Source organism: Suricata suricatta, chromosome 7, assembly GCF_006229205.1.
Source record: "Suricata suricatta isolate VVHF042 chromosome 7, meerkat_22Aug2017_6uvM2_HiC, whole genome shotgun sequence".
Taxonomy (NCBI): Eukaryota; Metazoa; Chordata; class Mammalia; order Carnivora; family Herpestidae; genus Suricata; species Suricata suricatta.
Genome location: NC_043706.1, coordinates 76701594 through 76770654, shown reverse-complemented (window position 1 = coordinate 76770654; position 69061 = coordinate 76701594). Strand labels below are relative to the sequence as shown.

The window sequence follows — 69061 nt, the reverse complement described above, 5'->3', positions numbered from 1 at the left end:
GGGCTGGCGCTGGGCTGCAGGCCCCTTCCAGATGGGGCCGCTGTGCCTTCCTTGCCCGCCAGGGAGGCCTCCTGACGACTGGAAGGAACGGGGACTGCTGCGGGGTGATCTTGTCTGGGCACCGGTCGCCAGGAAGTTTACCGGAGGGAGAGGAGAATTAGGGAGTTAGGGAGGAGAAAACCATGCCCCAACCCGTGGCCAAACGGATATTTTGGTATATTCATAATTCACTTAACTGGAAGGACTCAGCGGAAGCTCAACAACGATAAATGATGCAGATTCACTAGAGAGCTGGAAAGGGGAAAGGAAGCCCTTATGTCAAACAGCTTGTCTGTCAGTAGCTTGTCAGTATCATCCCATGTGACACTGACAAAAGCATTGCACATTCCTGACTCCCGTATTCAAATCACACGTTATACGCCATTAACTTGGTCTGTTTTTTGTCTGTTTTTCAGTTACTTCTTCAGTACCTAGAAGAGTTCCCTGAACATAGAGAGCATTTGATAAAGTATGGTGAATGAATGGAACCTCATTCAACCTTTTGAAGAAGATGACAGGTAACTGTTGTCAAACAAAGCTGGTGGGAGAGGTGGAACCTTAGAATGGAGTCTCCGTCTTACCTGAGGTTTGGGACAACTTATTTTGAACCTGATTTTTCTTATCTGCTTTGAAAGAGACCTGATTTCCAGAGGTAAAGAAACATGATCATCTCCACCTTTTTCATAAGATGTTTGTTTCTCTGTCTCTTTCAGGGAGCATTAGGTAAAAGAAATCCAAACAGCTCCTACTCACACCAGGGAAGTGCTTGATTTTCCTGTACAATTTCAGAACTTTCATACCCTATAGCCATACCTGCAATTTTTCTTGGCAGGGTGTGAAACCTCTTCTGAGTGTCATTTGACCCTCTTCAGATTTGTTCCCCATTCCGGTCACTCTTCATCTAGAGCTGTTAGGAGAACACATTTCCCTTCCCTGTCTATCAGTAGCTCTTGATTTCTCTCCAGGGAAGTCACCAGTGAATTATTGGTGAACCGCCAAAGTCAAGATATGTATGCATGACCTTTCAACCTGATCATTTCTTTCTTACACCTTTTCACATTAAAGAGTTTTCCTAGTAGCTATTCGGTTGAATGCACTTCCAGAGATACAATGTTGCATTCCTCTGGGAAGCTTTTATAATATCACCATAAAGTCAAGATGGGGTTTTAAGTTACATTAGTGGGCAGTCAAAGCGATCAGGCATTAATTCTGCTGAAAGGAACAGAAAGCCCGAGCTGGACTGTAAGACACATGAATGTTGCTAGAAGCCAACTGGTCTGTAATTGTTCCCAGACCATGATTAGTGGGAAATCCTTACAGAGGGGCCTCATGAGAGCCAAAGCAGACTGTGGGTGAGCTGCTTGGAGATCTTGTTTGCTCGTCTCCAAGTAAGCGCACAGCCTTTGGAAAACTAATGAAAAGAGACTTCAAACCTCCCTCTGTATGAGGAAGGCTCCCAGCCCACAGTTCCATTCTTGTGCCTCTATTCAGCTCAATCAAAGCCAGCCTCAAATATCCACCGCACTACTCTCTCCTTCTGCCTCGTGAGGAAGACGCCTGTTCTGCCGATAATCTTCCCTGCTTTCTGAGAATATAATCTGCTCTGATTTCTAGCGACATTTCTTTAATGAGTTGACTGCACTAGCTATTTTTCATGTAATTAGCTTCTATTGATCCTTCAGCCCACCATTCCACTTTCTATCCCTGCCACTCACTCCCTGAAACTGTCCTTGCTAAGGCTTCTACCCAAGAAGCCTTCTGTGTGCCTCGCCACGATAATATCCTCCTTCTCCTCCAGAGGAAATCACCATACTAAATTTTGTGTTACCTTCTATAGCTTTCCACTCAGAGCAGGTGAAGGTGCAACCCTCTTCAGTCATCCTGAATCCAGGTTCATCTACCACTAGCCACCTCTACCAGGCCACCTAAGTTCAACCCCAACAAGATCAAAGTCATATATATACCTGAGGTGCACCCATGGGAAGTCCATGCCACATCTGCCCTGGCCCCCAAAATTGGCCCCGTAGGCTGATCTGTCTCCAGAAAAAGTTGGTGATGACATCACAAGGCAACCAGTAATTAAAAAAAAAATTTTTTTTTAGCATTTATGTATTATTGAGAGAGAGACAGAGCATGAGCAGGGGAGAGGCAGAGAGAGGGAGACACGGAATCCAGAGCAGGCTCCAGGCTCCAAGGTGTTGGCACAGAGCCTGATGCAGGGCTCAAACCCATGAACTGTGAAATCATGACCTGAGCTGAAGTCGGCCACTTAACCGACTGAGCCACCCAGGCGTCCCAAGGCAACCAGTAATTGAAAGGATTCCAGTGAGACTGACCGTTTAGAACAGACAGGCCCAGATCAAAATAATGCTTTCTGCCTCTGCCCTGATAATCAGAGCCCTCAGGGAAGCACCAAGAGACAGAAAGAAGCAGAAAACATTAAGCACAGTGAAAATACCACTTTTGATGAGATTGTCAACATAGCCCTATAGAGGCAGCACTGATCTTTAGCCAGAGAACTCTCTGGAACCATTCAAGAGATCCTGGGGACTGCAATGTTGACGGCCACCATCCTCACAGCATCATAGATGACATAAACAGCAGTACAGTGGAATGCCCAGCTCCTTAAGAAATGCAAAGGAAAAGATTTCAATAAAGGATCATTTGACAACCAAAACAAAATGTGTGTGTGTGTTAATAATTCTCATCACAAATATATATATCCCTAATCACTACGTTACACAGTTTTGCCTAGTTTAGAACTTTTTGTGAATGGAATCATTCTGCGCTCTTCTTATGCAACTTGATTTTTTCATTCACCATTCTGTTTCTGAGATTCAACTATTCGATTTCTTTGCTGTATAGTGTTTCATGGTAAGAAGATACCACAATTTATTTATCCAGTCTACTTTTGGACATTGGGTTGGCTCCAGTTTTTGCTGTTGCAAACAGTGTTGCTATGAACACTCTTAATTATTTCTCCTGACACATGCATTTAAGAGTTTTCAGGATCTTTATGTAGGAGTGGAATTGTTGGGTCTTAAGGTATGTGTGTGTTCAGATTTGCTAAGTAATGCCAAACTGTTTTCTCTACTAATTGTACCAATTTTCATTCCCATCAGCAATGTATTAAAGTTCCCCTTCCTCTACGTCTTCACCTGTATTTGTTTTTGGTTTGTGTGTGTGTGTTTGTGAAATTATTTATTATGATGACTTGTATTTCCTCAATTACCACTATAATTGAGCATCTTTAATATTTATTAACTATTCTTTTTCTCTTCTGTTAATTGGTCATGTCTTTTGCTTTGATTCAGGTGTTTTGTGAAATCCTTCCTGACCCTGAGGTATACAAATATTCTCCCCTATTTTCTTCTAAAAGTTGTAAAGTTTTGCCTTTTGTGTTTAAGTCCACATTCCATCTGAAATTCATTTCTTCTCTCCTTTGCAATGCCAAAGCGATCTTATGAGTTTCCATGTATGGCTGAGTCTGTTTCAGGTTCTGTTTTGTTCCATTTGCCTATTCCTGGATTTAGTACCACGCTGCCTGAAAATCTGTGGGTTTTAATAAAATCTTGATTTCTGATGTGGAAGTCCTACCCTGATTACTTCTTTTTCATAAAGAATCTCAAGTATTCTTAGCTTTTCTCACTTCCATAGACATTCTGAAATTGCCTGTCTGGCTCCATGAAAATTTTGTTTCTTGCTTTTGAATTTTTAAAATTTATCTAAAATTTATTTATTTTATTTATTATTTATTTTGTTGTTTTCTTTCTTTCTTTCTTTCTTTCTTTCTTTCTTTCTTTCTTTCTTTCTTTCTTTCTTTCTTTCTTTTTTTTGAGGGGGGAGCAGAGACTGTGAGTGGGATAGAGGCAGAGAGACAGGGAGACAGAGAATCCTAGGCAGGCTCCAGGCTCTAAGCTGTCAGCACAGAGCCCAATGCCAGGCTCAAACCTACAAACCGCGAGATCATGACCTGAGCCAAAGTTGGGCACTTAACCAACTAAGCCACCCAGGTGCCCCTAACTTTTTAAACTTTTTAAAATAATCTCTACAGCACTCACGGGGCTCAGCCTCACAACCTAGAAATCAAAAGTCACATGCTCTACTGAGCCAGCCAGGTACCCCTCCAAGAAAACTTCATGATCTTGATTCGAAATCACAGGAACCTGTGTGGTGAGTGACATTTTTTTATTCAAAATTGTTTGTTCTGTTCCTACCTTTGCCATACTTTCCTATAGTGATGTAGACTCCTCTGCCCCACCGGTTTGGGGCTTGTATGACTTGCTTTGACCAACACCATGTTGGAGCAGAAGCTTTAAATATGTCAAGGGCTTTGGTGCTTCTCCTCCTCCGCTTCTCTCACCTTGAGCTTTTGCCCCATTTTAGGAGAATATCATGCCACAAAGAGTGGCTACCTCTTTAGCTGGGATCTCACTGTGAGAAAATGCATGGAATCACAGAGAGCCAGCCCAGTGTGACTATAGGTGGTCTGCAGCCCTCACATAATGAGAACAAGAAATAAATTATCTGCTGCTACTGCAATCTGGAGAGAATTGGCATCTTTACAGTGTTGAGTCTTCCTATCTATAAACATGTATGACATGTATGTCTATTTGCCTAGAATTTTAGTGACTTCGGGGGCGCCTGGGTGGTGCAGTCAGTTAAGCAGCCGATTTCAGCTCAGGTCATGATCTCATGGTCTATGAGTCCGATTTCTGCATCAGGCTCTCTGCTGACAGCTCAGAGCCTGGATCCTGCTTCAGATTCTGTGTCTCCCTCTCTCTCTGCCCCTTCCCCACTCATGCTCTGTCTCTCATGTTCTCAAAAATACATAAAACATTTAAAAAAAGAATTTTAGTGTCTTCAAAAGTTTCAGAACTTTCCATTTTATGAGATTTATTATCTTTTCTTTATACCATTGCAAGTATATCTCTTAAAAAGCACATCTTTGGGGCACCTGGGTGGTTCAGTCGGTTAAGCGTCCAGCTTCGGCTCAGGTCATGATCTCACAGTTTGTGGGTTCGAACCTCGCGTTGGGCTCTGTGCTGACAGCTAGCTCAGAGCCTGGAGCCTGCTTCGGATTCTGTGTTTTCCTCTCTCTCTGACTCTCCCCTGCTCGTGTTGTCTCTCTCTGTCTCTCAAAAATAAAATAAAAAAAAAAAAACATTTTTAAAAAAGAAAGAAACCAGGAAACTGACATTGGTACAATGTACATGCAATTTTATCTCGTGCGCAGCTTCTTTTAACCACCATCACAACCAAGATAAAGAACTATTCCATCACCACAATGAAATCAGACTCATGCTCCAGACCTTTCTTATGCCCCATACCAGTCTAGCCCCGGGGCAGCCACTAATCTGTTTTTCATCTTTACAATTTCATCTTTCAAGAATGCTATATGAATAGATTCATACAAAATACGACCTTTTGAGATATCTTTTTTTCACTCACTGTAAATGCCCTAGAGAGTCATCCAAGTTGTTGGCATGTTTCAAAAGCTCATTCCTTGTATTGCTGAGTAGTATTTCATGGTATGGATGTACCATAGTTGGTTTAACCAGTCATCTGTTGAAAGGCATCTAGGTTGTTTGGAGGTTTTGGATATTGTAAATAAAGCTGCCATGAACAATCATGTACAGGTTTTCATATAAACATAGTTTCATTTCTGTAAGTGTCCAAAAGGGCAATGGCTGGATTGTACAGTAGTTGCATGTTTACTTCTATAAGACACTACCAAGCTGTTTTCCACAGTAGCTTGTGAGTTTGAGCCCCGCGTCGGGCTCTATGCTGACTGTTCAGAGCCTGGAGCCTGCTTCTGATTCTGTGTCTCCCTTTCTCTGCCCCTCCCCTGCTCATATTCTCTCTCTCTCTCTCTCTCTCTCTCTCTCTCAGAAATAAATAAACATTAAAAATATATATATATCATACTCTGTTGACTGAGTCAACCAACTGCACCTTATTATTTCATTCTCTTGACAGGGAGTTTGCAAAGAAAAACTTTTAATTTTGATGAAATACAATTTATCAATTTTTTTCTTTTATGGATAGTACTTGCTTTTGGTGTCACAATCTTTTTTGTTTCTTTCTCCTATCTTATGCAGTCAAGAATGTACAGAACACTGTGGAGTAAGAGTGGTGGTCCTTCTCTGTTTCTGATTTTAAGCTACTGATTATTAGATCTCTCTCCTTCACTTTCAGTTCCAAAGATAAACGGACCACATATATCAGTTAGAATGTAGTTTGGCTAGGTTGGCTACAAGAGGGACCATGCTTGGCTAGAGTAGTTTAAATCACAAAACACATAGTAACTTACAGAATAAAAATATCTGGGTTTAGGCTCCTTCTAGAATTCTATTGTATCACCCTCAGTCCTGGCTTCTGCTTTTAGCTTGACATTTAAGCAGGAGAAAGGTCTAGGCCTTCTCACTGTATTTATTTTAATTTGGGAACACATTCTTCTCAGATGACCCTTAAATATATTTCCTCTTTTGTATCATTGATCACAATTGGGTCACAAGGTGGGAGGGGATGTGGTTGCCGTACTTAGGTGAATCATGAGTCATGATTCAACCTCTAGGTCTGAGATTCCTTCCCTAAGTGTGTTGATAACCAAGAATATTTAGGTATACCAAACTAAGGGAAGGGGGAAGGGGGTGTTGGTTATGCCACCAACAATATCCACCTAACATTTGTCTGACTTTGAATTCCTTGTGCCTGACAATGTGGGGCACATAGTGGACACATTTAGAAGCTTCTGTTCAGCTTATTTCCCTTTGTTAAGAGTTGTCTCCCTACTCGTAGGGTAGACTTCTGCAGCCACCAACTGCATGTTGGGTGCTTGGGTGGCTCAGTTGGTTAAGCATCTAACTTTGGCTCAGGTCATTATCTCACGGTTCATGAGCTCAAGCCCTGCATCGGGGCTCTCTGCTGTCAGCGCAGAGCCTGCTTCAGATTCTCTGTCCCCCTCTCTTTGCCCTTACTCTGCTTGTGTGCTTTCCTTGTCTCTCTCAGAATAAATAAACTTTAAAAAGGGAAAAAAAGAAAAAGAAAAAAAGAATGGACTTCAATTGTCTCATGAAATAGGAGTTTGGGCATAGGTCTTCCAGGTCTGAGTACACTAGTTCAGCAAGGTCATCAGTCCCTTTCTATTCTTTCTATTCTGCCAACCCCTTGACAGGGTTTTGGTCTTAGGCCTGGTACCTCATGGTTGCGAAATGACTTCCCTACCTCAAAGTACCATGTTCTTACACAACTGTGTTCAAACCAGGAAAGGGGGCTCTTCTGATTCATTGGCCTCTCTTATAAGAAAGCAAACTCTTTCCTAGAAGTTCCCCAACAAGAGTCCCCCTTACTTCTTAGTGACCAGATATGAAGGAGTCTCAGAGTTTGAGTATCTGACTTTTCCCATTTCTAATTTGGGAAGTAGGCACAGGAGAACAGGGAAGTGGATTTGGGAATGGCTGGTAAGTAGTTGACTGACCATATCTGCCACTTTTGTAGGTGACATTAAGTAAAATCTGTGACAGTTCCTGAATCTCATTCTAGTAGATATTTATTTATTTATTTATTTACATACTTACTTAGTAAACTCTACCCCCAATGTGGTGCTTGAACTCGTGATCCTGAGATCAAGAGTTGCATGGTCTAAGGACTGAGCCAACCAAATGACTCTCTAGTAGATTTTTAATGAGGTCATTTGTCTTGGAGAATCTGCTTTTTTGTATCATCGAATGTATAATTGGTGTAACCTTCCAGCCAAAGCAGGAGTTGCCAAGTCCAAACTGATCTACGGATACATGAAGCTCTTACTAGCTCCGTCCAGTTGACTCTATTGTCAAGAGCTTTCAGCCTTTGTGTTACAGCACCATATGTCAGAAGCTTGTTTTTCAAAGTCCACATGAATAAAAAGTTGATTTTTTAATAGAAGTCCACATGTAGCAATTCTATCTCACTACTCTGAGACTTTTCAATTACAAATGTCCTCTTCAGAGATGCCTAGGTGGCTCAGTCGGTTGGGCATCCTACTTCAGCTCAGGTCATGGTCTTGCAATTTCTAAGTGCAAGCCCCTCGTCAGGCTCTGGGCTGACAGTTAAGAGCCTGGAGCCTGCTTCAGGTTCTGTGTGTGTGTGTGTCTCTCTCTCTCTGCCCCTCTCCTGCTTGCTCTCTGTCTCTGTCTCTCTCTCTCAAAAATACATAAATATTAAAAACAAATGCTTATCTTTTTAAAAACAAAACAAAACCCACTAACATCATCTTCAGGGACCCCAGAGGTGCTCAGTAGGTTAAGTGTCCAACTCTTGGTTTTGGCTCAGGTTATAATTTCATGGTTTCTGCTATTGAGCCCTTCATGGAGCCTGCTTGGGATTCTCTCTCTCTCTCCCTCTCTTTCTCTGCACTTTCCCGACTCATACTCTCTCTCAAAATAAATAAACTTAAAAAAACAAAAAACAGAGGTTGCCTATGTGGCTTAGTTGGTTAAGTGTCCAACTTTTGGTTTTAGCTCAGGTCATAATCTCACAGTTTCGTGTGGTTGGGCCCTCCATTTCGGCTCTGTGCTGACAATGTGGCGCCTGCTTGGGATTCTCTGTCTCCCTCTTTCTCTCTCCGCCCCTTGTCTACTTGCACTTGTCTCTATCTCTCTCAAAATAAATAATTAAACTTAAAAAAAAAGTCATCTTCAGTACATTCATGGCTCTAAGTTGGAAATTTTAATTATTTATTCCAAAGACAACATGATAGACCTTTAAGAAATATATAAATTACAGGATTAAGAGAGATTGCCCTGTGACAATATACAATAACTAGACTGTTAGAAATCAAGGATGTTGATTCACATTCTGACCCCCCCAATCCTGTTCCTATATAGGTCTTACTTATTTTAAAAAATGACATTACTATATATCTAGTTACTCAAACCAAATGCCTGGGAGGAGTCCTCTCCCTGACCACCCATGAATAAGCTACCAACAAATCTTATCTCGTCTACCTCTGAAATATATATAAAATCTACACACTTCTCTCACTTTTTACTGTTATTTCTTCTTCCACCCTTAAATCTGCAATCCATCTTCCCCACATCAGCCAGGATGTAGACACCACTTATCTACTGCAGTGTGACAAAACATCCCAAACCCTACTGGTTTTAAAAAACAGCCATTTTAGTGGTGTCCGGCTGGCCGTCAGTAGAGCATGCAACTGTTGATCTAGGGGTTCCGATTTCAAGCCCCACACTGGGTGTAGAGTCTACTAAAATAAAACAAAACAAAACCCAGCCATTTTGTTTGCTCATGATTTTGCAGACTGGCAGAGCAAGGTTCAGCTGGAATAGCAAGCCTGTGTTCCATGTGGTGTGGACTGGACTTGCTCATGTGCCTGCAGTTTGGGCTGCAGAATCAAGATGGCTGGGATGGCTCATTTGGTAAAAGGCAAAAGATTTATGTGATCTGAAGAGAAACCAGAGTATGGGGATGGCTCATTGGGGATGGCTGGGATGCTGGAGGCTCTCTACTCTTGTGCTCTGGCATCCTTCAGGGCGTCTCTCTCTACACGGGGATTCTCCAGCACCTCTAGCCCAAACCTCTTTTCATGGTGCTTCCAGGCTCTAAGAAAATGAAAAAGGAAGTAGTAGCAAGGTCTTTTATGGTCCAATCTCAGAAGTTGTACAGTGTCACTGTCACACCTACCACATACTATTGGTTAAAGCAAGTCACAGGGTCTATGCACATCCAAGAAGAGGGTAAATAGGTGGAGGGAGTGGCAAAGTCATATTTGCGAAAGTGCATGTGAGATGGTGTGGAGGGTTGTAGCCATCTTTGGAAATAATTTACCAGCAAGGGCTTTTAGAGAAGGAAACTACATATCTCCCCTCCCTTCTTAAAACTCTTCATTGCTCCTAGAGGCACTTAGAATAAAATCCAAACTCCTTGCCCTGGAAAGATGGCCTGTCTCTCATGCCTACCACTGTCCCCCTCCCTCATCACACTGACATTTTGTTCCTCCAATTTGTTTCTCCTTGGCTTTTCCAACTACTGAGAAACCTTCCAGGGGAACACTTTCCATTCCAGCTTTAACTTTGCTATCTCCTCATGCTCAACTCAAATGTCATCTTTTTATCTATTTATTTATTTATTTATTAAAATGTTTTTAAAGATTTTATTTTTTTAAGTAATTTCTACCTCTAACCTGGGGCTCCAACCTACAACCCCTAGATCAAGAGTCACGTGTTCTACTGACTGAGCCAGCCAGGTGCCCCTAAAATTTTTTTTAAAGTAAGCCTTGTGCCCAAAGTCAGGTTTGAACTCACAATCCCGAAATCAAGAGTCACATTCTCTATCAACTAAGCCAGCCAGGTACCCCAAATGTCATCTTTTTTAGAGGGGTCTTCTCTGGCGATCCCATCAAATTCAGCCTCCTTCTCTCATCCTCACATACTCATTCACCTCCCTCTGTTTATCTCCTCCAAAGCACAGCCCTAAAAATCTAATTGTCTTCATGGTCATTAAAAACAAAACAAAACATATTTGGGGTGCCTGAGTGGCTCAGTCGGTTGAGCATCCGACTCGATTTTGGCTTACCTCATGACACCAGGGTTGTGGAATCAAGCCCTACATTGGGCTCCATGCTGAGTGTGGAGACTGCTTAAGATTCTCTCTCTCTTGGTTTCGGCTCAGGTCATGATCTCACAGTTCATGAATTTGAACCCCTCTCTAGCTCCACGTGGGTGTTCCACACTGACAGGGCAGAAATGAAGATACAGAATCCAAAGCAGGCTCCAGACTCTAAGCTGTCAGTACAGAACCCAACAAGAAGATGGATGCTTAACCAACTGAGCCTCCCAGGTGCCCCTAAAACATTATTTTTTAAGTAATCTCTTTTCCCAACATGGGACTCAAACTCATGACTCTGAGATCAAGAGTTGCATGCTCTACTGAGCCAACCAGGTGCCCCTCAAAAGATTATATCAATAAAATCTCTGTAATGATGGATTGCTTCAATGGAAATGATTTAATGGTTTTTAAAATGATTTCATCAATTCATTGACTGTCTTAGGAGAACTGGAGACCTTTGGAAAAATTTGATTGGCTTCCTTGGATTAGCAGGAGTCCAGTGAGGTTCTATAAAACGCTCTTTCCTTTATTTGGTTCAAGAGAGAATTAATGGCTTTAAATACATATTTTAAAAGAAAGCCTAAAAGGCTTTCAACATATGAATCCCAGGAACCAGGCATAATGCCATCAGATGCCTTAAAATATCCTAAGATGCAGGATGCAGGCTGTATTTAATTGCTTGCCCTCTTCAGGACTGCAATTATTCTGCCTAAATTGTACAGGTCTCTTTTACATAGCTCTCATGTTCCTTGTCACAAGACATCTAATTGCAAACAGCAAAATAATTTGCTAAAATAAGGGCACAAACTTCTGGCCTTTAAAATTCAAATTTTAGGGCACCTGAGTTGCTCAGTTGGTTAAGCGCCTGACTTCAGCTCAGGTCATGACCTCGTGGTCCGTGAGTTTGAGCCCCGTGTCAGGCTCTGTGCTGACAGCTCAGAGTCTGGAGCCTGCTTCAGGTTCTGTGTCTCCCTCTCTCTCTGCCCCTCCCCCAGTCACGCTCTCTCAAAAATAAAAAAAATTAAATTCAAAATTTAAATAAAAACCCACTTAGATACTGAACTTTAGCGTAGTGTATGGTACAATATACCATATAAACCAGTTGTATTCCTAATGGAAGGAGCCACAATAATCAGCATTTTTTTTTTAGTTAATTATTTTGGGGGGAGGCAGAGAGAATGTGAGCAGGGGAGAAGCAGAGAGAGAGGAAGGGCTTGAACTCACAAACTGTAAGATCACGATCTGAGTTGAAATCAAGGGTTGGAAGCTCAACTGACTGAGCCATCCAGGTGCCCCAATCAGCAATTTTATTGTGACAAATAGTTTTCTAACTTTTGTGGTTTAGGAAACTTTTCATTGTGTTTTCTTCCTTTCAGTGAATCCTGTAAATTAAATGGCCTGAGACAGCAGACCCATTTTCTGAGTGTGTATGTGTTTTGATTCTTTACCTAGGAGATTGGGAGCCAACTTCACTTCCCTTCCTCCCTTTTCAGTTTAAGGCTACAATGTAATTGACTGTAGCTTTTATTTTTATTTTTTTTAAGTTTCTGTTTTTAACATTTATTCATTTTTGAGAGACACAAAGAGACAGACCATGAGCTGAGGAGGGGCAGAGAGAGACACAAAATACAAAGCAGGCTCCAGGCTCTGAGCTGTCAGCACAGAGCCAGATGAGGGGCTCAAACTCAAAAACTGATGATCATGAGCCAAAGTCAGACGCTTAACCTACTGAAATATCCAGGTGCCCCTTTATTTTTTTTAAGTGTCTTTATTTTGAGAGAGACAGATACAACACAAATGGGAGAGTGGCAGAGAGAGCGGGAGAGAGAGAATCCCAAGCAGGCTCCACATTGCAAGCCCAGAGCCTGATGTGGGACTCAAAACCACAAAGCCGGGATGTCATGACCTGAGCCAAAACCAAAAGTTGGATGCTTAACTGAGTGAGTCACCCAGGCCTTTAAATAGGAATAAGATCTAATGTCTGGGTTCCAAAGTGGTTCCAGCGTCCACTCTAGGTCCACTCTATGTGGTATTTTGGACAAATTGTTTAACCTCAGTGTTTCTACCTATAAAGTAAGAACAATCATATTACTTACTTAATGGGGACTAATTTGAAGGTCATATTATTTTGGAAGAGTGCCTCATTTATGGAAAATCTCAGTAAATATTAGTTGGTTAAATTTAGTTAAATTTTAGTGGGTGACAGACAAAACTTTCAGGATGCTACAAAATACCTCTGAGTTAAGAGTTTGTGTCAACTATAGGGGTACCTGGGTGGCTCAGTTGCTTGAGGTCAGACTCTTGATTTTGGCTCAGGTCACAATCTCATGGTTTATGAGTTTGAGCCCCTCATAGGGCTCTGCTCTGACAGTGTGGAGCCTGCTTTAGATTCTCTCTCTCTCTCCCTCTTTCACTGCCCCTCACTTTTTCTCTCAAAATAAATTTAAAAAAAAGTTTTTGTCAACTGTACTCAAATAAAAATAAATAGGAGCTCCTAAGTGACTCAGTCAGTTAAGTGTCCGACTTCAGCTCAGGTCATGATCTCGTGGTCTGTGAGTTCAAACTCACCAGTCTCTGCGGTGACAGCTCAGAGCCTGGAGGCTGCTTTGGATTCTGTGTCTCCCTCTCTTTATACCCCTGCCCTGCTTGTGCTCTCTCTCAAAAATTAACATTAAAAATAATTAAATAAATATAAAAAACAATTTTAAAGGGGAAAAAAAATTAAGAGTTTCTTAGAAGGAAGAGTCTTCAGATCCCTGTCTTCAGATTCTGTGTCCCCCTTTCTCTGATCCTCCCCTGCTCATGCTGTCTCTCTCTCTCAAAAATAAATAAAACATTAAAAAATATTCTTAAAATCAATAAATAAAGTAAACTCTATGCTCAACACGGGCTTGAACTCACTCATGACCCTGAAATCAAGAGTTGCATGCTCCACCAACTGAGCTCGAGCAGGCACCCTAAAGTCTTTCCATTTTTATTTAAATTCTGAAAGAATCCACACAGGGGACTTTTTAAATTAAAAAAGTCTCTTTCTAAGATATTTTTTCAATATATCCCTTATTTGAAAGCTGACAATATTGAAATAACAGCAAATGAAAAGCAATAAGTTTTTTTCTTATTGTGTTTACTTTATCAATACTGTACCTTTGTGAATGACAGTGAATTAGAAGCTCTTAAACCTGTGTATGACTCTTCTTTCTCCCTGAGGGTGGAGCATAATTGAGGATTTGGCTTTTATTGATTTTTTTATGGATTTGTTCCTTTTTCCTCATGAATAGCCCAATTCTCAAATGTTTTAGGCTCCAATCTGCTGCAGGTGTTGCCTCTAAAATCTCTTTAGGGGTGGTGCACGTGCACAGCTCAGTCAGTTGAGCATCAGACTCTTGACTTCAGCTCAGGTCATGATCTCACAGTTCATGGGTGTGAATCCTAGTTGGGCTCTCGGCTGACTGTGAAGCTACTTGGGATTCTCTCTCTCTCTCCCTCTCTGCCCCTCCTCTCGCATGTGTGTGCTCTCTCTCAAAATAAATAAAAGTAAATAAAATCTCTTTGAGGGAAGGCAGAGGATCATCAAATATCTCCATCCTTTCTGGGGTCTCAGGCACAGTGGGGCTTTTGGCTTAGGAACTGTCCTATCTTGAACCCCTGGGTCCCTGGGACAGACATGCTTAGCAACCAGCCTAGGAATGCTCTGACTGGGCTGACCTTGCACTGGCTCCTAGGGCACGGTAAGTAGCCCTCTGCAGTTTGAATCAGGCCAAATCAACATCCTTCCCAGGCTGGTGTGTTTGTTCTGAGATAGCTGAAAGTCTTTAAACCCACTCTTGGAGAGGACTTCTTCCTTCCCCCTGGGGACTTCCTTTTATAAAATGGATGAAAATGGGCTAAGAAAATTATCTCAGAGTAACTTCCTTTGATAAAAGCAAGTAGAGGCTTCTTGTGCTGGCTATGCTAGTTGCCCCCTACCGCAGCCACAGCCTAGGACCCATGATCTGCCCTCCCTGCCCAATCTCTGGGTCCTGGACTAGGTTCCAGATTCTCTTGCCCTCTGGTTTTCAGCTGTGTTTGGCCACTGGGAGGCACTTCCAGGAGAATGAAGGGTAATTGGAGAGAGAGGTCAAAGTATTTCTTCCTACTGCTTGACAGTGAGTTGGTTCTGGCAGTGGTTGCTTCATCAGCGATAGTTCCTGCTTGATGGCCCCTGTCCAGTACTCTAGCTCCTTCCTTTACTCCTACTAGTTACGGACTGATAATCTCTTCCCACTGTTGCTAATCCTTGTATTGACTCTCTGAACTCTGCCCAGGCCCCTGTACCTAAGATCCTTAACTTAAAGCTTTCTAGAAGTTAAACATCTTTGCAGGTGCCATCTGTTTTCCTCCTGAAAAGGACCCTGACTGATACAGTCATATCAGGTTATGTTGCCTTCACTTGGAAACTCTGAAGAACTTTCCAGTTAGAAGCAGCTGTCTCCTAGGTGTCTCCATTTACCTTCAAAATGTACAACTACTACAAAATCCAGAACATGAGTCATGGTTTGCTAGACTGGGAGTTCTCCTAGGGAAGGGACACTGTTCTGAGCATAGGTGGATCCAGCCCTCCCCCACCCCAGCTCCCTTGTCCTAGTCCCTGGCATATAGTAGGTGCTCAATAAATGGTTCTGACAGAGGCAGCACCCTTGGGCCCCAAGAGCCTCCAGTCTCAGCTCCCTCCCTTCTCCTCTACATCACCTGCAGCAGCACCTGTAGGATCTGTATCACCATGCTGGCCAGCTGGTTTATTTCTTATTGTGTTTGACAGAAGGAAGTTCATCCACGTGATTTTTGCAGTATCCAGAAAGGGTGGGTACAGTAGGTCCTGTGGTAAAAAGCTTGTGGAGAAATGCAGGTTTTAGTTTCACCCCCACACTGTTGCTATTCTTATGTGAGAGTGCCCCCCTCATCCCCCCAAGCCTTGAAACATTTTATTTTGAGATGTGCGATTACACTCTATAAAACAATGAGCCAGGAGGTGGTCAGGAATAGCCTGAGTATGTTGTACACCTGCGACCTATTCCCAAAAACTGCAGAGGAATTGTTATTTAGTGTAGGCAGCCATGAGGTATGTTACGTTTTTAAGAAACAGTTACATCTGGGTAGGCCTGATTTTTTAATATTCTTGGTGGGAAGTACTTTGAACCATAAACGCACATTGAAAGGCAATTGCTATGGAGACTGAACCTCTGCAGTGCATTCTCGGAGTTTTCTTCTCTGGGAGCTTCAGCATGTGTCCTAGGCACGCTGCTCAGGGTGGGGGCCTGGGCCCTGCAATGTCGGGGTTGGGGGGGGGAGGGGGAGGCAGCCCACTTGGGACTGGAGCCCTCTCCAGGGCTGAAAGCTGGAGAAAGCCACCCAAGGTAGGGTGTGTGTTTGTGTGTGTGTCGGAGGTGGGTGGGGAATAGGTCCTTAGGGTGTGCAGGTCCCCAGCTCTCTGGCCTGTGCTGCGGACCACGTGCAGGAGGCGCGCGTGGGGGCCCCTGGCGCGCAGCCGCGGTGGGTGACTGCGCAGCGTCCCAGGGCCCGGGGTACCGGGCGTGTGCCACCCTGCGTTTCTGGTTAGGTGGAGGGCCCCGGGCCGCCCTTCTCCCCCCTTCTCCCCGCGCCGGGTGTGTGCTGGGCCTCGGCTCAGCGCCCCGCTGAGCGGTGCCAGAACCCGGGAAAGCGCGCGCGCACCCGTGCGGGTGTGTGTGTGTGTGTGTGTGTGTGTGTGTGTGTGTGTGTTTCTGTGTGTGTGGTGTGTGTATGTGTGACAGTGTGTGTCAGGTGACTTGGGTCACGCAGTCTCTCTCTCCCTCCTCAGGGAGGAACTGCCGCGCTCCGGCTGACTCCTCCGCCGGCAGGCGGGCGGGGCGGGGAAGGGGGCTCCGGGCGCGGTGGGAACCGCGAGACCCAGACCTGGACGCCGACCGCCGCGGGGGGCGCGCGGCCCTGCCTCCGCGGGCTCCCGCGAGCCTCCAGACAAAACCCCAATTCAGAAAGAGGTTGCGAGCGGCAGGCGAGGAGGTTTGGCCCCCACCAGGGAGCCCCTCCGCCCCCTGGACGGCCAGCCTCGGGAGCGATGAGCCAGGTGCTGGGGAAGCCGCAGCCGGAGGAAGAGGACGACGACGAGGAGGATGAGCTGGTGGGGCTAGCGGACTACGGGGACGGGCCTGACTCCTCGGACGCCGACCCGGACAGCGGGGCGGAGGAGGGAGGTGAGCGCGGAGTCTCCCGCCCGGCCCCACGCCCCGCGCGTCCTCAGCCTGCACCCCGTCCCTTCCCTCTGTGTCTTCCAGCCCCCGGCCAGACCGGGCGCGCGGGCCGCCGACTTGGAGCGGATCCAGGAGCTCGGAGTTGAGGAGTGGGGGTGGGGAGGGGCGCCCGGGGAGCGACCGCGGGCTGCAAAATGGGGGATCCCGGGTGCAGGCGGCGGAGGTGGGGGGACCCGGATTCGTGGGGAGAGCAGAGAGGAGGCATATGGGCAAGGAGGGACGTACGCGGTCTGTCCCCTAACAGGGCCAGCATCTCCCCCACCTCTCAGCCCGAGCTCTCCGCAGGGTCTGGGGGTTGGGAAGGGGAGGGGACCGCCCGGCGCGTCCTGGGATCTCTTCCTGAATGCTGCCGTGGAATCCTGGTCAGATGTCGTGGCTAAAAAAGGCAGCCGGCGGCAGCGTGACTGGTAGGGTCGTCAGCAGCTGTGGGTGTCAGTCTTACCCCGTGTCGCCGCGGGAGGGGTCCTTGGGCTGCCCAGGTCCGTGGCGTGGGGGCATCCTTGGAGCCGCGGGGGGATGCGCCCAGGTGATGTGAGAGTCGCGGAGTGGCCGCGGGTTTCCCGGGATCCAGGCAAATACAGTTGTTAGGACACCTTATCTGCTCAGTGTCACCATCTGGGCATGGCGGTGCCTGCCCTGGAGTAAGCGCGGGGAGGGGAAAGTCGTTGCCACTAAGAAGCAAACTCTGTTTCCTGGTGACGAATTGGTATTTAGTAATTATTCAGCCTCTGGGGGTCCCTGCATTTAATTCTTAGGGTCTAAGGAAGTTGAGAGTTTTTAGAATTCCAGAAAGGTTTATCTTTTTTGTTTGTCTCCAAAGCAAGGGAAAAGTTCTCTACTGTAAGGTCACTTGAAAAGGTCAATTAAATGAGACTGTTAAACGTCTAGATGAAGCTGTATGCTTCCAAAAGAAGGAACTAACTAATAAACATTTCACTTTGAGGAAATTGTGTGAGGGATAGAACTACCTTTGTGACTGTTGATTTGGAAGAACTTTTATTGAAAATTCATGAACTTAATTTGAAATTGCTATGCAAAGCCTTTCTCCGGAGGACAGTTTCCATTATTTGATATACGATAGGTGCTATTTTCAATTAATCAGAAAGGGAAGAAAGTTTGAAAAGAAAAGGGGAGGGGGAGTTAAGTAAGCCTTGAGCCTGAAAGATTAGAAAGAAGCTTTCTAAGTCACACTTTTTTGTAGTGGCCTGTCTCCAGGGAGAGTTTTTGCTAATTCTCCATTTGCTTAAATTGGTATGTGCACCTGTGTGCTTTCTTCTGCACTCCCCATAATTGGTCCCACAGTTGAGCTGGCGGCCACGTTTTTGTAGATAGAGGTTTTCAGTCCTTTTGTTGGAGTCTCTAGGGCTACCTTTGGTAATTAAATTGTTCAGTCGCTTTGTTATTATTCAAATTGCTTTCTTTAGCTCCTCCTAGATTCTTAGAAGACTCCAGAGATTCTGGATGGGGATGTATTTGCAAGATATTTGAAATGGTAGACACAATAGGGTGCATGTGTGATACTCTTTTTAAAAAAGAAAAGAGAAAAGAGGCTATATCTGGGAAGAAAAGCCCTGTAATTCAATACTGTCCTGGGGACCTGAGAGGTTCTGTGGAAAGGACCAGGACTGCTTATTTATTCTGCCCTTCTTTAAGGGGGCACTTTAAAATTTTGATTTGAGGACTTGAAATTGAAATGAAAATAAAGCTTTGCCTGAGGGGTGGGATTTCCAGAACAAAGGGCTTCCCCAGAGCCTGGTCTTGAATGCTCCCCACTGCTCCTAACCTAAAGGCAAACTATCTGTAACTGATGCTTCTCACTACTTCAGCAATAAAATCATCTCTTGTGAGTTCTTGGGATCAACTTGGAATCTTGCTATAAAAGCATTGAGTCTATTTGTGTGGTAAGAGGAGCAAAAAAATTGAATATTTGCTCCTGCAAATCGTACTGAAGCTAGGTCTTTCTCCCTCCAGGCCTGCTGTAATAGGTGGTCTGTTCTCAGAAGATTTCCTCTATTATCTCAGGTTCCTGTTCTTTCCACTTGTCCTTGGCTTTGATTTTCGGATCTGGCCCGACTGCAGAATCACTATCAGAGCATTCGCTTTCTAGAGTGGCAGATAGGGTCTTCAGTCAGCAGTCTAGCAACAATTATCTCTGACGGTGTCATGCCGTGTCATGCCGTGTCAAGCCGTAGATCTGGTCCTGAGGAGTCGACATGAGGGTGGAGGCCAGGAGTTGTGACTTCCCTTTCTGGGACCACAGGGTGCCACCAAAGGGTCATCCCAATTTCTAATGGGCCCTGGACACATGTTGCATTAGAATCTTGTGTTATTTTTGTTAATTACATTTACCTACTCTGTAAGAAATGAAATGGGGGAAAGGGACTTTTTTACTCTGAGGAAACATGGATATGGTATATTTTGAACCATGAACAAAGCATTTCTCTAACGGACCCCTTCCCCCCTTACCTTACTAATGGACTTTATTTAATGCCTCTACTGAGTGGAGACCTGGGGCTTTCCCGGCACCCTCTCCCAAGGTTCAGAAGTCTTCCCTGATAAGTGGCATGCAGGACTGATTAGCATCACTAGGTAAGTAGCAAAGCAGTTTTTCAGGAGCTGTGCAAAAGAAGGTAGATTGAAGGTGGATAGTGTGAATTTCATTTCCCGTAGTCTGGGAAGGAACCCCTGATTTTATTTTTAAGACAGGGGCCTTTTAAGTTTCACCACATTGTGCTATGCACTCCTCTGGGCTTGCACTCCAATTTTTACTTATGAATAGCAGGAGTGCTCTCGGGCACATCAGTTCTGTTAAAAACCGATCTGAGCACCTCCCAGCCTCCCTTTGAGAGTTGTTAATCAGAGAGAAGGTGAGTGTCACCTTCAACCTCTGGGTTCCAGATAGAACTCCAGAGAATGGAAACAATCAATAAGCCATTAAAAACAATTGCAGCAAAAATGATTTTTAGATGCATGGAGTTTAAGTCTTTAGTAAATTACTGTGCTTTAAACACTGCAGTAACACGTGGTGCCTGTGTGGCTCCCAGTTGAGGGTTGAGCATGCAACTTTTGATTTGGGCTCAGGTCATGATCACAGTGAGTTCAAGCCCTTGGGATTTTCTCTTTCTCTGACCCTCCCTTGCTTGTTCTCTCTCTCTCTCTCAAAATAAATAAACTAAAAAAAAAAAAAAGTATAATAAGGAAAGCAGGGAAACTATCATATTTAATCAGAAAGTGAAATTGTTTTTTTCCCAAAGTCTCAATTTTTAGGAGAAAGACATTTTTTTTTTAATTTAGATTTTTAGTGTTTTTTATTTATTTTTGATACAGAGAGAGACAGAGCATGAGAGGGGGAGGGGCAGAGAGAGAAGGAAACAGAACCAGAAGCAGGCTCCAGGCTCTGAGCTAGCTGTCAGCACAGAGCCTGACCCGGGGCTCGAACCCACGAATGTGAGATCTGACCTGAGCCGAAATCGGAGGCTTAACCAACTGAGCCACCCAGGCGCCCCAGGAGAAAGACATTTTACTTGGCTAAGACAGTCGCTTTTCCGTAGCCCAGCTAAGTGTGTGTGGTCTTATTTGCTTGTCAGCCTGTGAAGTCTTGTAGGGTCTGAGCAAGTGACAGTTTAGACGGTTACTGGAGGCATGAAAAAGCCACCGGTCAGCAGGTGATCCTTCCGTGATCACTAAGTGAAGTGAAACCCCACCTGTCCACATCTATTAATCATGAGTGTCAGCTTTTTTTTTTATTAAAGTAATTTAAAAGTTTTTAGTAGATTCATCCTCTCACTGTTCCTCGAGAGGAAGTAGAGATAGACCATTGTTCTCATGATAGTGAGACTGTGGCTCAGGGTGCCAGGATTTTTCTGCAGCCACAGCATGAGCTAGACCTGAGCAAGGTTTAGAGAGACAAGTTCCTTGTAGTTCTGCCTTGTCCAGAAAGAGTTGGGTTGACCCCAGCCCTGGCTGTGCCCAATCTCTTGGGTTTCTCTCTGGCCCTGGAAATAGAGAGATACAGAAGAGTTGGATAGATGAAATACAGAATAGTTAAAAAACGATGTGATCACAGTCATACCATAGGCACAATGCTTGTTTGAATGCATATATTTAGAGAGCATATTTAAAAATCTTTTTATTAAATTTTTTGAGAGAGAAAGAGCGAGCAAGGGAGGAGCAGAGAGAGGAGATCACAGAACCTGAAGCAGGCTCCAGGACTCTGTCAGCACAGAGCCCTACGTGGGGCTCGAACCCATAAACCACAAGGTCGTGACCTGAGCCAAAGTCATATGCTTGACTGAGCCACCCATGTGCCTCATAGACAGCATATTTTTATATTAGATGTTTTGTAAACATGTTGCAGTGATTCAGAGAATTCTGATTCTATACTTTTATCAGAAATCTCTCCCATTTTTATATCAGGTAGTCTGATGGGGAAAAAGAGCCAGAAACTAGTTCTGGAGTTCTGGATAAGGGATGGAGATCTGAGTTTGAAAATTCATCCTTGTCAGTCCCAGGTGCCTCTTCTTTACCCTTTGCTTCAGTCAGTCCCCTGACCTCCATCCTCCATAACTGTGGTTGGTGACACGGATTCATTTCCTACCACAGCCACTTCTTTCCTGCTCATTTTTCTTACTTTCTTCTCTACCTCCTTTATTCTTCCTTACCTTTTTTCCTTTTTCAAATCTTTTCTCTTCTTCCTCTTACATGAAAGCTCTCAAGCTCTCTTGTAACCATGGCTTTCCCTGGTTCTGCTGTGATACTCAAGACAAATGGGTTTTTCACTCCTGACCTAAATCATTCAGGATGCTGTCGACTTTCTCCTCTTGAGGACTCCAGGGAGACTCCCACTCGGTTTCTCAGTATATAAAGTAGAGGACCACAGAAAATGCACCTGGATCACTGTCAAAGTGACGACTAAAAAAAAGTTCACAAGAACTTCTTGCAAAAGCATTGGTAAACCAGAACACATTAGAAGTGTTGCTGAATATATATGTTAAGGGAAGACTTATATATGGAATTACGTTTTTAGTGACCTGCCAGCATGATGTGAGAGGATTTCATAAAGATTTGATGTTCACACATAAATAAAAATTATCTTCAAAACCTTTCATGCCTGGGGCACCTGGGCAGCTCAGTCCATTAAGCCTCTGATTCTTGGTTTTGGTCATGATCTGGTTTTGTGAGTTCTAAGCCCTGCATCCGGCTCTGTGCTGGAGCCTGCTTGGGATTCTCTCCCTCTCTATCTGCCCCTCTGCCACTCACACTGTCTCTGTCTCTCAAAAATAAATAAAAACTTAAACAATTAAAAAAAAAAGGTTTAAAAAATAAAAGAAAAAAGCCCCAAAACTTTCATGCCTTTGAAAATACATGTTCTGTTTGATTTAATTCTCTAAGGGTTAATCAAATAGGACAGTGAATCTTTATGATTTTTGCATATTCTCTTATTAGTGGTATTATTGTCATTCATATATTTAATTCTCATGTGCGATGGAATTTCTCACTGAGGTCCAGGGTCCTTTTTTTTTTTTTTTTTTTTTTTTAATGAAGTAGGCGCTACACCCAATATGGTACTTGAACTCATGCCCTAAGATTGAGAGCGGCATGCTCTCCTGACTGAGCCAGCCAGGTACCCCTGAGCTCCTGGCTCTTGGATGTGTAAATAGTTCCATTGATCAGAGATGTAAAGGACCACATATAGTGTTGCAACAGAAACAAACCAGAGGCCTCTTCATAAAACTGTTAGTATATAGAAACTTAAGCCTTTGTTGACCCCACACAATACTAATACCAAAGGAATTCAAACTTTCCCTTAAGGTTGTGTGAGCCTTAGTGTAGCCGCAGCCACAAAAGACCCTCTCATTACCTAGGCTAGGGCTGGAGTAAAAAAGTAAAAGAAAAAAAAAGAAAAGGTGGGTGCACATGTATACACAGGCTGATAGTAATAGATAAGGACTCATGGGCTGGGGACATGTATGGAGTCACAGAGCTGGTACGTGACAGAGCTGGGATTTGAACCCCAGTTTGTCACTCTCCTTGTATTTTGTTTTTCTTTGAGAGAGCGCCTGCACACACCACACACCACAGTTGAGGAGAGGGTAAAGAAAGAGAATCCCAAGCAGGTTCTACACTCAGTGCAGGACCCACACGGGGCTCGATTCCACAAGAGTGAAATCAAGAGCCGAAACCAAGAGGTGGACTCTTACTGACTGAGCCACCCTTCCAAATTTTTATTTTACTTATTTATTATTATTTAAAAATTTTTCAATGTTTATTTATTATTGAGGCAGAGATAAACAGAGTATGAGCCAGGGAGGAGCAGAGAGAGGGAGGGAGACACAGAACCTGAAGCAGGCTTCAGGCTCTGAGCTGTCAGCCCATAGCCCGATGCTGTGTTCAAACCCATGAACAGAGAGATCATGACCTGAGCTGAAGTCAGATGCTTATCAGAGCCACCCAGGTGCCCCTTCCTGTATTTTTAAAACCATTCTACTTACCATCACTTTGCCATCATGTTATCCTGATTTTTCACTAAATCTTTGTTTCATTTTCCTATTTTGGACTCCTTCAAAGGTTATCCCCTGTTGGGGAACTTTACTTAATTGTAATAGTTTTCAATTGTACAATACTTCAAATTTATGAATTGCATTTCATACGGTGTCTTATTCTCTCTAGAGAGACCCCTTGAGCTTAAGAAGGCAAGGCCAGTCCTGTTAGAGCATCAGGACTTTAGTTCCCATTTTTCTGATTTCTGGTTCCTTCTTTGTTGTGAACATTCCCAGCCCACAGATGAGTCAGGTGTGGCTCCTAGGCAGCCCTGTACTCAAGGTGCTGAGGCATCTATCCCTTCCTGTGTATTTATCAGGCCCATTGGGTTTTGACAGGGCTCTGTGAGTTCCTGATGAAGTAATTAGCCTGTGCAGTTATGTGGTACTTCCCCATAATGCTGTTCTGTGGAGGGGTGGAGTTTCCCTGGATTTCTAGCAGTCTAGTTACAAAGCCAGAATGTTTGATGGGACCCAGCGCAGGCTAGGTAAGTTGTGTTCAGTGCCCCTGACCACAACAGATAAACTACCGAGGCCTAAAGTTCATACTCTTGATACTCAAGTGCTGATCTGGGCCAAAGCTAGATATGAAGTTTCCTTTTAAAGCTTCAGTTAATTTAGCTTCAAAATGCTGCTTAGTCACTTGGATTCATTTATCTTAACCAACAAACATCTATTGAATGTTTATTGTAGTAAGTATTGAGGCCTCAGATTTTACATCTGTAAAGGGTAAATATTATCACCTTGAGGATTAGAGGTGACACTGTGTGCTATGCAGGTGGACACTGTGTGCTGGAGCAGGTTGGTTTGAGCTGTTTCACGGTGGCCAAAGGCTAAAACCTTTCAAATGAGCCATTGAGGCATGGACTTGTGTCCAACCCACATTCCCACATCAAACCTGCCTGTGCCTCATGTATTCCTGCTCTTCCTCTTCAAAGTTCCCAGATTCTTTCCTCACTGGGCCTGCAGGGGGACAGGCACCCCAGTGCCGGAGTCCAGCTCCAAGAGGTCCAGGGTTCCCCTGAAGGATAGCCGGTGTCGGCGTGAAAGAGATGGGAATCAGCGAAGGGGGAAGGGAATGAGAGAGCCACGAGGTTCTTTCTGACCAGCAGGCGGGCATCTCTGTGCTGCTGGACTGCATCTCTGCTCTGACCAGAGAGTCAGCCTTTTTTTATTAAACAAGTGTATGGGGTACAAAACAGAAGTGGCAATTGCCTTAGGCAGTGATTTCTGATGACAAATTCTTTGGTGTGTAAAAATTTCCCAGAACATAGATTGGTAGAAGACTCCGGCATAATCTTTATCAATAGTGATTGAAGTAGGAAACTAGATGCTTATCACTTGGAGAAGGAAGGTATCTTTAGCATTCAAATACAAGGCAATGTTTTTAGCATAGCAAAGGCAAAAGTTAGTTCTTTTGTGAGCAGGGGTCAATACCTGTTTTTGAGGGGAAGAAAAACAGGTTTTCTCAGGAAATGTAATATTTGCTCCTATAATCACAAAAGAAGAAACTCCTATAACAAGTTTTTTTTTCATAAGGTACAATTCACATATTTTTAGCATAAGAAGGCAAGTCACTCCTGATATCAGTCAGTCAGGTGCCTTGGGGGGGAGGGGTCGGTGCTCAAGCAGAAATTGGGTGGGAGTTGAGTGGGTGTAGATGCCTGCAGGTCACCATCTGATGGTGGGAGGCCTTGCAAACCTGCCTTATTTCAGAGATGGCTCCCAGCACCCCAGACTCCACAAATACCTGCTCATCCTCTTTCCCTTTACCATCTTTGTGAATGGGCCCTTGTTAGCTTGGTCGGTCAGGCCTAGAACTCAGGGATTCTTTCTCCCTTGCCCTATGCATCCAGGGAGTTACTAAATACTTTTGAGTCAATTAGAATTTCTCACAAATTTGTTCGTACTGACCATTTTCATAGCCTGTGCCTAAGTTCTTTCATTTTTCCTTTGTGTTCTAGAAATGTTGCAGGATTTTTTTTACCTCACTACCAGGGGTTCATTATCTCACCGCTTCAGAGAATGAAGAAGTGGACACAAAATGAGCAGCAGGCAAAAGTTTATTAGAGTAGAAGATCAGAAAGGAAGAATAGTATGAAAGCTCTCTTTACAGAAAAGGGGCATTCAAAAGTGAATGCCAGATGCCCGTGACTATAGACCAGGGTCTTTGTTTCACAAGGTTCATCCCTTCCACCTTGTTCCTTCTCAGGTCCTACTCTTATTGGCTTGATAGCTCTAGGTACTGGGTTGTCCATTGCTGATTGGCTCATTTCCATTATATGAGGAGTGAGTCTATGGCCATATTCCTTGTGGGTCATATGCTTTATGGTCTACTACTTATTTTTAGTTAAGTCTGTAGTCAAATTCCAGAGGGAAACCTGAGGGGGGAATAGGTGGTATCTGTTACAGTCTTAAGAGGAGCCTTACCCCTGAGGGGATTTGCTGTGATCCGGCACTCCCAGCATTGTTCTACCCTGGGACCTCGGAGTCCTAATCTTTCCTTATCTGCTTACCAAATCCTATCTTTTCCTGTCTTAGAAGAACCTAACTGCTGTCACGTGAGGAAAACCAGATCCTCTATTCTCTTAGATTCTGAATTGGGAGCCTGCAAATTAAACTGACAAAAGATGGATTAACAAAAGAAAAACAGATTTAGTTATGTACTAATGCATGAGAATTCACAGAAAATGCAACCTAACAGGCGTTGAGAGGGGTGCCAGGCTAGCTCAGTTGGAGGAGCATGTGACTCTTGATCTGGGGATGGAGATTAGCTAAGTGAATAAACTTTAAAAAAGAAAAAGAAAGGTGTTTAGAATTCCAGGCTTTATTACCATCTTAATAGAAGGTAGGGAGGAGCAAAGGGGCAGTTCTGGGAGAATGAAAGACTTCCTGGAAGGGAGGTGGGGAAAGGAGATTTATGGAAAACAAAGGACTTTTTGGAAAGATAAACGGGCTCACAGGAGAACAGTTGGGAGATAGGATTATTTGGGGACTGATGGAAGTTTTGGGGATGATGGAAGTGTGTCTGGGGCCAATAACCAAGAAAGAATTCTTGAAGATGTCTTTGGTGCAGAAAGGTGATTTAATTAAAGCACAGGGGCCCTTGGGTAGGAGAGGTGCGTGCGCTGTCTGTGTGGAGGGACCGTTTTATGGAGCTGGGGGAGATAAAGTCTACAGGGAGTTTCTAAATCACATGCTAAAGACTGCTGGAGGCCTAGCTATGTTCAAGCTAAGGTTGTTTTTCCCTCTTGCAAAGCAGTAACCTGAAGACCTTAGGGAATTCCTGGACTTCAGGCTATGATGGGATTGCCTTGTTTTGGTAAGCTGATGGAGACTCTTATCAGTGTAATCATTGCTTTTTTGTCCTTTCTTGTTTTGGGGTAGCCGGGAGTGCCCAAGGAATATCTTACATGTCCCACCTTGGGGGCTGTGGGGTGGGGGGGATGGGTGCTGTTAGCCTGCATTGTGCCCTCTGCTTGCCCCACTCTCCCTCATCGGGGACCATATCTGTTTGGGTGTGGTGCCAACTTCTCTTGTGACTCGTCTCCTTCACTGAGAGAAGATTAGAGTTGTTTCAGGGAAGGAAGTCTGTGGCATTTGAGTTCTTTTGGAAGGCTCTGCTTTAGGCAAATAAGGGGTTTCAGGTACTCCAAAAACTTCAATATAATTTTTATGCCACAGTGGCTTATTCTAGATCCCTTCACCGTCTCCACACTGACCCCCTTGAGGGAGTCTTTCTCGAGTGAACTTCTTGAAGTGTAAATCTGATCATGCTAGTCTCTTCTTAAAATCCTTAGTAATTTCCTCCTGGAAATTTTACTTTCAAAGTAAAATCTAAACTTCTCAGCATCTCGTTAATGAGCTAGCAGAGTCTAACAGCTTGACAAAATACTTTTGACTGTGATCCACAATAAAATATACATTTATATTGTGAACCTAGCACCACATAAGTCTATGTAAACTTAAAAGTTTCACTAGCAGTATGTACTCATATTATGAATGATGTGCGCTGGTATTTCTCAGCCTCTTCTGTTTTCTTTGTAGCAGTTTTTGTTTCCTGTGGCAGTAAGAGACTGCTCTTTCAACTAACCTATTCAGAGAGATTTATTGGACTCATGCCATACGCTTTATAATTTGCCTGTGTGTATATGGGACAGTATATGCAATATATACAGATAATCAACAAACAGACAAGAAGACAAACATATAAAAAGATAGTTTGGGATAGTGGTAAGAAGACACAGGGTTATCAGGAAGTGATGGGGTCTGATTCAGCTGAGAGGAGGTAAAATCGCTGCTAGGCTGGGTGGGAAGAAAACTAACGGAAACCAGAGGAGAAAGTCCCACGTCCCACCCTGAGGTGAGGACCTGAAGGCCAGTGTTGTCACAGGATAGGGAACTGGTAAGGAGGACAGCCCACGTAGGGCCTTTTGGGGACAGAAGTGTTTGGATTTTATGTGAAATGCTGTGGGAAGCTGCTGGACACTGTGCAGCCCTTTCTTGCCTTTAAATTATATTCCTTAAAGTCCAGGAAGGCAAGAATCTCTTACTGGCATGACCTTTCCCTCATTCATCTCTTTTATGCCTCCTTTTCTTTAAGACTCAGGTATTTCTCCAGGGAGCCCTCTCTCTGAGCCCGTAACACCTAGAGAGCAGGGTACTGTAAACTGTCAGCTTTTCTTGTCTGTTTTCTCCTCAAATGACTAAGGAATGAATCATTTCTTTGTGTCTACAGCCTGTGGCTCAGCCCCATCTAACACACACTTGGCACATGATCAGGGAACCTTTATAAAACTGAACAAACTGCCCTCTAGTAAATTTCACCTCACCGGGCACTTCCTCCACGCCTGCTGACGACACGCCTGCTGACACGCCTGCTGACACTTTAAAAAGAGTCTGCCTGGGATTCTGTCTCCGGTCCCCAATCCTGTGGTTCCTTTCTGATCTCTCTTAAAAAAAAAAAAAAGTATTAGCCCTTTCATCGCAGCTCTCATCCTTCATTCTCCTCCACACTTTTATCGTTCTCAGGATGTCCTTTGTTTTTTTTAATTATTTAAGTAATTTCTGTACCCAACGTGGGGCTCAAACTCATGACTCCTCCAAGATCAAGAGTCACATGTTCTGCCAACTGTGCCAGCCACGTGCCCCCCTCAGGATGTTCTTGGGTAACTGGTGATGCACAGGAAAGGTTAGTGAAGACAGTCAGGTCTAGGAGGCCAGGAGGTTGGGCGCTGCATTTCCTGATATGCACTCCTTGCTACCACTCCCAGAGTGGCATGAGAGGCTCTGCAAAAACCCCACAGGGTTTCAGAAGCAGGGACACTTGAGGGGAGGTGGGAGAGGATTAGGAGAGAGATTTAAAAAAAAAAAAAAAAAAAAAATATATATATATATATATATATATATACACATGATCTGGGGCGCCTGGGTGGCTCAGTCAGTTGAGTGTCTGACTTCGGCTCAGGTCATGATCTCACGTTTCATGAATTTGAGCCCCATGTCGGACTCTGTGCTGACAACTCAGAGCCTGGAGCCTGCTTCAGATTCTGTGTCTCCCTCTCTCTCTCCCCCTCTCCCCCACTGGCACTCTGTCTCTCTCTTTCTCAGAAATAAAATAATTGAAAAAAATATATATATGTATGATCTGGGGCGCCTGGGTGACTCGGTTAAACATCCTACACTTGATTTTGGCTCCTCAGGTCATGATCTGGAGGTCCATGAGTTCAGGCCCTGAGTGGGGTTCTGCATTGACAGTGAGGAGCCTACTTGGGATTTTCTCCCTTCCTCTCCCTCTGCCCCTTCCCAACTTGTTCTCTCTCTCTCTCTCTCTCAAATTTTTTAAAAAGCTTGAAAAAATATATACATATATGATCTGTATCAGACCCTAGAGGCTCATTATCCTTGAGAGCAATGACAAATCAATTTTTTCTTTACTTGTTTTCTAAAGTAATGTCTCTGCCCAATGTGGGGCTTGAACTCATGACTCCAAGATCAAGAGTCAGATGCGCTACCAACTGAGCCAGCCAGGTGCCCCTAGAGGAGGGATTTTTGTCAGCAGTCACCTGTGCTGTAAAAAGCCTCTCCTGGTCAATAGCAAAGTGTTTTTGACTGTGGTTCACATAACACACATTCATATTATAAACCAGCACCACATATGTGTAAGCAAATCTAAAAGAGTTTTTACTAGCAGTATGTACTCTTATTCTGCATGATGTACTCTGTTGTTTCCTAGTCTCTTCTGTTTTCTTTGTTGGAGTATTTGCTGAATGCCATCTGATTGTTGGCTAAGGCCTAGATGAAGACTCCACCACATACCATCCCTATGACCTTGGGCACGTTCCTTTTCCCAGATTCCTCAGGTGCAAAACAGACTTGTCTCCTCTAATAAGAGAGGGGTGTGTGGAGTGTAAAAGTTTGCAGAAATGCCTAGCAAGGTACCTGGCATGGAGTGTGTTTCTTCCGTACCAGCTAAATGTAAAACACATCTGCGTGGGTCTGAGGGGTCTCACAGAGTTGATTGTACCCTTGCTGACCTGGCCCACCATTGCCCAGCAGTTTACCGTTGGTGGCTCATGCTCAGATTTGGCAGGAAAAAGGAAATGTTTCCAGCAGTGTGTGTATGTTGTAGCGGCATGCGTATCTCATTTCCCAGCCTGACTGTGTATGTAAACATGCGTATACACTGCCTCCTCTCTGCACAGTGACCTCTGTCACCTCTCCACTCTCCCATCCTCCAGGGCAACAGCGTGGCTGATCCTGCCGCATAGACACTTGTGGACCCTGCTGAAGATAAGTTAAAATCTAGACTGACATTCAGCGGTATAAATTGGGAAGAAATAAAGACGTTTACAGACATTTAAATATTTTTGTGCTGGTGGATAATTTGATATGGAGTTTTGCTTTCTCTGATTGGATTGAGTGTTGTACCGCAGAAAAGATTGGGTAGACTTTTGGATGGGCCAGCCCTCAGTCTGAATGCTGTTACTTGACCTTCCTGAGCCTGACGTTTTTTTAAACTGTGAAATGGAGATAACACATATATTCGTGAAGGAGTTAAATGGGATAAAGAGTGTCGAGTGCCTGGCGCAGGACTTGGCATGTGGTGGTGGCAGAGTTTTTAGCACTTGCATATTTTCCTGTTCTATGAAAGGCATTGTGCCTTTACCTGCATTTGGGCTCTGCTCGTCTTGGAGAGCCTCCTTCCCCTGCACCCCCATCAACCCCCTCCAAATCCTGCACTGCTTTGTCTGCGTTCATAACCCTTATGATACACTGAGTATGTTCCCACTGCCCACGGGCATTTCTCCCCTTCTCTTTGCATTGATCTAACACTGGCTGTTTGTGATGTGATAAAAGAGCAACTACAGCTCTTGAGGTTTCCATTTTTGTCCCTGAGACTACATTAAAATTTTTTTTTCTTGGGACACCAGGGTGGCTCAGTTGGTTAAGCTTCCAACTCTTGATTTGGGCTCAGGTCATGATCTCAGGGTTTGTGGGCTCGAGGCCCACGTCTGGCTCTGCATTGACAGTGTGGAGCCTGCTTAAGATTATGTCTCTGTCTTGGGGCACCTGGGTGGCTCAGTTGGTTGAGCATTCGACTTCAGCTCAAGTCATGATCTTTGAGTCCCTCGTCTGGCTCTGTGCTGACAGCTCAAAGCCTGGAGGCTGCTTCAGATTCTGTGACTCTCTCTCTCTCTCTGCCCCTCCCCTGGTCATGCTCTGTCTCTCTCTCTCTCAAAAATAAATAAACATTAAGGAAAAAAAAGATTCTTTCTGTCTTTTTCTGCCTCCTCCACTCATGCACCTCTGTCTCTCTCTCAAAATAAATAAGCTTAAAATTTCTTACCTCAGGTGTTCTTTTTAATTTTAATTTTATTTTTATTCATTTAAAAAATCTTTAAGCTAATCTCTACACCCACCTGACATGGGGCTTGAACTCACAAGATCAATGGTCACATGCTTTACTGACTGAACCAGTCAGGTGCCCTTCAGGAATTCTTTACTGGAATGAGGTGTTTTTTTTTTTTTTTAATAATGTGCTTTTATTTATTCATGTTTTAAAGTGATCTCTACATCCAACATGGGGCTCAAATGCATGACCCTGAGATCAAGAGTGGCATTCTCTACTGATTGGGCCAGCGAGGTGCCCCAGAGAATACATTTTTTAAAACAGCTGAATTGAGGTATAATTGACATGAGATAAAGTACAGCTATCTGATAAGTTTTGACATATGTGTCCAATTGTGAAACCATCACCAACCAAGAACGTATCCATCACTCCCCTGGATGTTTTTAATCCCCTTTGTAGTTGCTCCCTCTGACCCCTTTCTATCACCTCTTCCATTTCCCAGGCAATCACTGATCTACTTGTCACTATAGATGGGTTTACAGTTTTTAGAACTTTATGTAAATGGAATCACAGAATATGTCTTTTTCAACTGTCTTCTTTTGCTCAGCATAATTTCAATATTCATCCACATTATATGTATCAACAGCTTATTTCTCTTTATTGCTGAGAAGCACCACAATTTGCTTATCCATTCACCCACTGATGGACATTTGCGTTGTTAACAGTCTTTCACTATTACAAATAAAATTGCTATGAGCCTTTGTGTACAAGCTTTCATTTTTTGCAAGGGGGAGGAATATATAGCAGTGGAATGGCTGGGATAATGTAATACATGTTTAACTTCTTAAGAAACCACCAAACTGTTTATCAAATGGTTGTACAATTTTACATTTCCACTAGCAGCATCTGAGAGTTCCAGTACCTCCACATTCTCACCAGTGCTTGTATTGTCTGTGTTCTTCCTAACCTGTCTTTGTGGGTGTGCATTAGTGCCTTACTGTGATTTTGATTTACATTTCCCTCATGACTGATGATGTGATGAGCATCTTTTCATGTGCTTATTTACCTTCCATAAGTCTTTGGTAAACTGATGTTCAAACCTTTTGCTCCCCCCGCCTTTTTAAAAATTGAGTTGTGTTTTCTTATTTATGAGTTTTTAGAGTTTTTATATATTCCAGATACAAAACCTTTGTCAGATATACGTTTTGATCTGTGGCTTGCCTTTTTTATTATTTTAATGGTGTCATTTTGAAGAGCAGTTTTTATTTTAATAAAGTCCAATTTATCAGTTTTGGGAGAGGGTGTCCTGTCTTACGAAATGTTCGCTGAGGCACCTGGGTGGCTCAGTCGCTTAAGTGTCTGACTTCAGCCTAAGTCATGATCTCATGGTTTGTGGGTTCAGGCCCTGTGTTGGGCTCTGTTCTGACAGCTAGCTCAGAGCCTGGAGCCTGTCTTTGGATTCTGTGTCTCCCTCTCTGTCCCTTTCCTGCTCATGCTGTCTCTCTCCCAAAAATAAATAAGAAACATAAAAAAAAAAAAAAAAAGAAATCTTCACCTAACCCAAGGTCATAAATATTTTCTCCTAGAAGTTACAGTTTTAGACTTAAAATTAGACCTATTGTCTATTTTGAGTTAATTTTTGTGGATGGTGTGAGATGTGGATTGAAAAATATATATTTTTTGGCATATAGACATCTAGTTTTAGCACCATTTGGTGACAACGACTATCCTTTCTCCATAGAGTTGACTTTCCATCTTTGTCAAAAAATCAGTTATCCTTTTATATGTGGGTTTATTCCTGAACTCCTTATTCTATTCCAATAATCTGTCTTTGTGTCCATACTACATGGTCTAAACTAGATTTTAAGTTTCTCCAAGATAGGGACCATGTATCTTTATGTATGTATCTTTTGGTCCAACCAGCTTTTACCAATCATCTTTGAGCACATTAACTATATCTTTGTTGTATTTTTAAAAAATGTTTATTTTGTGAGAGAGAGTGACAGAGCATGAGCAGATGAGGGGTGGAGAGGGAAGGAGACACAGAATTGGAAGCAGGAAGCAGGCTCCAAGCTGTCATCACAGAGCCCGATGCGAACTCAGGAGCCCTGAGATAATAACCTCAGTATTTATTGTATTAAAAAGACAAAAACTGGGGCTCCAACTTCGGCCTAGGTCATGATCTCACAGTTTGTGAATTCAAGCCCCATGTTGGGCTCTGTGGTGACAGCTCAGAGCCTGGAGCCTGTTTCAGAGTCTGTGTCTCCCTCTCTCTCTGCCCTTCTTCTACTTGTGCTCTATCTCTCAAAATTAAACAAACATTAAAAACATAATAAAAAGGCAAAAACTTTATGACAACCACTTCAGAAAATGTGAAGTTGAAATCACAATTTAGAGAATATTTAATATTTTGAAATATTTTTGTGTCCTCCATGACTCCCTATACATTAAACATTTTTTTTTTGGAAACTAACATTAATTATATGTGTATATAAATGTGTTTCCTTTTTAAAAGTAAAGCCAGAGGGTACCTGCCTGGCTCAGTTGAAGGAGCATGTGACTCTTGATCTCAGGGTCATCAGTTCAAGCCCTACATTGGGTATAGAGATTACTAAAAGAATAAATAAGCCTTAAAATTTTTATTTATTTATTTATATTTATTATTTTTTTTAATGTTTTATTTATTTTTGAGACAGAGACAGAGCATGAGCGGGGAGGGGCAGAGAGAGAGGGAGACACAGAATCCAAAGACAGGCTCCAGGCTCTGAGCCGTCAGCACAGAGCCTGATGCAGGGCTTGAACCCATGAATGTGAGATCATGACCTGAACTGAAGTTGGAGGCTTAACTGGTTGAGCCACCTAGGCATCCTAAGCCTTAAAAATTTTAAATTAAATCAAAGCCAAATCCCTTTGATGACCCCCTGCCCCATATTTCACCCATACACGCTTTGTTTACTGAGCATCCTTCTGGATCCTTTTCTAATGCGTTTTCACAACTATTCATATTTTCTACAGGTTTGAGATGGTTAGTTCTAATATCATTTTAACCTTTACCTTGTACTTCCCAACACTCTATTCCTTTGTACTACGTTCTAAAAAGATATGATGTTCTAGTTCACTACTGCCCTCTTAATCTGTTCTTATTCTGCTTTTCAATCCATTTATCTAACTTCCCCCATAATCATATTTTTATTTCTTTTTTAAAAATTTTTATTATTTTATTATTTTTTTCTGTGTTTTTTTTTTTTTTTTTTTTGAGAGACAGAGAGAGACAGCATGAGTAGGGGAGGGTCAGAGAGGGAGGCACAGAATCTGAAACCTGTCATCACAGAGCCTGACGCGGGGCTCAAACCCACGAACTGTGAGATCATGACCTGAGCTGAAGCCAGACGCTTAACCGACTGAGCCACCTAGGCACCCCCTTTTTAAAATTTTTAATATTTATTCATTTTTGAGAGAGAGACAGATAGATAGACAGCATGAGCAGGGGAGGGGTAGAGAGAGAATATGAAGCAGGTTCCAGGCTCTGAGCTGTCAGCACAGAGCCTGACGTGGGGATCAAACTCACGAACCATGAGATCATGACCTGAGCTGAAGTTGGACGCTTAACTGACTGAGCCACCCAGGTTCCACTCTATTTTTATTTCTAAGGTCTGTAAGACCTTTTTTTTTTCATGGTTAACTCTTGTTCTGAAATTGTCTATTCTTGTTTCATGGATGCCACCTTTTCTCTGAAGATTTTATTTTTTTAAATTTTTTTTAAATGTTTTTTATTTTTGATACAGAGAGAGACACAGCATGAGAGGGGGAGGGGCAGAGAGAGAAGGAGACACAGAACCGGAAGCAGGCTCCAGGCTCTGAGCTAGCTGTCAGCACAGAGCCCGACGTGGGGCTCGAACCCACAAACGTGAGGTCTGACCTGAGCCGAAGTCAGAGGCTTAACGGACTGAGCCACCCAGGCGCCCCTGAAGATTTTAATTACACTTGAAAGTTTACTCTGACTCCTTTTTCAACTCTGCTTATTCAGATGTATGTCCAAGTATATAGGTATGTTAGACTTTTGAGGAAATGTCTGGAGGGAAGATAGTACTGCTTCCACCTGTTGAATCCACACACTGTAGTGAGAGTTAGGGAAGGTCAGAGTACTTGGAGGGTGGAAGCGTGGTTACCCCCGTTCCTTCTGGGCATCCTGAGCTCCTAGAGCACCTCCTCTCCTTTCCTACCTGAGCTTCTGGAGCCTTCTCTCACCTGGACGTGTGTACTGGGTGGCCGGAGTAGTGCCCAGAGTTCACCTGCCGGCTCTTCTCGCTGTGATTCTCCAAACAACCACCCTGTTGGGTCCTTTCTGGTATGGGCTTCCACCACTTCTGCCTTCTGCAGCAGAATCTTGCCAATCCTGGTCAGGGCTACAGGTTCCCTCTTCAATCTGGCCTTTGTGTATCTTAGGGATTTCTCTGTAATCGGAGCTTTGAGGAGTTTTGTTTGTTTGTTTCAAGCTCAGTTATCTATTTATTTTTTCATCCATTTGTTTATGGTTTGTACCTTTTCTGTTATTTTTAGGGTTTCACTGTGGGAGGGGAAGAACATGACATGGTATCAGTCTGAAAATTTTAAAACCGGAAGCCCTGTTTTCTCTTTTAATGTATGCCCTGCTTTGGCTAAGACTGACTTGTAATGACCGCACTGCGAGTGAGTAGCACATAATGACTGATAAAGAAGAAAGCTGATGACTTTTTGGGTCTTTACTTCTGCATTACTGCTTCTATAGTGTATTATCAGCAGCTCGTTGAATTGGGTTCAGTTGGACTGGAAAAGAGTGTGTGTAGGGTGGGGTGAAGTGTTGCTTAGAGTGGAATAGTGACTACACATCTGTACCTGCTTACTTTTTCTTTATTCAGTTCTTTTTTTACCTGAAACTTGTGTGTTTACCTAAACCTATTGCAAACTCAAAAATCAAAATATTATATATAGCAAATGAAATTCACTAAGATATTAGCAAGTATTAATATGTGTGTTAGACAGTTGTAGAGTTATCATTTCATGTGCTTATTTACACGTGTTAGTTACAATAAGGGGAAAAAGAATACTTTCCAGTCACTATTGACTTAGACTGGGACCAGGGACTGAGAAAGACATATGAGGTGATGTCAGAAGGAAATGAAAAGGAAATTCATGTATATTGGACACATGTTTTTATTTCTTTGAATATATTCCTATGAGTGGAATTGCTAGGTCATATGGTGACCCAATGTTTTACCTTCTGAGAGACCGCCAAACTGTTCAAAACATATCATTTTACATTCATACCAGTGTTGTGTGAGAGTTCTAATTAGTCTATAGCCTCATCAACTATTGTCACTGTTTATCTTTTTCATTATAACCATCCTAGTGGGTGTGCTTTCATGTGCTTGTTGGCTATTTTTGTATCTTTGGGGAAATGTCCATTTAGATCCTTTGTCCTTTTTTAAAAAAATTTTATTAGGTTGTTTTTATTGTTGAATTGTAAGGGTTCTTTATTATATTTTAGATACTAGGCCCTCATCATATACATGGTTTGCATATGTTTTCTCCCATTCTGTGGATTGTCATCACTTTCTTGCTAATGTCCTTTAAAACACCTGTGATTTAAATATTGATGAAGTCCAAAATTCTCTGAGGCATAACTCAAATGCATAAGCATCCCTTTATGGCACAGAGACTCTGATGATCTAGGCAAGGAAGACATTGCTATAGAATGCTAAGACTGGACCTTTTCCCTTGACAGTTTGCTCCAGGAGATCTCTACCCCTCACCCTCCAGATTTGCTGATTTTGATGTGGAATTGTCTGGGTGTTCTGGCCCTCTGGAATGGTGTGGCTGGTGGTGTGACACAGCAGTCTTCAGAGTGCCGCACTCACTAAAAGGCCCCTCAACGAGTGAGGGAGGTAGTTAGCACCCTTGGTATTTGGAAGAGTAGCACTGTCAGTGAATCATAAATCATAGCAGAGGTGGAAGTGAAACTCCTCTAATTCACCACTGTGAAAGCGACTCACCCTCATTTCTTGTTTTGTGGTTTCTCCAGTTCTGGACTTCAGCGATCCCTTTAGCACCGAGGTGAAGCCGAGAATCCTGCTCATGGGCCTGAGGAGAAGCGGCAAGTCATCTATTCAGAAAGTTGTCTTTCACAAAATGTCTCCCAACGAAACTCTCTTCTTGGAGAGCACAAACAAGATCTGCCGAGAAGATGTTTCCAATAGCTCCTTTGTTAATTTTCAGATCTGGGACTTCCCAGGACAGATTGACTTTTTTGACCCTACATTTGACTATGAGATGATCTTCCGGGGAACAGGAGCACTGATATTTGTCATAGACTCCCAGGTAAAGCTCAGTCTCAGGTACATGGAACTGCAGGCCTCCCCCGCCCCCTGCCGTCGCCTCTCCCCCCATGTTCAAACCAGTTCCTTTGTGATGGTTTTGGGGTGGCCTTTCTAGCATGTCTGAGTTTGGGCCCTTGGTGGGGGTGGGTGGAGTTTGCAAGGGGAAAAGTCTCCCTGCGTGCATTCCTAACCAGTGAGCAGTGAGCAGTGTTATCGCGTTGAGTATGTGTCAGCGAGTCACAGAAACCTCACAGACGGAGGGAACCTCCATCCGGGCCAAAGATAGCAAATACGTGTCCCCCATGATACTCTTGGCAGACATCCATAAGCCAACACAGGTTCTCTGCAACAAAAGTATGTGTCTAAGTCTACATTTGAAAATGTTCAATCTTTCCTAGGAAGATAAAGTTCTAAGTGTGAAGTTTTGCTTCTGAATGAAATAATTGTAATTATTACTAGTACAGAATTGATTGACAGTGTAACTATTATGTAATTCATAGGTAACTATTAACTATAAAAAGTAAAATTTTGATAAGTATATCTCTTAAGACGATGGATATTTTTCCACTTAATTCACGTATCTGGGCTTGAATAAGACAATTTAGTTTCAATTCTTTTTTTGTGTAGATGTAAGCACTGAGAAAACTCATTCACATAAATAAATGGATTTGGGGTGAGTTACAACATTTGTTCAATTATTTAAACTCAAATTATATCTTCTAAATGGCCCAGTTCTCTCTCACAAAGGATTGTTTTTAGTAGTTTACCAAGAGACATCTGATTGGGCTTTCCTTTAACTTTGCTGAAAGTAAAGACATGAGGACCCCTTGATTGGGGAAGAGCCTTATTACCCAGGTATCAGTTACTCACTTCATCAGTATTCAGACTAGTCTTCTGAGTTGTGTCTTTGGTACTCTTGGCCCTTCTCCTGTGCAGTGGGAGGCCAGCAGTGAAAGGGGAGGAGGTGGAAGGGAAGCAGCAGGACCACAGGTGCATCTCAGGCATGTTAGCATTAGGAAAGAGTACAGGTAACAGAATTGGGACAATGACGCTCTTCAAACTCTCCATGTCCAGGCACTCTTAGAAAGTTTCCCAGAAGCATAGGTTAGCCTCAAGTTTCTCCCAAGGGATCTCCTTTGTTTTGTTTTGTTTGTTTTCTTTTTTTAATGATTATTATTTATTTTTTAGAGCGAGAGAGAGAGAGAGAGAGAGAGCACGCGTACCTGAGCGCACGTTCCAGCAAGTATGGGGGAGGGGCAGAGAGACAGGGAGACACAGAATCAGAAACAGGCACCAGGCTCTAGGGTGTCAGCACAGAGCCTGATTCAGGGCTTGAACTCATGAACCACAAGATCCTGACCTGAGCTGAAGTCAGATGCTTAACCAACTGAGCCACCTAGGGCTCTCTATTGTACCTGTGGGGGGATAGAAGTCCTTCAGGAATGTACTAAACCAGTTCTAAGTTCAGGACGTGATATTTCCCAGAAACTGGACCTACAATCAGACAGGTGGGCCCAGCACACCTGCCCCTCCCAGGAATGCTGATGGTGTTAGGGAGGAAGAGATATGGAAACTGTTAGTAACGATGGTTCTGAGCCCACGCTTGGAAAACCATTCTCCGAGAAGACTGATCATGCCCGAGAGCATCATAAATTAATTCAGGTGCCTGTTTAATATAATAATGAAATTTTCAACTAAGCCCTTTAGTTCCGAGTGATTGCACTGTGTACTTCCAGTGTAGCTGCGGGAGTGTGGCTGCATGGTAGAAGGGGCTCTTTCTCTCTGTCGTGGCGGGGGTGTGCAGGGGAGTGACTTTGCGTACGGTACCTGATCTGTGAACAACAGTGCCTCTCCTCCCCTGGGCCCGTCCAGAAACGCGTGCTGTAGACACCTGCATCAGGTCCCGGGCCTGCTGCCAGTCGCTGCTTTCCCGGCGGTCCCACGCGTACTGACCCATTTTCTGGCCCATCTGTGGCCTTGGCAGTAGCCCCTACCTTCCTGCCGAGGTCTGCCAGCGCCATAAATTATGGAGCTTGAGCTTAGAAGAGCGGCTGGGTCGTGTGCCCGCGGCTGCATGGGGGGCCAGCTCTTGGATGTGTCCCACTCGTCTGTCTCTTCTGAGGCCCAGTGTTTTCCCCAAGTCACTCCACTGCTCTTTCTGAAGCTGCTGACTAGGGAGCAGCAGTAGTAGCCCTACGCTGGGGGAGGTAGATTCCAGTCAGATGACTGACTCATCTTTTCAAGACAGTCGCTTAGGAAGTACTCACTTCAATACCATGTTGTGCTTATGTAGCAATTTGCATTTATAGAATTCAAATGTCCAGTGCAACTCTATCCTAAGTGTTTGTCATATGTCTGTAAGGTAGCTAAAATAAGTTCACTTGCCTGTTTTTAAATTGCAGCTGTAATTTGCTTTTATTTTTTGTCTGACCCTGAAAAGTGGAACTTCACTTTGTGTTGGTAAATTTGTGTGGGTTTTTTTTCCCCTTTTTTTCTTTTTCTTAGCTGTAGGGCAGAGACAGGTATAAGAATGTTTGAGAAATTGGTTCTCTTAAGTTCCACCTTTTAAAACGTAGGAAAAACGTTGAGAGCTGTCATTTGTTAAAAAGAAGGAATATGAAAGAAAGTGTTTCAGAACCTAATATATACTCTTCTATTGGAAGCAGACTGTAGAAGCCATGTTTGGGGGAGTATTTATAGGATGTTGTTACCAGCACTGAAAAGAAAAGCAAACTTCAAGGAGTGTTGGCAGCACTTGAAGTCACTGCCTTTATTTCTAAGCAGGGCTCTTTTGGTCTGACGCCTCATATTTTTATTTTTTCCTTGTGAATTCCTCACAATGCCAGGATTGCCAGATAAAGATATCACCAAGGGGAACATGTGTCTTCACAGAACGTGGTAAAATAAACGAGAGTGAAAACATCAAGAGTGATTTCCTGTGAGCTAAATGCATGACGCTGCCGGCCCCCAGGCGGAGCCCACAAAGTGTGCAGTTTCAGGGCCCCTGTGGGCCCCGAAGCCAGTTCACATGTGGCTTGGGATCCAGCATGGCGTGCTGGTGGCCTCTGTGCTGGTGGTTGTGAGCTGCTTGTAATTCCTGGATCTAATTTTGGAATAGAAACAAGGCAGTGTACTTTTCCTTAGTTTTTATTTGTTGTAGAAGATAGTAATAAACACAGTGGGAAAAATCGTCCATAATCCCTCTGCTCTAATAAACCAAGTATATTCTTATTTCAGATGTTATTTTTAGTCCATGTAGGTATGTGCCACTTCATCACTTAGTTGGTAATCCGATCATTTTCTATTGCCTGGCAGGCAAGTTACAGTAGTAATTTCTAATCTTTTGAGATTGTGACACTCTTGACATTGGCTAGTTTTGCTCACAGACTAGTCCGCTTAACAGACTGTCCGCTTAAAGATATAAACAATAACAATTTTGGAGGTATGATTTACATACAATAAAATGCATTCCTTATAAGTGTACATGTAATTCAGTGAGTTTGATGAATGTATATACGTTGTAACCACTTACTTCTCAGTCAAGATATAGAATATTTCCACCACCCAAAAAGGTTCCCTTGGGTCCTTTCTTAGATAGCCTTCCTCCAAATTTCAAGACAATGTAAATGAATACTGTATGGTGTTTAGGGCTGCATATGTAGGTAGTAATGTATAAAGAGATGATTAAGAATAAACACTGAAATCAGGCTAGTGGCTACTTCTGGAGGGTGGGAAGCAGCGTGATGGGGTGGCCTGGCAGGATGGAGAGAGACACGGGGCTTCGGTGTCTACTGTTTGACTTCTTTCTTTCTTTTTTAAGTTTATGTAGTTAATCTGTACACCCATTGTGGGGCTTGAACTCATGACCTTGAGATCAAGAGTCACAAGCTTGGCGTTCCTGGCTGACTTACTTGGTAGAGCTGATCTCAGGGTTATGAGTTCAAGCCCTGTGTTGGGCGTATAGCTTATTAAAAAACAAAACAAGAGAGTCACATGCTCTTCCAGCTGAACCAGCCAGGCACCTGTCCTGTTTTATTTCTTAAACAGGGAGATGCATATGCAGATGTTCATCATATTGTTATAAAAGTCATTTGTAGGAAGGAGGAAAAAAAACAGTACTGTGTTATTTGGGGAAGTTACTCTAAATCAGAGGTCAGCTGACGGTTTTCGGAGGGGGCTAGATGGTAAATACTCAGGCTTTGCAGGCTGTACCATTTCCAAGGAGTTTCCATAGAGGAGCACCACTGGCTGTGTCCCAGCAGCACACGACCTGTAAACAACATGCCGTGGGCCCAATTTGGCCCATGGTTTGCTGACCTCTAGTCTAGACTAGGGGCTCCTGAACCTTGCCTCCTGGCTCCTTCCCCGGCCTTGCAGTGACCCATGTCACGTTTCCACCTCGAACTGTTCATCACAGTTCACCAAGAGACTAAAGAATTGGGGAAGAATAGTATCCCAGAGAAAGTCCTAGGAGGTATGGAGTTACTTTGAATTCATAAAATGGCAACTCTGATATTAATGACCGCTATCAAGCTAAATCATCACTGCCTGTAGCTGTGTTTTTCCAGCCTTTCTTTTTCATCTCTTTGTTAATGAAACTGAAGTTTTCAGACTGGAATTCCGTGAAACTAGTTTTTACTTGGGCTTTTTCAAAATATTTTGGGGGGTTGGACTCACACAATTTCCAGATTAGGAGTGTATATGAAAGAAAAAAAAAGATAACTGTGAGATCAGGTGCCGGATAGATTAAGTGACTTGACTGGGGGGATCATTTCATAACGTATACATATATTAAAGCATCACATTGTACACCTTAAATATGTGCAGTGTTTATTTGCCAATCATACTTCAGTAAAGCTGGGGGGAAAAAAGCGTCTATGGAAGGCAGCTGAGCAAGGTTTGGCCTCCCGTGACAGGAATGTGCCTCTGTTCCCAGGATGATTACATGGAAGCCTTGGCGAGGCTCCACCTCACCGTGACAAGGGCCTACAAAGTGAACACGGATATCAACTTTGAGGTGTTCATTCATAAAGTGGACGGTCTGTCAGATGACCACAAAATTGAAACCCAAAGAGATATTCACCAGAGGGCAAACGATGACCTTGCAGATGCTGGATTAGAAAAAATTCACCTCAGGTGAGAACGAATTTCTCAGGGATCACAGTATCTGACAGAAAAAAGCAGGTGTGGCGTCCAGAGTCACTGTGGATGGTTTGGCCTAGGCAGAAATTCACCTGTTGATCCTATTTTGTGTTGTACGCACGAGGACAGTATTTGGGAAAAGCCAGCTTTACATGTGTTAATTTTTCAGTTTTTGTTTTAATGTTTATTTTTGTGAGAAAGAGGGTGCATATGTGTGCATGCATGCAGGGGAGGGGCAAAGAGCGAGGGAGAGAGAGAATCCTAAGCAGGCTCTATGCTGTCAGCACAGAGCCCGAGGTGGGGCTCAAACCCACGAACTGTTGGATCATGACCTAGGTCAAAATCAAGAGTCAGAGGCTTAACCGACTGAGCCGCTTAGGTGCCCCTTTGTTGTTTTTTTTTTTAAGTTTATTTATGTATTTATATACGTATTTATTTTAATTTACTTTTGATGGACAGAGAGCACAAGTGGGGGAGGAGCATAGAAAGAGGGAGACACAGAATCTGAGCTGTCAGCACAGAGTCTGATGTGGTGTTTGAACCCACAAACCATGAGATATGACCTGAGCCAAAGTTGGACTCCTAACTGATTGAGCCACCCAGGCGCTCCGCCCCCACATGTGGAAAAACATTAGATAAAACTCAAGAACATAAGCCAGGAAGTTAATCAGTGCAGAAGTTTACAGTTTGTGATGAATATTATAGTATTTATACACAGAAGTAAAAGAGAACTCTGAAAACACTTCAAATAGAAGTACAGAAGAGGGGCGCCTGGGTGGCTCAGTCGATTGAGCGACTGGCTTCGGCTCAGGTCATGATCTCACAGTTCATGTGTTTGAGCCCCGCACCTGGCTCTGTGCTGACAGCTCAGAGCCTGGAGCCTGTTTTCGGATTCTGTGTGTCTCCCTCTCTCTCTGACGCTCCCCTGCTCATGATGTCTCTCTCTCTCTCTCTCTCTCAAAAATAAATAAAACGTTGAAAAAAAAAGTACAGAGGAAAATCATTTTTCTTATCAGTTATTTTTTAAGATTTTATTTTTAAGTAATTTCTACACCCAATGTGGGACTCGAACTTAAAACCCCAAGATTAAGAGTCACATGCTCCACCAGCTGGCCAGTCAGGCGTCCCTCTATCAGTTTTTTATATGGGAGTATATGTATGCATCATTCAATTTGCAAATTGGAAAACGGAAAAATTAGATGCTTCAAAACCAATCATGTAGCCATTACGAACCTAACGGGTGTATGTAAAGATGATCTGGTGTGGATTCGTTTGGAGAATTAAGGAAACTCATATGGCCGCATACCACTGCATTTTTAAGCTTTCCAGTCCAGCCAGTCAGTGGATGAGAATGGGCATGAGTCTTGCTTTTTTGGGGAGTTGGGTAGGATTGACTTAAGACATGTTCACCTTTTTACTGAGGTCATATTGAATTCTAAAGGGGCTACAGTGTGTGTGTTAGATACAGAGGCCTGGGGGATGGTGCTGTGACACAGCCCAGTCTATTCCCCAGTCAGAAGGAAAAACGTGATGAAATATTCTCTCTTTCAGCTTCTATTTGACAAGCATATATGATCATTCAATATTTGAAGCTTTTAGCAAAGTGGTTCAGAAACTGATTCCACAACTCCCCACCCTGGAAAATTTGCTAAACATCTTTATCTCAGTAAGTACATAATATCATCCTGGTAGAGTCATTTGCAGAATTTTAGACTGATATTGCAAGAGTGAAAACAGTCTTACTTTTGCTTGTTCTCACAGCATTGCAAGGTCACTGAAATATAACTTCGGAAGATTGCTCCTATGTAACTGTTTTATGTTCTTTAAAATATAACTCCCCAAAGGATTCCTGTACTTCACTGATGTAATTAGAGTGTTTATTTCAAGTTGTAGGCAATCATTGAATGTTGATAGAGCTCTACCAGATGTAGGGAACATTAAGGGTGGTTTTGGCAATAAGATATGTACTGTTGGTGCCCCTGGGTAGCTCAGTGGGTTACGCTTCCGACTTTGGCTCAGGTCATGATCTCACGGTTCCTGAGTTTGAGCCCCATATCAGGCTCTCTGGATCCTTTATCCCCTTCTCTCTCTGGCCCCTCCCCTGTGCACACACTCTCTCACAAAAATAAATAAACATTAAAAAGAAAAGATATTTACTATTGAGTGTTTGTGTGTGTTTAACACCATGGATGCTGTACTGGCTGACCTGCTGGTTGTTTCCATATTTACTCTGTCACTGTACAGCGGTGAGTTTGTTTCGCTCTTTAAAATTTATTTTAAAATTTACAGTCAGTAAAATTAGTGTTTTTACTTGGCTTTTCCTAACTGCAGGTACATCTCTTAGAGCCAGGAATCACTTCCCAGTTTGTTTACCTAAAGTACATAATTTATGAAAATTAAGAAATTTCCATTTCTAATACAAATCCATTATAAAGGTTTATGTGAGGTTTTAAATTTTTTTTTGTTTTTATGTTTTTCTTTAAAAAAATTTTTTTAATGTTTATTTATTTTTGAGAGAGAGAGAGAGAGAGACACAGAGACACAGCATGAGCAGGGGAGAGGCAGAGAGAGAGGAAGACACAGAATCCAAAGCAGGCTCCAGGCTCTGAACTGTGAGCACAGAGCCCGATGTGAGACTTAATTAAACCCACAAATGGTGAGATCGTGACCTGAGTCAAAGTTGGACGCTCAACCACTGACCCACCCAGGCATCCCTGATGTTTTTATTTATTTTTGAGAGAGAGAAAGCACAAGCTGGGCAGGGGGCAAAGAGAGACGGGGACAGGAACCAAAGCAGGCTCTGCACTGACAGCAGAGAGCCTGGTGTGGAGCTCAAATGCATGAGCCGTGAAATCATGACCTGAGCCAAAGTCAGGCGCTTAGCCTACTGAGCCACCTGGGTGCCCCTATGGGAGGTTTAAATTGTGATAAAATAGAACACAATTTTAGTAAATTAATTTTTGTTCATTTATAGTTTACACCGAGGATGGCATATAACTTTTTTATGTAACAATGACATGTTCTGAAATCAGCTGTCCCTTTAAGATAGCATCTTCTTTTTGTTTCAGAATTCTGGAATTGAAAAGGCATTTCTCTTTGATGTGGTCAGTAAAATTTATATTGCAACTGATAGTACCCCAGTGGATATGCAAACCTATGAACTCTGCTGTGATATGATCGATGTGGTTATCGACATCTCTTGTATTTATGGGTAAGTAAAATATTCTTTCTTTTTATTATCCTTTTTTTAATTAAAAATTTTTTTCTTAATGTTTATTTATTTTTGAGAGAGAGAGAGCAGGAAGGGTCAGAGAGTAAGACACAGAATCTGAAACAGCCTCTAGGTTCTGAACTGTCAGCACAGAGCTCCAGCGCAGGGTTAGAACCCACGAACTGTGAGATCATGACCTGAGCTGAAGTCAGACACTTTAAGTGACTGAGCCAACCAGGCACCCCATTACTATCCTTTTTTTTTTTAATGTTTATTTTTATTTTTGAGAGAGAGGTGGGGGTGGGTCAGAGAGATGGAAAAAGGGTCTGAAGTGGGCTCTGTGCTGACAGCAGAGAGCCCAATGCAGGGCTCAAACTCATGAACTTTTAAGATCATGACCTGAGCTGAAGTTGGATGCTTAACTGCCTGAGCCAGCCCGGTGCCAGTAGATAAAATAATCTTAAAGGCTATAATCGAGCCCTACTTAAGATTAGAAACTGAAACCTTTAACAACCTTTGTAACATTTGCATTTACTTATCTGATTTTTAATACTTGTGTTTTAATGATTGATGTCTATAAATATACCATTTAGCATGCAGTAATAATAAAAAATTATTGAGTAAATTCCTGGCATTCTGGTAATAAACATATTACATTATATCATTAATTCCTTGCTATTCCATGAAGTAGGAATTACTATCCCCATTTCACAGATGGGAAAACTGAGGTTCAGAGTGGTTAAGTTTCTAACCACTGCTTACACTGTCAATAAAACATAGAACTAGTATTTGAAGTCGTCTAACTGATTCCTGGTTCTTCTACTGATCTGTCATCATATCATAATGTCATACACACTTCGGAGAGACTAATAGGATCCTAGAACTCTAAATACGTATCCCATATTAACAACAGTTCTTTTTCATTGTAGGAAATAACTTCTGGATTTTCTTTAACACACTTTGTCTTTTATGAGCAGCAGAGAATTATAAAACTAAGCAAACATTACCTGTTTATTATTATGGTCTTAGATTCTTAGAAAACAAAACTTGCTGTGCATTTAAAATAATAGAAAATAAACCAGGAGTGGGGAAAATTGATTGTGGTACCAGACATAGAAACATTTCCACATGACTAAATTTCCTAAGTGGGTTTTGTATAGGGTAAATGGATATGAACTAGTTTCTCTGTCTTAAGATATCAAGTTGTTGCTGTTGATTTATATTGGATCCTACATGCTTGTCCGATCATTGATGAGGTGAAGCTCTCATTCATTTTCCTTTTTTCACTCACCAGCTGTGACCTGCCTCACACAGCCTCCTTCTACCTCTGCGAGGATCTCAGTCTTCCCATTTCTCTTTTACACTATCTGAAGATCCTTTGCCCCCTCAGTTCAGAATCTCTGTTATACACACATGCATGCATGGTCCCTTCCATTATGAAATAGGGAACGTGATACTTATAAGACTCTAATGAGGATGAAATATCATTAGGCTTCACCTGGTAGACCCTGGGTAAGTGTAGCAGTCATTATTATTATTATACATTGCCATCTGGCATTAGAAACAGACCTTATTTCCCAAGTTTACTGCCTTTTTAGTATTATTATTAAACACTGCCACCTGGCTTCAGAAATAATTTTTTAAATTTTTATTTTTGAGAGAGAGAGAGACAGAGCGTGTGTGGGGAAGGAGCAGAGAGAGAGGGAGACACGGAGCCCGAAGCAGACTCCAGTCTCTGAGCTGTTAGCACAGAGCCTGATGCAGGATTCAAACCCATGAACTCAGTTCATGACCTGAGCCCAAGTCGGATGCTTAACCGACTGAGCCACCCAGAAGCCCCTGGCTTCAGAAATAGACCTGTCTCCCAAGATTACTGCTCTACAGCATTCTATTGTCTTTCAGCTACAAGTGGATGACCTTGAAATAGTCCTGGAAACTGAATATACCCTGATTACAGTCTAGATTGCTGTGGTAATGAAATACAATAAACACAATTAATCTGGCACATAGTTAATGGTATGCATAATCATTATTGTGCCATATGGTAATTGGGTGTAAGTGGTAAGCTGTTCATGTAAATGATGTTAATCAGAGTTCCTTTTACCCAGCTAAAACAAACATGAGGAGGGCGGAAACGGGAGGAATCAGATTGCCTTTCTGAGGCGGAGTGCAGTGTTCCTGAGAACTCATCAGGTTCAGTAAGAACCAGTCTGGGTCACAAATCGGGCGTGGGCTCAGTTTCCTCAGTGTTTGTTGGAGCCACGAGGGGCCTGCCCCGTTAACTGGCAGCAGCTGAGGAAGCTGACTCATGCCAGTTCCCAGCTGCTCCTTGGAAACCGGCCGGGCCAGAGGCAGGTGACCTGGCGCCTTGCTCAGTCTGCTCGGGAATCTGCTGAGCTACTGGTCACTCCCCCCCCCACACACTTCACCCTTTACAAAACGTCGTATCTTCCTGTGTTTTCATTGCTTTGTAGCTGGAAACTTGAGTGGTAGAATATGGTTGTTGCAGTTCTAATGTTTCACAGGTTTTTACTTGTAATTTTTTGGGTCTTTCTTGTTTTTCCAGTTTGTTTAATGTTTACTTTTTTCTGATTATGAATGTAATCCATGCTGATACGGAAAATATGTAAAGCATAAGGAATAAAATTAAAATAGCATAACCTCATCACCTAGAGACAGTCATTATTAGCATTTTAATATAGTTTATTCTTATTTCTCTGTAATTTTTAGAATAATATGGTCACTATGTATATATTATTTTATATATATTCTGCTTCGTTCATTTAACCGTTTCACCGAAGAATTTTCTTGTGTTATTAAGTGCTGTTTGTAAACAGGGTTTAGTGTCTGTTTACTATTTCATTTACTTGGAAGTTTTAAATGCAGTTTTCTTCACTGGGTGAAAAAAGTCCAATGTTTTCAGTTTATTATTCTCAGATCGTTACTTATTAGTAAGAGAAATGAAGTGTAGAAACACAGCAGCTAAAAGTAGTACAAAAGAAGTTAAGAATTCTGATAAAGCATCTTTAACATCTGAGATCCAACACTTCTTAAAGATTTTTCTTTCATGTTTTGGTAGATTACAGTGAGTTGAATCCTTTTTTACAAAACTACCTTCCACAATTTACTTTTAAGCAGTCATGCATGTATGTGCCAGTTTAAAATACTCTCAAAACAATTTCCTTTGAAATACTCTACAATTCAGGGGCGCCTGGCTGGCTCAGTCAGTTAAGCGGCCGACTTCAGGTCAGGTCACGATCTCACAGTTCGTGGGTTCAAGCCCCGCATCAGGCCCTATGCTGACAGTTCAGAGCCTGGAGCCTGCTTCGGATTCTCTGTCTCCTCTCTCTCTGAACCTCCCCCGGTCACACTCTGTCTCTCTCTCTCTCTTTCTCTCTCTTCCTCTCAAAAATAAATATTAAGAAAAAAATCTTTAAAAAAAAATGAAATACTCTACAATTCAAGCTTCTCATTTCATCTGGTTTGGCACCCTACCTCCTTGTGATATTTATGGGATTAAAAGCATTAACTCTGAAATTAGATTAGTTTGAGGTCCTGGCTCCACCCCCATCATCAGCTTTGACCAAATTACCCTATTTCCCCTCAATACCTAGCTTAGAGGATTCTTCGGCCAGACAATAGGTAATTCGTGGTAAAAGCAAAGAACAGTGCCTGTTACATAGTAGAAGCTGGCTCTTATTATGCAAGGGGATCAGGTTTAGCATGAGCCGAGTTATTATGTTGTATTAATAAGGTCTAGCACAATTCTAATAAGTCACTTATGGTCAATTCATTAATTTGGGAAGTAAAAATATATACATGCATGCATACAGGCAGACACACAGTGGCAGATGGGGGGAAGGTGCAGGGAAGTGCTCCTTTGCCTCTGAGGAAAGAATGCATAACTGATCACATCGGTGTCTTCAGAGAGTCCTGTTTTGATCATTCAAGGCAGTAATAGTAATAATATAAATGATAGAAGTTAACATTCATTTTGCATTTTCCATGTTCCCAGCACTGTGCTCAGTGCTATGTATCTATTATTTCATTGCATTGGGAAACCTTGAGGTAATTACTGTTAGGATACAGATAAGGAAATCGAGGCTCCAAGAAGCTGCTCACATTGTCCCAGTTCACAAAGTGAACTAGGATTCAAACCGGTTATCTGTGTCTGCAGGACGCACCTTTTCTTAAATAGACCAGAATATTTATTTAATATTTAATTTTGAAAAAAGTTCAAGCCTACAAAAATGCATAAAGATAGTCCAGTGAACTACTACATACCCTTCCCTGGGATTCACCAGTTTTTACCAATTTCCCATATTTGTTCTTTCTTTTTCTACTACACTTGTTGATATGTTTTTGCTGAACCATTTGAAAGTGAATTGCAGACATCATGATTCTTTGATCCTAGATATTTGAGTGTTTATCAAAAAACAGACCTTCTTACAGGACCACCGTTGATCAAATTAAGCATATTTAGCATGGCTACATTAAGGCATTATCTAATGTATTGTCCATATTCAAATCTTACCAGTGGTCCCAAGTCTATCTTTTATAGCACTTCTTTCCCCTGATCCAGGTTCTAGCCCAATCCTTGGCTGTCATGTCCCCTTCGGCTTCTGTAATTTGGAACAGTCATTCAGCCCTTCTTGGTCTGTCCTCAGACCACATTTCTGACAGCCTGGTCGTTCTGTCAGAAGAAAACAAGAAGGCCCGTGGGGTATGGAGGGGAGAAGAGCTAACCTTCGTCCCTCACCGGTGTTCCTCAGGTGCCCGGAGAGTCGCCCACCTACCCCAACAGCCACTCATGTGTCTGCAGGAAGGGACTTTCATACACTGTGTACATTCTTGTGATGACGGGTTTCTGAGACTTTTGCTGTAAGGTGCTATAGTTGTAAATGACTTTTCATTATGATTATCATTCTGTGTGTTAAAGCTGGTCTCTGCTGGGTTACAGTTTGTAGTTTTTTTCTCAATAGTCAGATGTGTTCTGGTTTCTGTCCCCATACAGTCTCAAAGAAGATGGAGCAGGAACCCCCTATGACAAGGAATCAACAGCCATTATAAAGCTGAATAACACAACAGTTCTTTATTTAAAGGAGGTGACAAAGTTCCTGGCTCTCGTTTGCTTTGTCAGAGAGGAAAGCTTTGAAAGAAAAGGTAATTTTGTGTGTGTGATTTAAATGAAATATTTCATTTCGGATGCATATTGCTTCTACTGCTTGTTGAATGTGAGCGGTTAGCAGCATGCCTCTGGAATCTTCCAAGCTTTAGTGGCCCGGCCCCCTTGGCTCCTACCCAGCTCAGTCGGGCTTTTGGGATCTGTGAACCAGCCTGCCATCTAGTGACCAGCTGCCAGAAGAGGAGGTGGCACCATGCCTTTCTCCCTGGGGCTCTTGCTTTTCCGGGAGAGAAGCTGACTTAAGCCTTGTTGCCAGGCTGTAAAGTCCCTTCCTTCGCAGGGAGGGCCCCAGTTGCCTTTGGGGAGGGCAGGTGCCTCTCTCCTGGTCCACTCCACTGCCCAGTGTGAGGGACCGTGTGACTGCTTGACATCCCCGTGTAAACGAAGGGACTTGTACAGTATTATAGCTAGACAGAACTTAACTTCTGTTCGGCCTTTGTACATTCTTTAAAAAAATTTTTATGTCTTTTTAAGAGAGAGAGAGACAGAGTGTGAGCTGGGGAAGGACAGAGAGAAAGAAAGGAAGACACAGAATCTGAAACAGGCGCCAGGCTCTGAGTTGTCAGCACAGAGCCTGATGTAGGGCTCAAACCCATGAACCGCGAGATCATGACCTGAGCTGAAGTCGGACACTTAGCTGACTGAGCCACCCAGGTATCCCAAAACACAGGGATGGTATCATGATACTGGAAAGGGAAGACATGAATATGCTCACTAGAGTCACCAATAAGTAAAACAAAAAATGAGTAATATATAAGTAAGTGATAAATATGACATAAATATATAAATACATATTATATAAATATAAAATAAATGAGTAAATAAATAAAAATAAAATCAAACAAAAGCAACTAAACTCACAGAGATATTCATTTCCCCCCTACTACTTAAACTGGGGAATACCAGCTTACTGACATGCTAGGGATTTTTGCTGGCAACCAGGGCATGAGTTACCAATTTTTTTAGGGTAAAATAATTTCCAACAGAGTGTCTATAGTAACATTTACTAAAATACCTTTTTTTTCCTTTGTAAACGACACATGTTCATTATAAAAATACTTTGAAACTTTGGGAAAGTATAAAGAACAAAAAAAAAAAAACCCACTCAATTTCACCATCGAGAGCTAAATCTCAGGTTTTCAAAAAACTTTTTTTTTTTTAACATTTATTCATTTTTGAGAGACAGACACAGTGTGAGTGGGAGAGGTGCAGAGAGGGAGACACAGAATCCGAAGCAGCCTCCAGGCTCCGAGCTGTCAGCACAGAGCCTGATGTGGGACTCGAACCCACAAACCATGAGATCATGACCTGAGCGAAGTTGGACATTCAACTGACTGGGCCACTCAGGTGCCCCGAGTTAAATCGCATGTTAAATTTCTGAGATTTTCTTTCTCGCCACCTCCCTCCCTCATCATCTCTTTCCTTTTGACGAAAGTGGGGCCATATTTTTTGTACAGTCTTATATCTTGTTTTTTTCACTCATTTATATCATGAAGCTTTTCCTAATTCATTAAGTATAAAAAAAACAATTTAGATTTTTATTGTTTCTTTTTAAAAATATTTATTTAAGTAATCTCTACACTCAACATGGGGGTTGAACTCATGACCCTGAGATCAAGATTCGCATGCTCTTCCCACTGAGCCACACAGGTGCCCCTTATTCTTTTCTTTTTATTACGAAAGTAATAGATTCAGTTAGAAAACTTAGAAGTAACACATAAGCAAAAAGGAAATACTTATCCATAAGCTTCTCAAAAATCACTCTCAACATTTTCTTTATAACGTTTCAGACATCTTTATCTATAGTTATGTCTCTATCTATATGCAATGATATGATAAATATTCATAACCTTTACTGAGCTTATTATAGACATCTTTCTAATTCACTAAGTATTTTTTTGCCACATCATTTTAATGATTATGTTAGCTTCTTTTATTCTTCAAATTTTGTATTGTTTCTAGATTTTAATGTTATAAACTCTGATATTTTTGCACTGAATCTTTGTGTACATCTTGGTTATCTCCTCAGGAAAAACTTTAGCAAATGGAATCAGTTAGATCAAAGGGTAGGGTAGGCAGGTTTTGGTGGCTTTTTTTTTATGTTTTATTTATTTTTCAGAGAAAGACAGACCACAAGCAGGGAAGGGGCAGAGAGAAAGGGAGACACAGAATCCGAAACAGGCTCCAGGCTTTGAGCTGTCAGCATAGAGCCTGATGCTGGGCTTGAACTCATGAATTGCGAGATCATGACCTGAGCTAGAGTTGGACGCCTAATTGATTGAGCCACCCAGGTGCCCTGTGTTTTGGTGGCTTCTGATACATATTGCCAAAATGTCCTTCTGAAAGATTTTATGGATTTATGCTACTAAGAAATATAAGTGTATCCATTTTGCTGTATTCCTATCAGTATTGGGTATTAGCATTAAAAAATCTGATTATTCGGGTGCCTGCATTGGCTCAGTCAGTTGAGTGTCTGACCCTTGGTTTTGGCTCAGGTCATGATCCCAGAGTCATGGGATTGAGGCCCATGTCAGGCTCTGTGCCTGGCGTGGGGCCTGCTTGGGATTCTCTCTCTCTGGCCCTTTCCCTTTACCCGTGCTCTTTCTCTAAGAAAAAACTTCCGGATTATTAAAAATTTAGTATCATTTCAAGTTACATTTCCTTGCTTCTGAGGGAAGTTGTAGATTTTTCGTATATTTCTGACTGTTATCAACAATGTGCCTTTTGTGTCCTTGGCTTTCACAACTTTTAATTAAGTAGTGTTAATCTTTTACTCCTTATTTCCCATCTTGCTAAAAGTAAGAGCAGATTTATAATAGATTCGTGGAATTTTGAACATGGACAGGATCATTCCTGTTTCCTTCTCTCGGCTGTAAATTGTTTTAACGTTTATTTTTTGAGAGAGAGAGAGAGACACAAAGCATGAGTGGGGGATGGTCAGAGAGAGAGGAAGACACAGAATCAGAAGCAGGCTCTAGGCTCTGAGCCGTCAGAGCCTGACGTGGGGCTCGAACCCACAAACTGAGATCATGACCCGAGCTGAAGTTGGCCACTTAACCGACTGAGCCACTCAGGCACCCCTCTTTCTCTCAATTGTAAATGATTTTACCAGACCCAGGAACTAGAAGTGACTTTCTCTCAAAGTCATACCAGTGTATGGCAGGCAAAGCTAAGATTCCTGGGCTTCTCCCTACATAGAATCAGTTGTGTTAATTAATTAATTATTTTAAGAGAGGTAGAGAGAGAGAGGGAAAAGGGAGAGGGACAGAGAGTGGGAGAGAGAATCTCAAGCAGGCCCTGCACTGTCAGCAGAGAGCTGATGATTCAGTGCTCTGACCCATGAACCCTGAGATCATGACCTGAGCTGAAGGCAAGGGTTGGGTGCTTAACCAACTGAGCCACCCAGCACTTTTGTGTGTATTGTGTTTTAAACCATTTTATATTTCTTTGGTTAAAGTTACTTCCAGAATTTATATTTGGTAATTAATACTTCATGTTGATTTCAGAAACTAAATAAAAGTTGTAATGCAGATAGTACAACTAGAGCCCCAAAACAATCTAGGCTTGCAGCAGGTCCTAAAATTTAGGGTACATTCGTGTCAACCTGGAGAGCTTGTTTATTTTTAACTGATTTCAGACTTAACAGAAAAGTTGCAAAAATGGTACATGGTTTACACATATTCCTCACCCAATTTTCCAAATGCTAACATCTTACATACTATAGTACATCATGAAAAGCAGGAGGGGCGCCTGGGTGGCTCAGTCAGGTGGGCATCCGACTTCAGCTCAGGTCATGATCTCATGGTTTGTGAGTTTGAGCCCCCCGTTGGGTTCTGTGCTGGCAGTTCAGAGCCTGGAGCCTGCTTTGGATTCTGTTTCCCTCTCTGTCTGCTCCTACCCCCCTCTTGCTCTGTCTCTCTCTCTCTCTCAAAAATAAATGATTTTTTTTTTACTGTTTATTTATGTTTTAATCTCTTTTTCATCTTTATTTACTTTTGAGAGAGAGACAGAGTGTGTGAGCGGGGGAGGGGCAGAGGGAGACACAGAATCTGAAGCAGGCTCCAAGCTCTGAGGTGTCGGCTCAAAGCCTGATGTGGGGCTCAAACCCTCGGACCATGAGATTATGACCTGAGCCAATCAGACACTTAACTGACTGAGCTACCCAGGCACACCCCCCCAAATTTTTTTAAAGGAAAGTAGGAAATTACCACTGGTATAATACTATTTAATGAAACTGTAGACTTTATTCAGATTGTGCCATTTTCCCAAAAGCACCCTTTTTCTGTTTTAGGATCCCTCATTGAGTTAGTTGTTATTCTTCCAAGTCTCCTCCAGTCTGTGACCTTTCTTCATCTCTCATGACTTTGGCACTCTTGAAGAGTACTGATCAATTATTTTGTAGAATGTTCCTCAAATTGGGTTTGTCTGTTATTGCCACACAGTTGGAACAAGATTAAGCACTTTGGCCAGAATGTGTCATTCCCAGCACATCTTATCAAGTGGTGCATGATGTTGATAAGTCTTATTACTGGTGATGCTGACTTGATTAGTTAAAGTAATGTCTGCCAGGTTTTTCCACTGGAAAGTTCCTATCTTTCCCTTAGTAGTTAATAAATACTTTCAAACTATGTAAATTTTGTTCCCCCGCACACCTTTGCCCACTAATTTTAACAGCCATGTGTGGTTATGGAAGTAAATTTAAGCAGGAATTTATCACGTGGATTTTTTTAATGTTTATTTATTTAGAAAGAGAGAGCATGGGTAGGGGAGGGGCAGAGGGAGGAAGAGAGAGAATCCATGCTGAGCTCACAGTCGATAATGAGATCATGACCTCAGCCTAAGTCAAGAGTTGACGCTCAACCGACTGAGCTGCCCAGGTGCCCTGTGAATTTTTACTTTTAAAACTTCAAGTGCAGCAAGATACTGTTACATTTTAAATTGCAAAGATGATTAAAATTTGTCAGGAACTGTCAATAGAATATTTTTTTTGTTTGTTTAAATGTTTATTTATTTTGAGAGAGAGTGCAAGTGGGGGATGAACAGAGAGAGAGGGAGAGAGTCCCGAGTAGGTTCCACACTGTCTGCACAGAGCCTGACTCAGGGCTCAATCTCATAAACTGTGAGATAATGACCTGAGCCAAGATCAAGAGTTGGATGCTTAACCAACTAAATAGAATATTTCTGGTGCCCCAATAGAATATTTCTATAAGTTGAATTCTCACTGAGCCAGGTGTTTTAGCTCTAAGCTTTCTTTGGTTGCATATGCAGTAAAACCTTGGATTGCGAGTAACTTGTTCTATGAGTGTTCTGGAAGACTAATGCGGCTCCCAGCACAAGACAAGCAAACATTTCTAGTAATTTTTAACTTGATAAACAATATATAACAATATATAATGTAAAACAATATAAGTAGTATGTGATGCTCACATGATCACAACTGAGGCAATGGTTCTTGAAATTTGTTTGATAAACACGTGCTTTGAATTACAAGCATGTTTGTGGAACGAATTATGCTCACAACCCAAGGTTTTAGTGTATAGGCAAAGAATTTTGAGGTTGTTCTTGTTTATTTTTTTATTTTTGAAGTTTATTTAAGTTGGCTCCACACCCAGTGTGGGGCTTGAATTCATGACCCTGAGATCGAGAGTCAGATACTCTACTGAGCCAGCCGGGTGCCCCTATTTTCCTCTAATTTATATGCTTTGTTTGAAAGATAGTCCCCAAAAACAAAAACGAGGAAGTGGGGAGATGAAATGGGGAGGTAGATAAGCCACCCACAGTGGTGTCAGTGAGCAGCTTTATGCTCACTGCTAATAGGAGAATCTCTGAGCAGCTGTGTGGAACCAATTCAGATCACCCCAGTTGAGTCTGGAAGACTGCAACACGTATCCACCTTCCCCCAGGCCCTTCTGTCTGAGGAGTACCCTTAAAACGTGCATTCTCATATACCTGTCTGTGTGCAGTTGAAGTTCTGTGGTACTAAAGAAAGCCTCAGGCAGAAAAGAGATACTTATTTTTTTGGTAAGATTTTATTATTAAGTAACGTCTGCACCCAATCTGGGGTTCAAACTCACAGTCTATGCATGCTCTACCAACTGAGCTAGCCAGACACCCCTGGACTTATTTATTTATTATTACTTACCCCCTTATTCTGGTCATTGTCTGGTCTTGAGGGAGATCACTTGGTTTTATTGCACTCGGGTCACTAACACTGCAGAAGCAGCAGAGGGCGCCTCTGAGAGGGCTTCCTGCTCCTGGCCCCTGAGATGCTGTTTGCTCCAGCGCGCTTGCAGTTAGTTATATGACTCTTCGCAAGAATTTCACTCCTTGGCTGGAATCCCAATTCTTTTATTTTGGTTGAAGCTTGGGAAGTATCACCTGAGTGGATGGAAATAACTGTTGGGCTAGTTATTTTAATAAAGTTAAAGATAGTGAGTAGATCCAACTGCCTTATCCTAATTGGTATAAACATAGTGTTGCTTTCAACACTTTTACAAATTAGTGATGATGAAGAAAGAATGCAGTCAAGACTTTGAATTATCTTTATTCTGGTCTCGTACCAATAATTTCAGAAAACACAAAAAGATTTTCCCCTACTATTTTTGCATTTAAAATTTACTTAGTATTGAAAAAACTCGAGTGTCATTGATTGTTGAACTTGTGAGCTTAGAATTGACCAGAGGTGACTGTTACCACTCTAAACTCAGGACTTTGCTTTCCCCAGTACTTATGACAATGGCTTCAAGATAATAGATATTCAGTAAATATCGATCGATTGAATCTTTGATCCTAAAGCTTTGAGATCTCAGCCACACTTCAAGTCAGGGTCTGCCTCCACTCAAAGTCAATTTAATAATCCCCTTTGGGGAAAAACAGTAAATATTTCATAGAAGACATATCTTAGTTATAGGAAATCTTGAATTCTGACAGGTCAAAAAATGTGCACGTTAGTTGATTATTCCAGTGCTTTGAAAATGTGGACATGTGGTCTATCCTCTGGAACCTTTTCTTTTTTCTTTTTTCTTTTTTTTTTTTTTTTTTTTTTTTAGAGAGAAAGAGCATGACTAGGGGAGAGGGACAGAGGGAAAGAGAGAGGCTCTGCTCTCAGCATGGAGCTAGACTCAAGACTTGATCTCATGACCCCAGGATCATGACCTGAGCCAAAACCAAGAGTCAGTCGCTCAATTGACTGAGCCATCCAGGTGCCACATCTCTGGAACCTTCCTTGGGAAAACATGTCCATTTGTGAAACCTTGCCTGCCATTCCTGAAGCCCAGCTACAGAGCTCCCCGGGAAGTCTGTGACCCTTCCCTTACGGCTGCTCTTCTGCCTCCCCTGGTTGCTTGTCCTGCACAGCAGACCTGAAGAGAGGAGATTATTTCTACGTCACTTTTTAAAATTATTATTTTCTTTGCTTTTTATGTCAAGTAGGCTTCATGCCCAGCGTGGAGCCCAATGCGGGGCTTGAACTCAAGACCTTGAGATCATGACCTGAGCTGAAATCAAGAGTTAGATGCTTAACCAGCTGAGCTACCCAGGTGCCCCATGTGACATTTCTAAATATTTTTGTTTTCTTCTCTTAGGGCTTATTGACTATAATTTTCACTGCTTCCGGAAAGCCATCCATGAAGTTTTTGAGGTGAGAATGAAGATGGTGAAATCACGAAAAGTTCAGAATCGGCTGCGGAAGAAAAAAGGAGCCACCCCCAATGGGACCCCTAACGTGCTGCTGGAGTGAGGTTTCAGGAGTATCTTTTGAAGCCAGACCTTTCAGTGAGGCTGCTGAGCTGTGTTGCACTAAAGGAAAAGGAAAAAGGAGATTGGGACACATGATGTACTTGTTGTAAGAAAAAAAAATTCCTGCAACCCTCTTGGTCTTCTCTTTTTTAAATAAAGTGAGCACTTTGAAGCCAAAACTTGTATTTTAACCATGAAGTAAAATCTACTGTAATTTCGTTACACAAATGTAAACTTTTCTGGTCTGTGGTCAGAAACTCCTGTGTGAGGACTGCCAGGAACTGTATATATTTTGCTCTTTTTCATGTTTTTTTTCCTTTGAACTTTGATAAAATGACTTTTCTAAGCTCTTTTCTGTACTTGGTGTCAAGGATATGCATACTGTAGTGTAGTTCAGATCTCCATGGTGATCAGAAATCAAAAAGCAATGCACTGGCAATGACTTTTTTTTTTTACAAATTTGGGAATCTTTGCTAACACTTGTCAAGAAACATTTTTCAGTGGAGCTGGAACAGATTGGGGTAGCAAGCTCCAGGAGCAATAAGAACTGTCTCCTGTTTATAACCGGTATAAATGGGAGTTTTGTAAAATACCCTTACCACCAAACTCACCTAAAAATTTCTATAGCTGGGGCCGTACTTCCCGACTCAACAGTTTTTATAAAGCTCTTTACCTCAACACATATCTCTATGATCATTTTATACAGAGAGGTGATTCCTTTTTGCTGCATTACTGTTCTTTAGAACCTTCTTCGGGACCAGATTTCCAAAATGGTGCCAATCACTGGAGATTGGCTTAAAGTAACATCAGAGGCCACATGGTTTCCCAAATGTAGGTGATTTAAAAAACATATATACAATTCCGTATATCTGGCCCCTGACAATGGGCCTGTCGTTGTGCAACATTTACGATGCTTATTGAGGATCTTGATCACAGGGAGGATCTCAGAGCTGGAGCGCAGAGCTAATCCTGGTGAGCACGTTTGTCTCCGCTGAGTCTCCGGCTCATCTGTGATCATCTTGTGGACTCTGCCTGTTCCCCCCCTTGGGCCTGAACTAGAGCCCAGCTTGCTGGCAGCACACTCAGCTGAAAAGCTGTACAGCTTCGAACCCCTAACCGCCAGTGGGAACGGGATGGCCAGAGGAGGCATTACAGTTAGCTATGTGTTCGTTTCTATGAAATTCTTCCACTTATGCTTACTTTAGACTATCAGGACATTAATAGACTTACTAATCTCCCCCATCCCAGACCATTCCAGCAGGTAATTCAATGTCCATCCCATGGGTCAGTGTCCTAAAGCTACTTGTGGGTATTAGAAAATAATTTTGTTTACTTATTTTTAAGCAGAGACTCATAAGGAAATCAAAGCTGGTCCCAGCAAAATGTACCAAGTTCCTAAAGTTACTTCCCTTGAAACTATTCCACTTTCATCGGTGGCTTCCTTCCATCCTCTTCTTCACTTCCCAAATCCTATTCCTTTGAGGCTGCTAACTGCAAATGCAAGACTGATTGCGGTTTAAGATTTGAGTCCTCCCAAGGGTCTGTGCATTTTGAAAGGAAATTTCTGAAATTCATTAAGGCGCCCAACTCCCTTCTTCATGACTCCTGCTCAGAAACCTGGGTGAGTAGGAACCCAGGGTTCCAAAGGAGCCTTTTCCTTAATTTCTAGACCTATATCCTGTTGGATCTTTGGATCTTTGCCAGCAGGCTTAGTACATATGGGTTATTCTTATAAATTTAATTCTCTAATATTTTTTACACGATGTTTCTTTTTGATTAAGCAAATAAAGAATCACTTTTCTAATGTGAGTTTATCCTCAAGGTAGAGACATTTGCCTATCGGGTAAATCACATTACTTAGGTATATATATATATTGTAACCAGGAGGAGCATCCATTTTTAAGCTGGGTATATGATGGGTTTTTGTTAAAATGTGCCTTAAAAGTCTATTACTTCAGGAGCAAATTATTCTTTGAGGGAAAAGCAAAAATAATCCTATGGCATAGGACCCAAGTTCATGGTAGTAAGTGCACTCTGATTAATCACACAGTAATACATGGATTACTGCCTCAAACCTGTAAGCATGGTAATGACTTCTTAGTTAAAGACAGATGTAGGAGTTATGTGTAAGCTTTCAATTTTTGAAGTCTGTGCTATTGGAATTACAAAATCTCTTTGATTCCTTTCACATTTTATTTTTGATATGGAACTTGGCTTACTGTGATACGTATGGCCATGTTTAGATCTCAGATCTAATGCTACAAATACAAAGCCAAGTACATGGCTATGGGGACGGCCCTGAAACATTTTTACTCCTTTTCAAAGGCTGAGAACTTGACCTGCAGGTTTCTAGGGCAATTAGAACTTCTGTGTGGAGGTGAGACTGAATTACCACCTTTGGTTATTTTTAGTGATAAAAATGTGTGTGTATGACCAGGGTAGAGTGTTTTTGAAGGAATAAGTAAAAACTGGTTGGCATTCACAGACAGTGTTATTTTGTGAACATAATATATTTTGGACCCTTAAATATAAAAATGACTAAAACCACAGCAATATTGTTAAATACGGGTTTTATGCTAACTGTTTAAGACATACTCCAGAAAAATGGCTGAACTATCTTGATTATTAAAGTATGGTATGCATTTAACTTCTATAGACTGGTTGTAATTTGTAATCAAGCGTAGTATGTTTTACTTTAAGCAGTACCTCATTTATAATTATTGGTAAACCACTGCTTTCAAGAATGTTAACTGCCAATTTAAAATAAGCACATGTCATGCTCATGATTTGATAAGGCTCTCATTTATTTCAAGCATATTCATAACTGGGAGCAGAATATTCTCTTGGTGAAGCGTAAGTATGGTCCTTCCTACTTGTGTGGTTGTATCCCATACATGAGGATCATTGCTTCACTGGCCCTGCTGGGTCCCTTTAGGAAACTGTTTGTCCTGATTAACTTTCATTTTATGGAAATGAGGCTAAGCTGCAGTATTTACATTGGATTTACACTTTTACTGTTATCATATTTTGAACACTCTTGTCCATATTTTTGATGGGAACATGGCTGTTTGGAACATAAAACTTTTTCCAGCAAACTTCAGATATCAATTCTTGCTTCTCTGGCCCTAATCCCTAGCCATCTGGAAATAGCTTTCTAAACAGTCCACCTTATCGATTCTGACTTGCTTAGTAGGATTCCACTCTGTAATGACTTTTACAGATCCCCAAGAGTTACCAGAAAAGACTAGCTTTAGATGTTATATATAAAATTCTGTTTCTGATTGAGAAACCTGACCTAAAATAATATTTCTTTATGGTTTTTATTCAGTGGTGGTGTTGACTTTAGGAGAAAGAAAATTGTTGTCTTGAACATAATTACTTACTGATAACATACAATGATTGAGCATACACAATATTTCGTAAGTGCTTTTATGTAAGTTATCTTCATGAACCCAAGAGGTGGGTACTTTTATCACTGTCTTACAGATGAGGCAATTGAGGGCAGAGGGGTAAAATCACTAGGTCAAGATCAGGTAAGTAGTGAGATACAAGGGCGGGAGGCTGGCAGGAGAGCCTGCCCTCAATACTGCTCTAAGCAGCTAGACCACATGTCCCTTTCAATGTCCTCCCTTCACAAATCTGAAGATGGGGATTTGAAGATTAGGATTTACTGCTGCATGGGCTTATGCGGGCTAATAAATATACTGGGATATTTAAAAAGAAACACCTTTTCTTACATGAGAATCAATATGAGCAGCCTTCTAAATGTACTTCAAGAGTATGCCTTCTTCCTAACCCATTAAATAACTACTGCCAAAAATTGTATTAACAGATAGTGCTTAAATATCAGAAGAGAATTCAAAAACCTTATCCAGACTTTTGGTCTTCTAAGAAACCAAAGTATAGCAAATTCCAAGAAAATCAAGAGAGAATAAGCCTTTGAACTTGGCTATATTCAACTTTATGCTTCATTTTTAATATGTGAAGCCATATTTATAGAAAAACACTGATCTGGATTAAAATTCAAAAAGATGCTTTTCAACCCTAACCTTTTCTTGAGCTTCAGACCTATATTTAAAATTGCCATTAGCATACTTTTGCTGGCATCTTCTATAAGAGGACCCTCAAATCTAACATGTCCAAAAACTGAACTCGCTTTCTTCTTGCTAAGTCTCTTTCTATGGTGGTCTGACTATGCCAGAAATGTAGGCCTCCTTCTTGGCTCTTCCTTCCCGCTCATCCTTTCAATGACCCAGTTCTTTTAGCCCAGCCTTACAAGCTTTTTTTAATTTTTAATAATTTTTTTAAAGTTTATTTATTTATTTTGAGAGAGACAGAGAGAGCATGAGCAGGGAGGGACAGAAAGAGAATCCCAAGCAGGCTCTGCACCATCAGCACAGAACCCGAAGTGGGGCTCGAATTCGTGAAACTGAGATCATGACCTGAGCCAAAATTGAGAGTCTGACCCTGAACCAACTGAGCTGCCCAGGTGCCCCTCAGCCTTACAAATTTCTATTCAATCTATTCTCTCCATCCCTTTTGCCACTGTCCTGCTTTAGATCACCATCTCCTCTCTGTGGATCTTAATCATCTCCCAACTAACGTCTCTCCACCTCATCCATCCATCCACTCCATTCTCCACACAAGACCCGGAGTGACCTTTCTAAACCACGGTTCTGACCATCTCGCTCCCTTGCTCAGCACCCCTCACAGCTCTCCATTATACCTCTCAGTCGAATCCTCACTACACTTTGCAAGAACCTGCCTCCTGGGGTTTTGCTTCCTGCTCCAGCCATGGCTCATCCTCCCTCAACAGAGCCGACCCAGCACGCCCAAACAGTGCGTGGTAAGAGGGCCCATGAGTTTTGATTCCTTTCTTTGTCGGTCGTTTTCTGATAATGGTATTTTTTTTAATTCAACAGTTATGGATAGGACACCTATTCTATGCTACATGTTCTTAATTAAATAGCTAAATGACAGATTTTGGAGATGCAAGGACTTTAATAGAAAATAAAGTATCTCATAGAACTATAGGAGTTGATCCTTTATGGGATTCATTTTAAACTTTTTGTTGTTGTGAATCACAATAAATGTAATTCACATTGCAAACTATCACATACACGTATAGATATGACTTTTTAAAATACTTTATTATATTTTAAAGGGTTTTTAAAATATTTTAATGTTTATTACTTTAAATTTTTTAAAAACTTATTTTTGAGAGACAGAGAGAGACAGCATGAGCAGGGGAGGGTCAGAGAGAGAGGGAGACACAGAATCTGAAACAGGCTCCAGGCTCTGAGGTAGCGGTCAGCAGAGAGCCTGACGTGGGGCTCAAACCCACGAACCATGAGATCATGACAATGAGATCAGGACCTGAGCCGAAGCCAGACACTTAACCGACTGGGCCACCCAGGCACCCCTAAAAACATTTTTAATGTTTATTTATTTTTGAGAGAGAGAGAGTGCATGTGCACGAGCAGGGCAGGGGCAGAGAGGGAGACACACAATTCAAAGCCGGGTCCAGGCTTTGAGCTGTCAGCACAGAGTCTGATGTGGGGCTTGAATTCACAAACCACAAGATCATGACCTGAGCCGAAGTCAGATGTTTAACTAACTGAGTCACCCAGAGGTCCCAAGAGTTTATAAGTAATCTCTACACTCAACTGGGGCATCAACTCTCAACCTGGAGATCAAGAGTCACACTGTTGGGGCACCTAGGTGGCTCAATTGGTTAATAAGCTTCCGACTTTGGCTCAGGTCCTGATCTCATTGGATTGTTAGTTCAAGCCCCATGTCTGGCTCTCTGCTGCCAGAGTCTGCTTTAGATCCTATGTCTGTCTGTCTGTCTGTCTGTCTTTCTCTTTCTCTGCCCCTATCCCTGCTTATACTCTTTCTCTTTCTCAAAAATAAAATAAAACATTAAAGAAAAAAAAGAGTTGCACTGCCCACCAACTGAACCAGCCAGGCACTCCTTATAAATATTACTATTTAAAAATTTTACAAAGTAGGGGCACGTGGATGGCTCAGTCAGTTAAGCATCTGACTTCAGCTCAGGTCATGATTTCATGCTTTCTGGGTTTGAGCCCTGCATCGGGTTCTGTGCTGATGGCTCAGAGCCTGGAGCCTGCTTGAGATGCTGTCTCCCTCTCTACCCCTCCTCTGCTCGTGCTCCGTCTCTCTCTCTCAAAAATAAATAATAAACATTAAAAAAAATCTCACAACTATTATCCTTTCTACATGCAATACATTTTAGTATTTTTTTCTTTATTTCCTTTTTGAAGAAGATGTCATAATTCACTAATGGGTCATGCCCTATTTGTAAAGCATTGCTGGAGTGAATGAATCCATTGGCCAGATCAGAGATAACTGAGGATTTTCTTTCTAGCCTAAAATATTTTCCTTCCCTGTCTGTTAATTTTAAAATCTTAACAAACATAGGGGAAATTCTGAGGAAGTTCTTGAATTTTCCTTTCACTTAATCGGGGCTTTCTGCTATTTACCAGAGTAGTTCTACTTTCCATTGCCATCCCTTGGATGTTTTTGTATGCTGGGTTGTGGGGCATCTTGGAGGCTGCTGCCCCGGCCGGATCATCATTTACTGTAGACTACCTTTGACTACAATAAATAGTTAAACTTTACTGGGAGTTTAGGGACTCATGAATTTACATCTAACTTCTATGAGGTCCTTTGTTAAATCAGAGGACACTGGTATTACCCGGTATCGAGTCTGCATGAGTTTTTTGCCCTTTTGTACTATTTTGAGACTCCCAAGAAGCAGGTAGGCAAGGCCCTTCCCCATGAAAGGGACTTGATATGCTGCTATACTTAGGGTGGGGGAGGGCATTAACTAGTGTCCGGCTGCCTGAGGTCTTGACCACCCTGCTTCTTCAATCTTAACGAATCAGCTGCTGGGGCAAGGAGGATCTTCCTAGTTTCCCAAAACTGAGTAAAAAAAATTAATACTCTTCCCCTGAATGGCCAACTACAGTGGTGCAATTAAGACCTCCGTTTCCTCCATGCTAACACAGACCACCCCAAGATGGACCACTAGGTGTGAAGACTGAGCTGAAGCAATCAAGACTTTGCAGGCTCAAGAAAAACTTCTGTCCTTCCCTTAACTACAGAGAAGAATCTAAATTGAGGGCACTTCCCAGAATAAGGATAATTAGAGATAATTTTTATCTGAGTGATTGATCTCTATGGTAGGGCAAACATTTTATTACCAAACATCTGCTTTACTTTTTATTGCCCCATGAAGTGCATTCTTCCCTTCAAGTCCCAGGTCCCCACCCACTTCTTAGTTCAGAATGACATAAAGAATTCATCCTGCCTGACTTCGGAGTTTCCATGTCTGTGCAGATGCCCCGTACCTATGCTGCTATATTTGATTTTCTCCTGTTTATCTGTCTCATGTCAATTTGATTCTTAGTTCAGCCAGAAGGACCTGGAAGGGGACAGGAGTTCTTGCCCCCAATACTTACCCTCACCACCTGTGTGGAGAATTCCATTCCTGCTCCCACAAGCTGATTCTGGTTGCTTCCACCTTCCTTTACTGCCTACGTCCCGGCGACTGCTGCCCAGTGGTTGCTTGCCTCTGGCCTTGCAGAGAGCTCAGGACTGTAATGCCCCTCCTTCATTCAGTAGTCAGGAACGAGAACCAACTCCGAACTTCTCCCAGACTTCCACAGGAGACCCAGGTCACCTCCCTTCCACTGTTTTTTAGGTGATCCTTATTAGAAAACCGCCATTGCTCGAGGCCCTTTCAAGACACGTTGTCTTCCTGAAGAGTCCTTTGTTCAAAAAGGACCAAGTATAGACAAAAATGTAAGGCAACTCTTTTTTCTGAAGAATGGTATCTTGGAAAATTTTTTACTTTCTATTCTGGCATATATGCTATATATTTCCGTTTAAGAACATCTGCACCCAAACCTAACGCCAGCTTCCAGGAAGTCAAACTGGCCCAGCTGTTCTCTCACAAGATGCTAGAAGGTAGATGGAGTACCCCATACCTTTTGGTTATTTTGTGCTAAAAGGATAAACTGCAAAGAAAGTCCAGGACTGCTTTTTAGAAGATGATGAGTTGGCTGCGATTTAAAGCTTGTAAACTGGGGCGCCTGGGTGGCTCAGTCGGTTAAGCATCCAGCTTCGGTGCAGGTTATGATCTCACGATTCGTGGGTTCAAGCCCCGCGTCAGGCTCTGTGCTGACAGACAGCTCAGAGCTCAGAGCCTGGAGCCTGCTTCCGGTTCTGTGTCTCCCGCTCTCTCTGATCCTCCCCTGCTCATGCTGTCTCTCTCTCTAAAATAAATAAAAACAGTAAAAGAAAATTAAAATAAAAACAATTAAAAAAATAAAGCTTGTAAACTGGATTTTAATAGGAAGCAGGATAGAGTTGTTTCTTCTAAAGATGTTAATAATATTCCCAAAATGCCTTGTGGCTGCAGAATTTCTCTAAGAAGTTTTGTATTTTGTGTGCACTGAGCATTGTCTGTAGAGTGAAGGTTTCCCATTTTGACTGATTTTTTGGAAGATTGTGGCTGCTACAGTGGTAAAGAAAACACACATTGGTTTAAAAGTATTCAAGTCAAAGTAATTTTTTGCCATTTTGCAATTTCCCAGTGAATAGAAACTGAAACTGCTCTCAAGGTAGACAGCAGAGTTCTAAGCTGTTCAGGCAAGTTTGTAGATGACCAAGTTTCTTCCATCAGCAAGTGCTACAAAGGTTCTGAGGACAGATTGGCGTGGCAGGATGGGGGCCGTAAGAAAAAAGGGACAGAGGGACAGCACCTGTCCTGAAGAGCGATTAGGAGAGGACCCAGGAGGAGGGACGGAGAAGACACAGTTGTTGGCACATCACAAAGTGCCTGTTCTGTCATCCATGAATAACTAGTTTTTATCTTAGTGGCAGGTGTTTCCTTAACAACTAAGATTAGATAATGAAATACCTCTTGTTAAATTTATCAGTTCGTCCGAACTAGGGAGTAAGGAATATGAGTTCTGTAATATTTGCTTTTAATTTTAAAAGCATCTATATTATGAGGGGCGCTTGGCTGATTCAGTCAAAGAGTGTGTGATTCAGTCTCAGGGTTGTGAGTTTGAGCCCCATGTTGGGTGTGGAGATTGAAGAAATAATTTTTAAAAATGAAAGCACCAGGGCGCCTGGGTGGCTCAGTCGGTTGAGCGTCCGGCTTCAGCTCAGGTCATGATCTCAGGGTTCGTGGGTTCAAGCTCCACATCGGGCTCTGTGCTGACAGCCAGCTCAGAGCCTGGAGCCTGCTTTGATTCTGTGTCTCCCTCTCTCTCTGACCCTCCCCTGCTCGTGCTATCTCTCTCTGTCTCTCAAAAATAAATAAAAAACATAAAAAAAATTAAAAGAAAAATGAAAGCACCTTTATTATGAAAAAAACCCCCAAAGAAATGCAATCCATGTAAATAAAGCAAAACTACATACTAAGCAGGTTTTTTTCCTCATTTCTAATATCAACAGCTGTAATTTGGGGGAAGATGTCAGATAATTCAAAACTATGGCAGCAAACTAGGTCTCCAAAAAAGTGTTATTTTAAAGAAAGCCATAGTAAAAATGATTTTAGTAATATTGCACACAAGTGTTTCCTACTGTAATTACTGCTTCTTTGCTTATTAATGGGGAAAACCTTTTTAAAAAATGTTTATTTTGAGAAAGAGAAGAACACACTCAGGAGGAGGGGAGGGGCAGAGACAGGACAGAGAATCCCAGGCAGCTCAGCACTGTCAGTGTGGAGCCCGACACAGGGTTTGATCCCACAAACTGTGACATCATGACCTGAGCTGAAATCAAAAGTTGGCCGCTTAACCACCCAGGAGCTCCAAGCATTTCCATTTTCAAATGGTGGGCAAAAATAGCCTGACACATTGTAAGAACACAAGTCTGAACCTAACAGACGCCATGACAGGCTTTAAGTTTCCCCTCTAAACTAGGTCTAAAGGTCAGTCTCTCCAGAACTATTAGGCGGTTACACATTGCCCGAGGCAAGAGAGACCACCCTTGTAATACCCTTAACATTCCTAAGGGCAGGCCTAGAAATAGAAGCTATAGGTAATCAGTTATTGCTTAAGGCTAGTTA

The 69061-nt window shown here is 42.3% G+C and overlaps 1 protein-coding gene across 1 annotated transcript; it reads left to right on the top strand.

Annotated features, from left to right (window-relative positions):
• Window positions 1-16471: 16471 nt before the first annotated feature.
• Window positions 16472-61609, top strand: RRAGD (Ras related GTP binding D). The gene is made up of 7 exons (XM_029944887.1): window positions 16472-16877; window positions 37387-37682; window positions 42618-42817; window positions 44375-44489; window positions 45892-46034; window positions 51049-51197; window positions 58803-61609. The coding sequence occupies exons 1-7, from the start codon at window positions 16742-16744 to the stop codon at window positions 58955-58957; spliced, it is 1194 nt and encodes a 397-aa protein (XP_029800747.1). The 5' UTR covers window positions 16472-16741; the 3' UTR covers window positions 58958-61609.
• The last annotated feature ends 7452 nt before the right edge of the window (window positions 61610-69061 follow it).

Excerpts from the sequence above, each read along its gene's own strand:
- RRAGD (XM_029944887.1), top strand. The coding sequence starts at position 16,742 with ATGAGCCAGGTGCTGGGGAAGCCGCAGCCGGAGGAAGAGGACGACGAC. Across the intron at positions 44,490-45,891 it reads TGCTAAACATCTTTATCTCA|AATTCTGGAATTGAAAAGGC; the intron begins GTAAGTACATAA and ends TTTTTGTTTCAG. Across the intron at positions 51,198-58,802 it reads GGAAAGCTTTGAAAGAAAAG|GGCTTATTGACTATAATTTT; the intron begins GTAATTTTGTGT and ends TTCTTCTCTTAG.